Genomic DNA, 72,089 nt, shown 5'->3' on the forward strand with positions numbered 1-72,089 from the left:
GGAAGGAGCATGCTCACCTATGCCTACCACCTGGCTGAGAGTTTAACAGAACCCCTTTCGCTGAGCCATTCTGAACACACATTATTGCTGAGACATTTTCCAACCCTTTTTTTTTTTCAGTTCCTTTGTTGCTCATTTTTATTCTGCTCATGGTCTAAAGAGATCCCACAACTCATCTTTTTCTGCTGCTTAGGGTAGATGAGAAGACTTAACTCCCACATTCTAGACTAGTCTCATTTTGCTCATATACCGTGTCCCCAAATTGGGGAGCTCCATTGCTGGAGTCACTGCAAAATAGAGGGCACTAACTCAAAGTCAATACAAATCAGTCAGCACAAATCAGAAGGACAGCCATGCTGCATTTATACCAGTGCAGGCACACAATCATTGAAACGAATGAGCATCAGGCATTGTGCTGGACCCAGATTAGATGGGTCCTAAAAGACCCCAGATATTAGTCAATATAATAATCGGTGATAACAAAGACCATTCGAAGCACTGATGTGTGAGTCGGCAAACAATCAGTCCAGAGACAAGCATCAAGTAATCTAAAGGTTCAGAGTAGCCCTATATGGCCTTGTTCTATTAGAGAAGGGAGTTTCCTTTCTCTGCACTTAAACAATCTCCCATTCCAGTGAAGCCAGGAAAGGATGAAAATGGATCATTTAAAAGACTTTTTGTTTTTCAGGTCTAAATTCTGTGTTTTTAGTCAACTTGTATATTGAGCTTATGCATTATCTCAACGTTGTGCTGTGCTTGGAAACTACTCAGATTTAAAAGACACTAAAACGACTTTTCTGTTCAAATATAGAGCACGACTTCCCCATGCCTAGACACATTTCAGACTCCTTAAAACTGGTATTCAAATTCTTCACGACGTATAATTTTCAACTTTCAATATAATGAATCTTGTGGTCACTTTTGAAATATCATACCAAATTTACAGTCCAGAACTTTAGAGGACTGGCAAAATTTCTTGTCCCATTTGTTTATGGTTACCCCTTGACATGTCTGTAATCCCAGCGCTCTGGAGTCTTAGGCTTTCCTTTGGTAGACAGCCATTGCTGGATCACAGACACACCGATATATAGTTACATGACTTGTGGGGCTCCCTCTAGAACACTAAGCTACACAGTAAAACCCTCATCTTAAAAAAATACGATTGTTAATTTTTTTTGCTTTGTTTTATGTGTATGTGTACATAATTTCTATTTTTTTTTTTACTTTTTCAACTGCCTTATTCTTTTCAAAATAAATGTTTATTTAATTTTCAAAAATTTTATATAGGCTTACAATAACATGTGATTATATCTACACACTATTTCCTGTCATTAGTTCTCTTCATTTGTACCTCAGCACTTCCTCATGTCCTCTCAGCTAGATGCCTGTTTTGGTGATGGAGACTACTCCCTCAGTCCATCCATCAGTCCAGCACTTGGACCAATTAAGTGTCTCTCTACTGGCTGCTAATTCCGCTAAAGTGAAGTTTCTCTGAACAAGAACGAGAGCAGCCTGGGTCTACGGGCATAAGCATACGATTTAGAAGGCAATTTGACAGCGTGATCATTTAGCAAAACAGCAACACAGGCCCTACCCTATGGCATATGGCTTCTTGAGCCATGGGCTTTTGGCCAGGGTTACAGTACCAGGCATGGCATTCTCCTCCAGTGAAGCAGAACTCACATTCAACCAGAAAGCAGTTGTTGGCTCTCATAACCTTCATGCCACTACTGCACAAGTAGGCGCATCTTGCCTGGAAGGTTGTTATTGTACCACGCAGGGTCTAGCACTGGGAAAACCACTGATGTGTTTTCACCCTCCGGAATCCTGTACAGCTCTAGAAAATCCAGACAGCAAAGAAGTTTCTAGATTTGTTTAAAAAATGACTTCTCTATAGCCTGCATCCAAAGTGTCTTCACTTTATTTCAGTCAACCTAAGGAAAACTCCACAGCTTTTCTTTGAGCTTGTATCAATGTATTACATACAATAGATGAGAAAATAGATGAAAATTTAAATGAGAAATCATATAAAATCTCATTTTTTAAAAATACACATATCAAGAGAATTTTCAAAATCAACGAAAAAGTCAGGAAGGGGCCTAAGGCTGGGGGATCCTTTCACTAGAGACTACCTTTAGATCAGAGAACTAGAAGAACACTGTTTGCAGGTGGGTGGGAGTTTAGCTTTGAAATTCTTAGATAGGTGGAAGCACGTGCTGTAGGTCAGAGGTCCTTTGACTGTGTCTCCAGAGGCTCCGGTACTAAACCATGGTCCTCAGTGTGACAGTATTGCGATTGTAGAATTCTTCCCTTTCCCCACCCAAGACAGGGCTTCTCTGTGAAGCCTTGGCAGTCCTGGACTTGCTTTGTAGACCAGGCTGGCCTTGAAATCACAGTGCTCCCCCTGCCTCTGCCTCTCTGAGTGCTGGAATTAAAAGCGTGCAGCATCACACCTGGATGAGATTGTAAAACTCTTAAGAGGAACAGACTAGTAAAAGGTGTTAGGTCACTAGATTGTATGCACATAGATGGGACTGATCACTGCTTGGACCCTGGTTAGCTTTTTTACTCAGACAATTAGGAATAATGCTTCCTCAAGACCCAGTGGTATATACCACTGCTAGGTATATACCCGAAATTTGCTCAAGTACGCAACAAGGACATTTGCTTAACCATGTTTGTAGCAGCTTTATTCGTAATAGCCAGAACCTGGAAACAACCCAGATGTCCATCAACGGAGGAATGGATACAGAAATTGTGGTATTTTTACACAATAGAATCCCACTCAGCAATCAAAAATGAGGAAATCATGAAATTTGCAGGCAAATGTGGTTCCTAGAAAAGATCATTCTGAGTGAAGTATCCCAAAAGGAGAAAGACAAACATGGTATATACTCGCTTATATAGACTTACAAGATATGATAAACATAATGAAGTCTATACACCTAAAAAAGATAAACAAGAAAGCAGACATGAGGTAAGATGATCAATCCTCACTTAGAAAGACAAATGAGATGTTCATTGGACATATGACAGGAGTCTACAACAGAAGGCATCTGAAAGACCCTACCAAGCAGCGTTTCAAAACACATACTAAGACTCATAACCAAACCTTTGGCAGAAGGGGAGTTAGTATGACGGGGAAAGGATAGGAGCCCCACAAGGACCATATATATCTGGGCACAGGGTTTTTTTCTGAAACTGTTTATCCAACCAAGGACCATGCATGGATATAACCTAGAACATTTACTAGGATGAAGCTTATGGTAGCTCAATAACAATTGGTTTCCCATAGTAAGGGGAACAGGGACTATCTCTGACAGGAACTCAATGGCTGGTTCTTTGACCTCCCCACCCCCCAAGGGAGGAGCAGTCCTGCTAGGCCACAGAGGAGGACTTTGCAGCCAGTCCTGAAGTTACCTGATAAAACAAGGCCAGACGAAAGGGAAGAAGGTCCTCTCCAATCCGTAGACTTGGAAAGGGGCAGGGAGAAGCTGAGGGAGGGAGGGTGGATTGGGAGGGAATAAGGGGAGCGGAATACAGCTGGGATACAGAGTTAATAAAATGTAACTAATAATAATAAACAATTAAAAAAGGTCGTAACCACACCAAAATAAATTAATCTATTTAGAACCATCTAACTGTACTGATGTTGTCTCTAAATTACAGTTCACTGTAAACAGGGACATTTAAGGGGATGCTTTCAGATTGAACGAACAATAAATGGACTGATTTGGAAAAAAAACAAAAGAAAGAAAAACAGGCCAATCTGGCTCTCTCTGGTTTCTTTTAACATACGATTTCCACCTCCCCCATCTATGTTTCCCTTATGATACTATCTGCCATATGTATACAGCCCATGCCAGAGCTGAGACGATGCTGGCTCCATGTTCTTGAATATATGGGGATGTGGGTCAAATAATCCTTGTTTCCTTTGTACAGATTGGTGTAGTAGAAGTTTTAGTGTTTTTAGAAACTCAGTTATGGAAGAAAGGGAAAAGAAAAGGACCCAGGGGAACAGAAGCCACATAAGGATACCAGTAAAGCAAACAAAACAAAACAAAACAAAACAAAACAAAACAAAACAAAACACCTGGGCCCAGGGGGGACTACAGAGACTGATGCATCAACCAAAGACCATGCATAGAGAAGACCTATATCCCCTGCTCAGATGTAGCCCATAGACATCTCAGTCTCCACATGCGTCACCTGCTAAGGGGAGAAGAGACAGTCTCTGACATGAACTTGGTTGCCTGCTCCTTGATCACTTCTCCCTGATGTGGTGACTTAGCCAGCCCACAGAGGAAGAAGATACAGGCAGTCCTGATGGGACCTGATAGGCTAGGGTCAGACAGTAGGGAAGGAGGACTTCCCCTATCAGTGGACTAGGGTAGAAGGATAGAGAAGGAAGGAGGGAGGGTAGGACCAGGAGGAGATTAGAGAGGGGGCTACAACCGGGATACAAAGTGAATAAATCATCATCATCATCATCATCATCATCATCATCATCATCATCATCATCATCATCATCTCTGTTATGTTATGTAAACATGTTTTTGTTTTAATGCCATGTATAGGATATGGGGCTACTTTAGATTGTCCACAGCAGCAAACTATTTGCCTCATGGAGGCTCTGATAGGGATGTGATCTTTGCCAGATGCAGTAGTTTAATTCTGAGGTCTCTGAGAGGAAATTAATGCCAAAACCCCTAGAAGGCCTGGGGCAGCTGCTGCTCTCCCTGCTGCTGCCCGGTTGTCCTGCTGCTGCCTGGTTGTCCTGCTGCTGTGTTTGCTATTGCTGGTTTGCTGGCGGGCTAGACTGCTGGACTGCTGGATATTCTGACTACAAAGACTGGGCTTGTCCCAAGGAACTATGTCCCTAAACATCAGTAAGTAGTTAAAGAGAACTATGACCCTCTCCTCACTAATCTTCTTTCTCTCCTACCTGGTGTTGGGGTATTGGAAGAGATTGGGATGAAGAAGGAAGACAGAGGCATAAGAAAACCAAATTAAAAATATTTTTAAAAAGTGCCTACAGACTGAAATTATTTTGTTATAGTTGTAGAAAACAGACTAATAGTAATAAAGTTGTAGAACATATGGAAGACATTAATTATGAAAGAGTGGATAGCCTGATTTAAGACAGATATTTGTGTGGTTTTTTTTTTTTTTCAATGCAGTTTATTCAGGAACCTTGAACAATCATCTGACCCTGGGGAAAACCAGCCCACAGCTTAAATAGCCTCTGGGTAGCCAACCCCAGTGTGCCATGTGGGCAATACAGATAGGTCCACATACATGGAAGCAAGCCAGATCCTTGGCCTTAGCCAAATGTGGAATTGTTCATGACAGAGAGCACTCACCATCGGGAAGGTGTTTTAAGCAAACTGGACAGTTTGGACTTTACAAAGCTTTTGTACAGAAATGCACAGAAAATAGCACCAAACATGGTCTTTTTCTAGAACTCATAACCTGTTAGGTTTTTTTCCCTCTCAATGTTTTGTAATTGTGCCCTTTATGAAGATAAAAAAAAATGTTATCTAAGTTTAATGCTTAGAAGGCTGAGGTCACTCTGCAATCCCTAGCCTCATTGGAGTCCCTGTCAGGTAGAATTTCCATGCAGCCATTTCTGATCATTTTCATCTTTTTATCTCCCTTCCTGTGCTCCTTTTAGGTTGAAAATACAATAATGTATCATTAGCAAGAATTATTATCCTCTCAATTTTCCAGACATAAAAATTAGGAAACTCTTTTGTAATGAGGCCTCTTTAAGTTGAGTTTGTGGACACAATGACAGATTTGTGGTTTCAAGTGCAGAACATGACCAAGGCCTATTCATCAGTCATCTCTCCTCTAGCCAGCAGAATGCCAGCAAAACACCATAATTCTTGTAGGACCCCTTTAAATAAAGATGTAAAGATATCAACATGTGTTCTTGTGGAAGGATTGGCCTGCCTTGTGTTGCTCATACATCATCCTAAAAGTTTAATATGGGCCTTCTGAGAGAGGACTCATAAGGTCTAAGGTCTTGCCAAATTAATCAAAAATTGCCAGAGTAGAATTTCCGATAGAGGTCCATCACTACTCTTCTTGGGTCTGTTTTTAGAACTTGGTGTTTTCTAAATAGAATGTAGATATTTCTGGGTGACATGTAAGAGTTTGAGAGGAGTTTTGTCTCCTCATTTGGCCTCATCTCCCCATGTCCCCCATGTCCCCCATGTCTGTTCTTCATAATGGTAATGACCTCTCTGGCTTTCTTTGCACAAATGTGACTCATCCCTAAGACACCAACTGAACTCTTTCATTTTTCTAATCTGTCAAGGTTACATCATTTTGGTACTGATGTACCAAGTGGTACTGAACTCTTTTCTGATTTTTACATTCCTTGAAAATTATAAGTTTCTTTCTCTCTTTTTGTATATAGTACTGGAGCAATAATAGGATATACTGCTTGGATACACAAATCACTTTGAGTAACATAACATTTTCCTTTCACAACAACCACCAAACCTGAGATTTGCTGATAATACATGAGAATCCATGCAGGGTTCCCAGAAACAAAAGAGTTAAATTTAGACAGAACATAATATTCCTAAGGGCCACATACGGAGAGACTCAAAAAGAAGAGGCAATGGCCAAAAAGATTTCAGCGGTGCACGCCAGAGCCAAAGGTCTCACTCTCTTGGGGGGACTTTCCTGAGGAGTCAGCGGTTTTAACAACTTCACCTGCAATCTGAAGCCACAGGAAGTGGGTACTTGGAAAGTCTGGGTTGTATAGACCTTGTTGTGTAGCTTTTCCTCTCAATCAAAACACTCTCTTCTGGAGGGAGAAGGAGCTTTATTAGATGTGGGAAGCAAATGAAGCTCTCAGGACTCAGGAAGCCCCAGAATTACAAGATTCACAGTACAGCATCTCCCCAAGGCTATAAAAGGAATGAATAGTTGTGGGGAGAGGGGAAGGAGACTCTGGCCAGTTGAGCTGCCTGAAAGTCATGCAGAAAGCTCCACCTTTTGAGAGTTGTCACCCATGCCTGATGGACCTTTTGGGGATGCAGGTGCCTTTCAGTCACCACACTCCTGTAAGTAACCCCAATAACCCTACTGATTCACTAACATAGATGTGGATGGATTTATTTCTTTGGGATGTTATTAGAGCCCTATCTGAAGTGAGTAAGTGTTTATTCATGTCCTTCCAGGAAAAAGTCATACCACAGCACTTTTCATTCTGTGCCCTAATATCCAGCCTTGAATGACATGCACTTATGTGTTGGTAAATCTTGTTTTCACAGACTAAATAGAAGGCTAAGAGCTACCTATTCTTTTTATAGAAATGATGTGAATTTAAGATGTTTAAAATCTGAGCAAATAGTACATATCAGTTAAAAGTTTGCTGATGACTTTAACAGCTTTCAAAACTAGAATCTGAGGGCCAGAGGGATGTCACAGTAGTTAAATTCATAGTGCTCCTCCAGAGGACACAAGTTTGGTTCCCAGCACCCGCATCTGGCAGTTCACAACTGCCTGTAACCGCAGCTCTATAGTATCTAAAACCCACTTCCGACCTCTGAGCGTACCCACAGGCATGTGCCAAACACTCACACATACAACAAAAAATTTAAAAATAAACTAGACTTTTATAAAACAACTGTCTGGCTCTGGCTGTTTCATCCATGTGTATCTTCTAATGACTGACACACAAGGATGACAGTGGACAGGGCTGCTGGGAGCTGATTACTGTGTGTCTCAATTTCTAAGTACTCGTGTATTCAACATGGCAGCATAGCACCAACTTTACAGGGAATAGGCTGTTATCAAAGTTGGATGGTGAAAGCAAAAAGAAAATAAATTAGCCCCACCCTGCAGCCCGATGAGACATAGAAACTCCTCTAATACACTTGCTGATGCTTCACACTTCCCTTTAAACTGGAATCAGGCTTAGCACCAAATGCCCTTACTCGCTGAACTGTTTTCATCCCAAGATGAAATTTTAATAACATTTGTATTTGGTTTTCTTTCTTTCTCTTCCTTGTGCCAATCAGTAGGAAACAGTCACAAGGCTCTTCATGCTCAGGTTTAAGCACAGGCGAGACATAGCCCTCTCTGTGTTCCTAGTTGACATCAGGTCACTGCCACTTGGGTTTTCTCTCTTCTTCTAGGTAAGTCTATACTCCAAGTTGGTAGTGCTTGAGGACAAGGGTGGAATGGAGCATCTGTTTCCCTTCACAATCCAAGCAGGACTCAGGCAGCACCAAGGTCAATTTCTTCTCTTTCCAACCACACTTCGGGGAGCCAGTGGAAATACAGAAATATCGTTGGCTGTCATTAGCCTCGGATATGAAAAGAAAGTAGAAATAGTACCTGGTATGGTGGCACATGCCTGTAATCCTAGCACTCACGAGGCTGAGGCCTGAAGGCAGTGAGTTAGAGGTCAGGCTGGGTTACACAATGGGAATCAGTCTCAAAACAACACACACACACGCACACACACACACGGCAGGGGGGGAGGGAAGAGGATCAGACAGAAAGACAGACAGACGGACAGACAGACACACACACACACACAAGGCAGGGGTGGGGAGGGAAGAGGATCAGACAGAAAGACAGACAGACAGACAGACAGACACACACACACACGACTCAAAGTTTGCAACACTATTTCTATTAGCTTTAAGAAATAACCCTATACCTCTTGTAAACAAGGATAAAGAGTAATGCCTATAGCATAAGCATCTTTGAGAAATTAATTATGAATAAAGAAAGGCTTTTAACCAAATGGAAGTAAGTGTTAGGTATCATTAGCTTAGAATATTTTTCAGTTTTCATTTTAACATAACCATTCAAAAACAGATGCCTGAGTTCTCGTAGACATTACCCTGGAATCCACTAAAATTACTAGGATGTTACTGAAGGAAGCCAAGCAGCATAGTCATTGTCTAAGTACTGCAATGTCATCCAAGATAAAATCCTAAGAACTGTGTCTAATTAAAAGAGTAAATCATGTTAGAGCGTCTTTGAGTTATAACAGAAGCCTTGGCTCTAGCAGCCCTCTGTTAGCAGTGTTCCTTAAAGCAACACCGGGCATCTGTCTGCAAGAAAAGACCTTCACTGCTAGACTGCAGTCAAGAGCAGGCTGCAGGGACCTCACCCATGATCACACAGCTAGTGTGTCTGTCACAAAGTGGTGTTGCCTTGATGTTGCAGAGAAGGGCAGTTTGTCCTCATTCCTGGAACACTGCTCACTTTTCATTGCATTTATTTGCATGTATCTCAGAAGCCATAGGGTGGCTTTTGCCATCACCCAACAGTTGCCATTTGTATACGTCTCTTTGCTGTATGTGTATATATCTGTTCTACTCTGGCAGATGAAAGCTCTCTAACACCCCATCTCTAAAGCTAGATGGACTTACACATGCAAATAAATGTACATGAAAAATCCACCCAAGCAAGCTGGCATGGTGGGCACTGACTCCCACCTCTGTGACTACTCCTGACTCCTTCCTGTTTGTTCTGTTCACTTCAGCCAATTCTTATCAAGTTGCCTAGCTGCCCGGTTCCAGCTGACTGCAGCATGCAGGTCTTGTGCCTCCATCACAGTTTTAGGGCTCAGGCTGCCCTAAAACTTCTCTCCCTCAGCCTCTGCTTTGTTTCAGTCACAATTTTAGGTTGGCCTCTGGCACTGCAGAGCTTTCATAAAGTCTGAGAGCTTGCAGTGACACTAGAGACACAGCCCCTCAGTCTGCTCTCCTGAATTCTCCCTTGGGAAAAGCCAACTTTAAGTGCTAGGGAAATAATATTTAATAAGGGCTAGAAATACTCCCTTTTTTGGAGTTTCAATCAGGAAATAAAGACAGCCAGCTTATTTCAAAATTGATCATTACTTACTCATTTGTATGAACTAGGACTGCAATTTCTTAGTTAATTTACTGGGTCTCATTACTTACCTCCTTTAGAAATGTTTTATACAAATTACACATAGTTTAAAGTATCAAATAACAGTAAAGTATTTCTAACAAAAGACATGAACCTCTGCCCTATATGTTCCTCCTCTTCGTTCCCTTTTATTATTTACTGCACAATCAAAACTTTTAGGTTTTTTTTTTCACTTTCAGCTGAACCCATATTCCTAAATAAATTGCTAATACTTCCACCTCTACTCCAGATAATTTTAGGAATTATTTATTAAATTTCAATTAAGAAAAAGACACTCCCTTTCACCTCCTTGCACTTTTTTTCTCCCCAAAACTGTTACAATGCAGCTGGAAAGTTGACAGCAAAGATTATCAATAAAGAAAAAAAAGCAGCAAAGGGAAACCCTGCAATCACATAAGCAATTCAGTGAAACTCTGAGCAACATACAAAAATTTATTTTCATTTCTGTGGATTCATGTGTATCTATATGTGTGCACATGAGTGCAGTACCCATGGAGGCCAGGAGAGGCTTTCAAACCCCTAAATCTGGAGTTATTGGCAATTGTGAGCCACCACGTAGGTGCTGGGAACCCAACTTAGATCCTTTGGAATAATAGCAAGTGCTCTTAACTGCTGAGCCATTTCTGCAGCTCCACAAACAATATCTAAAAGTCATGTTATAATTTTTAAAAATATCATGTCCATAAAGAACCTAATTCAAAGAAAATCCAATCAAAACCAGTTCAAAACTGTCTAAGATGTTTGAATTTTCAGGCTGGTATTTAGCACCAGGTATTATAACAATACGAAATGCACTGAAGTATTTATGTAGAGACATGGATTAAACACAATTAAAGGTTTACACTGAAGCATTGAATCCAAACAGGGAGACAAGTAACATTCTGTTGAATAGATCTGGATGAGAATATCACTGCCTTCTAAAATAAAATGTCCTTATCCCTTCTGGGACCTTTTTTTGTGGGGGGGTGCTCAGAAAAACAGGTACAGTAGGGCCTAATGGAAGAGAAAATCTGTGCACCTGGGAACACTTATAGAATCTGCCCTGCCCTGGCAATTTTTTTTTTTTTTTTTTTTTTTTTTGAGGATGAGCAGAGAATATACACTGTACAAGAAGCCCGGGGAAGAGAACCCTGTTTCTAAGATTTCTGTGAATATTTAGCTATTTTCTACTTATTTAAACTCATCTAGTTTTCTTTTCTTTGCTCATCAAAGCAACACATTTCATTTACATCTAAATCAATATTAGTATATTTACTCTGTATTTTTGTTATAAAGGTTTAGGGAGTCACCTACGACATAGCATCCGAGTAAGACAGAATACAGACATATACATATATGTGTATGCTAGATTTTACTTTTATGGAGTCCTTCTGTCCAGTTGACAGTCTTAGCAGAGGTGAAATGTGACTGATGGACAGATGGACTCATTTGTCCTTTGCATTTTGTGATGGTGGCTCAATATGGAGGAATTAAATGTCTTCATTCTGTTGCATTTGAGGTTGTCTTTTCCTCATTTCTGCCCGGTCCAAGAAACAGTAGGCTGTATTAGGGTTAGGATTACGATTTGTGTTAGGGTTCTGTTTAGGATTAGGATTAAGATTAGGATTTGGGTTAGAATTGGATTAGAGTTATGGCCATGGTTCCAATCGCTTGAATTCAGGGTTAGAGTTAAGATTGGGCTTTATCAATTCCATTCAATGGAAAAAAGACAGCATCTTCAACAAATGGTGCTGGACCAACTGGATGTCTACATGCAGAAAAATGAAAATAGATCCATATTTATCACCCTGCACAAAACTAAAGTCAAAATGGATCAAGGACCTCAACATAAAACCAGATACCCTAAATCAATTGGAAAAAAAAGTGGGGAACAGCCTAGAACTCATTGGCACAGGAGACAACTTCCTGAACAGAACACCAACAGCACAGGCTCTAAGAGCAACAATCAATAAATGGGACCTCATGAAACTGAAAAGTTTCTGTAAAGCAAAGGATACCGTCATCAAAACAAAACGACTGCCTACAGATTGGGAAAGAATCTTCACTAACCCTTTATCTGACAGAGGACTAATATCCAGTATATACAAAGAACTAAAGAAGCTGAAAAGCAGCAATCCAAGTAATCCAATTAAAAAATGGGGAACAGAGCTAAACAGAGAATTCTCGACAGAGGAATATCGAATGGCAGAAAAACACTTAAAGAAATGCTCATCTTCATTAGCCATCAGGGAAATGCAAATCAAAACAACCCTGAGATATCACCTTACACCCATCAGAATGGCCAAGATGAAAAACTCAAGCGATAACACATGCTGGAGAGGTTGTGGAGAAAGGGGAACCCTCCTCCACTGCTGGTGGGAATGTAAACTGGTACAACCACTCTGGAAAGCTATCTGGCACTTTCTAAGACAAATAGGAATAGTGCTTCCTCCAGACCCAGCTATACCACTGCTAGGTATATACCCAAAGTTTGTTCAAGTACACAAAAAGGACACTTGCTCAACCATGTTTATAGCAGCTCTATTTGTAATAGCCAGAACCTGGAAACAACCCAGATGTCCATCAACGGTGGAATGGGTACAGAAATTGTGGTATTTTTATACAATGGAATACTACTCAGCAATCAAAAAGGAGGAAATCATGAAATTTGCAGGCAAATGGTGGGATCTAGAAAAGATCATTCTGAATGAAATATCCCAGAAGGAGAAAGACAAACATGGGATATACTCACTTATATAGACCTATAAGATATGATAAACATAATGAAATCTATACACCTAAAAAAGATAATCAATTGAGCGCACATGGGTTAAGATGATCAATCCTCATTTAGAAAGACAGATGGGATGTGCATTGAACGTATGACAGGAGTCTACTGAGCGCATCTGAAAGACTCTAACTAGCAGTGTTTTCAAAGCAAACACTCATGACCAAACCTTTGGCAGAGTACAGGGAACCATAGGAAGGAAGGGGAGTTAGTCTGATGGGGAAAGGATAGGAGCTCCACAAGGACCAAATATATCTGGGCACAGGGTCTTTTCTGAGACTGACATTCAACCAAGGACCATGTATGGATATAACCTAGAACCTCCACTCAGATGTAGCCTGTGGTAGCTCAGTAACCAATTGGTTTCCCAAAGTGAGGGGAACAGGGACTATTTCTAACAGGAACTCAATAACTGGCTCTTTGGCCTCCCCACCCCCGAAGGGAGGAGCAGTCCTGTTAGGCCACAGAGGAGGGCTTTGCAGCCAGTCCTGAAGATACCTGATAAAACAGGATCAGATGAATGGGGAGGAGGTCCCCCCCATCAGTGGACTTGGAAAGGGGCACGGTGGAGATGAGGGAGGGAGGGAGGTACTGGGAGGGAATGGGGGATCGGGACACGGCTGGGATATAGAGTTAATAAAATGTAAAAAAAATAAAAATAAAAAAAAAGAAAAAAAAGATTGGGCTTTATTTTAAAGTAAGCATTAGGGTTAGGTGTAGGATAGAGTTAGAGCTATGTGACTTTTGCACCTCAAGACTAGGGCTAAGACTAGAGATAAGGGTTATAGTTATTTTAGTTCTGGAACTCAGGGTTAGGATTAAGGTCCAAGTTAAGGCTAGGGTTAGGTTGGCCATAAAATTGGCCTGAATTCTGAAATTCTGGAATTCAGGATTAGAGTTCATGTCTGGATTTTGGTTAGGTTTGTGTTCTATTAGGTTTAGGGTTAGGGTTTTTGTTAGCTTTGGGTTTGGTTTGATATGATTTGCCTTATTGTTTGTACTAAATTAGGATTACAGTTATTGTAAGGGTTAGGTGAGTTCTAAATCTCATGGTTATGTGACATTTGTAACTCAGGTTAGGGTTAGAGTTGTTGTTAGGGTTGTGTTGGGGTTAGGGTTGGCATTAGATGAAGTCTGAGACTGAAGGTGATGATTAGCTTATTTGTTAGCTGATATCCTGTAACCTGCAATCCAAGGTTAGGCTTAGGGTTAGGATATTAGTATCTGTTAGCATTAGGGTTAGGTGACCTCTGGAACTCAGGTTTAGGGTTAGGGTTAGGTGGAAAGTTAGGGTTAGGATTGTAGTTAAGCTGAATATTAGGGTTGGGGTTAGATTTGGATCAGGATTAGGGTTGGGTTACTTCTGCAACTCAGGGTTAAGAGTAAGTTTAGGGCTGGGTTTGGCATTAAGATTCAGTTTAGGTTTAGGTTTGGCGTTAGATTAGGGTTAGGTTTAGGGTTAGATGTCTTCTGGAACAGAGGGTTAGTGTTAGGGTTAAGGTTAGTGATAGTTTCACAGTCATGGTTATCTTGAGATAATGTTAGGGTTAGGGTTGGGTTGGGGGTTAAGATTAGGTTTAGGTTTTGGTTTAGATTTTTTTGTTAGATTTGGGTTAAGGTGTCTTCTGAATCTGAGGCTTAGCGTCAGTGTTAGGTTAGGGTTAGAAATAGTCATAGATTTGGCATAGACTTATGGGTTGTGGTAATGGTTATGGCTATGGTTAGGGTTGAAATGAGGTTGGGGCTGGGGTTAAATTTAGGATTAAGTGTGAGTTATTTCCAGAACTAGTCAATGTCTCCTTCAGAGTGAACATGAGAGGCCTTTCAGGGAAGATTGAATTAATGTCCAGTCACTTTTTTTTTTCATGAACTTGACATTCTGTAGTCCTGAGTCAGGGTTTTAAGGGAAAGGAACTGCAAAGTCAGGATGTACCTTGTCTGTTTGCTCCCCGTCCTTATGTTTGACATCAAGATGCTGGTGCTATGGATGCGAGGGGCATTCTTTAAATGTAGACGGCAGTATGATTCATCTCAAACCTTTTACCTTTTCGAAGAGATAAGCGGTGACTTTTGTTTTCTGGAGTCCTTCCAGAATGGCAGTTGACCTTTGACATCTATCTTTCCTCTAGGCTTGACTCTAACAAGCTAGAGAAAATTTGAGGATGATATTGATATCTTGCCTCTTTGTGGAGACTCCAAGTGGTGTAAGGAAAGGCTGCTATCTACTGTCTACTGTCTCCCAGATAGCCACTTTCAGGATGAGTGCTTCTATCCCCAGGGTGACACCCCTAGGGCATTTCATTGCCCTCGGGATTGTGGTCATATCAGTCAGCTCAGGCCTAGGGTGGGTAATAGTTGCAATTATGACTTTGACTTGAGCTCTGTTCAGATTTCTGTTTTCTCATTTGTCAGCAGCGAGCTGGCATTTCCTACCTGTGATCACAGAAGGCGGGGCAGTCCTGTGGATGGAAAGTGAGATTGAGAATGAAGTATATTCGTTTTACTCACACAAGTCTGAATTTGGCTGTGTGTGTGTGTGCTGGGCACATGCATGTGTGTTTTGCCTCATCAAAACTGTATGTCAGCATCATAGGACTGATGCAAAGCATACTCCTGAGGGCTAGACCTCTGAGTTTGAGAAGCTGATTGTACCACTGATTGGTAGTGTCTTGGTGCACTATTTGACTTGTTTTGGTATCATTTTTCTTAAGCTAGCAATCAAAAATAATGATTAATTTGTAGAGTTGTTTTTATGTTACCTAAATTAATGCAAATGAAGTGTTTAGAGTAAAGTTTTACATGAAGCATATGCTCAGAAAACATGTTTGTTCCCAAGGCAAATCTCTGATAACCTAAAGTAAGCAGTTTTTGGCTTCTGAATTCACTTACGTAAGATTCTGTAAGACAGTTCTTACAGTTTCTCCCCAGATAGCATCCCTGTGTTCCCAAGAACCTTTCTATACCTTTTGTCCCTGAAGGCCCCTGAAACCTTTAAGTTGTCTATATCTCCTTTTCCTGGCAATCAATATCCATTACCTATAACTTGGGATTACAGATGTCCTGGTCAAAGACATTAACGGACTCTGTCAAGCCCACAGCACAGCCGTTTCCTCACAGAAAGGCTCTTGTGTCTTCTAAAAGCCTGACCTTCGGTTAGAGAGTGATCAGGAAGCTCTCAATGACCCTGAGAATCTGGTCGATATTTCTCATTCTTTGGCTGTGATTAGCAGAGGGACATCAGTTGTCACCGACAGTCAACCCCAAGTCAGATAAACCACACAAATGTCCAGCTTTTCCTCCCATTGACCATTCATTACACATCCTTGAGATGAGGGCAGAGGGGGCTCTGCAGGCTTTTATAGCATCAGAGGGCCTTCATGAAAAAATAAATGAGCAGATAGTATACAGCAAAAAAAAAAAAAAATCACATAAATAACTTCATCTCCATTTTCCCCCTCCTTCTCCCCTATGCAAGTCTGGGTTATTGGGATATGTTATGTTCCAGTGTCAAGAACTTCAGAGCTGAGCCTGAGTCGCTTCCTTTTCCAGCTGGATGTCTCTATTCAAAGGTGTCACTCTGCCACTATTTCCGTGTCTGTTTGATTTAGGTGTCTATCTTCCCTTTGACCTGTAATCTCTGCAGATAAGGAAATGGGAGCAGGAAAGAAAAAAATCTCACCAATTTCCATTTCTAAGGATTGAGAGTGACGTTAGCAAATTTCTTGGTAAGTTTATTTCAAAGTCATCACTTTGAAAGTCTGGTGGTATCTGGGTAAAGGCTCACTCTCCTGAAATTTAGCTAGCTATGTCGCCATCGTGTGTTCCTTCTGTGAACTTCATTTCCGGAAACCATTCTCTCTGCTACAAACGTTGAAAAGGTAGCTTTTCAATTTCAGCATATCTCTAACGTGATTTTTGAATTCTGTAGTTAAAAGAAAAAAAAAAAGAGCAGGTTTTTGTGGTTCTTTGAGTCATCAAGATATCGTCACTGATCACTTCTATAGTTCATTTTGTAGCACCATCGCTCCATTGCCGACAAAACTGACATGAAAATATATTTGAGATTCCTTAGCACCACAACCTTCGGAAAATAAATGTAGATTGTGCCTCGAGTGTCTGAGTGTTTGAGGGGTGTCTGGTCACTCCTCACAGTCCCCTCTGTGACCGCACATTTCCTCAGTGTGCAGTCACTGCTGTGTCTGATCCTGTTTCAAGCATGAGTTGCCAGGTGTCTGCGTAGTTTAGGAGGTCAGTGATCGGGACCACGTTTTGCCTAAACCCTAGGAACCATGGCCTGTATGCAGGCTGTGGAGCGTGGCCATTGTTCAGCTGGCTTTCAGATCTTACTCTCCACGCTCAGGCTCCGGTTTCTGACCACACACTGGATTAATCTCAAGGCTTCTCTCCATCCAGTGATCTCATTTCACAAAAGTGCGTCTCTGTTCCTTTTTTTTTTCATGTGCTAGGGGCGGGCTTTGACACTCGCACAGGTAGAGATCTTGGATTTCTCCTACTGTCCGTTGAAGGGCAGTTAAAAGTTGTAGGGTGAGAGGTGAAGCTTAACAGCAGAATGTGTGTCTCGCCTGAGTTAGACGACCAGCCCGGAGTTAAAAATAGCAATAAACTTAGAGACGTAATTGGTTGAAAGACACTGAGACATTGCAAGAGACAGACCCAGAAGCTTCAGCTTCCTCATAAATATGTCCCTTCTAGGACAAATGGGGTATGTCCTCTGTCATCAGCACAGGACAGGGTAGTATGCCCAAACACAACATCCCAGAGTGTACGAGAGCAGCAGCGTTTGGAAGACTAGATGAAGTCACTGAAACCTGAATGATTAGTGTGGACAGTCTTGGAGAACTACGGGGAAAACATAAAAGGACTTGCCTTTCAGAAGGCACTGAGTTTATCTGAAGAAATAATACACAGATTAGATGTTTAGAGAGATTGTCTAGTGGGGAAATAATGAAGCCGGAGCTTGGGGAAGTGGAGACCAAGACAGAATAATAGTTGTGGTAGGCTTTTTGGAAGAGCTATTGGATAGACAGCAAAGAAAACTAGAAAAACCAGGAGGGTGATCCTCTTATAAGGTACTTAGATTATACCAAAATGTGTGTGCTGTTCACCCACATGGGTCATTTTCAGGAGAATCTGGAAGTGTACTTTTCCATCAATTTGGGGTGTCTGATTATTGTCTGGTGTAGTGGGATTGAAAGAGATCAGGCTGGCCCTACTCTGAGCTGCTCTGTGCTGTATGAAATATAAGCTCAGGTTGTGCCTGGTCTGAGTGGCTCCATTTTATAAAACCACAGGCTTTATCCTAAGTTACTCCATTTTGAGTGTAAGAAAGAGCCAAGAAAAAGTGACTCTACAGTCTGTTTACAAATGTAAGGGCCAACCACACCAGCACAGAGGGAGGCACAGACTGGATATTTTTGCCAAGCACTGAGGACACCTAAAGATGTATATGATAATATGATCAACACTGGGCCATGTACTTATCAGTCATATCAGAAGAACCTTCCCTCCCCTTATCTTAGGCCATAGAAGGAACAACCAAAGACCAAAGCATCTCAGACAAGCTGGTTACCTAGTCACTTGTTATGAACCTCATTCAGGGAAAAAAAATGACACATCAAAGGACTCTTGCCTTGGTCCTCAATCCTGAGTTCAGTTTCTTCTGCCCATGACATTCAGTCCACTTCAAGCTGACCCTTGTAGCCTTCTGTACCCACATTTGAGATCTCATCTGACCTGAACAGATTTGCACCGACCTGTGCTTAGACATCTCATCTGGCCTGTACAGACTTTTCCTGGACACCTGTATTAGCTGCATGTCTCTCTTAGAACAGTGCCTCTGTTCCTTGCAGCCTCATGAACCCTTTCTTTGTCATTCTGTAAAACACATAACAGTATAGTACTGTGTATGATTTACAAGTTAATATTAATGATTAAAATAGAATGAATGAGCCTGTGATTGTCAATGGCAAGGCCAGCTATTAAGCAAAATCACAGCCAATGAAATTGAAGTAACATATGAATTTGCTGATATTTGATGAATTCTGAAGTTGTGGAAAGATACAAATACGTTTATACTTTTCACACAATACACTCAGAGCTCTATTTATTGAGCTACATCAACAGGCAACATTTTTTTTTTAAGACAAACTCTCCATATGTAGCTGAGACAGCCTTGAGCTCACTCCACAGCTTAGGCTCTCCTCAAACTTTCTAGTTCCTTGCCACTTTCTACCAGGTGTTGAGATCTCCTCCTAATACTTGTAATTCTCCTCCTCCTGCTCTTCCTCATCCTTTCTCTTCCCTTCTTATTCTCTCCCTGACCTGATCTGTCTTCTTCCTCCCTTCGTTCCTCCCTTCCTCCTTTCATTCCCTTCCTTCCCCATAAGCTGCAGCCCCAGGCCAATATTTTTTCTTAAAGAGGCCGCTTTGGTTAAAACCCCAGATGGAGCATCTTAGCCAGTGTCCTCCTTCCTGATTAGCTTCCTTAGGTGTAAAGATTTTAGTATGTTTATTCTATATTATATGTCTAATATCCACTTATGAGTGAGTATGTACCCTGTGTGTCTTTCTGCTTCTGGGATACCTCACTCAGGATGATCTTTTCCAGTTCCCACCATTTGCCTGCAAATTTCATGATTTCCTTGCTTTTATTGCTGAGTAATATTCCATTGTGTAGATGTACCACAATTTCTGTATCCATTCCTCAACTGAGGGGCATCTGGGATATTTCTAGGTTCTGGCTATTACAAATAAAGCTGCTACAAACATGGTTGAGCGTATTTCCTTGTTGAATACTTGAGCGTCTTTTGGATATGTGCCTAGGAGTAGTACAGCTGGATCTTGAGGAAGCGCTATTCCTGAGGACTCTGGCTAAGATACTCAATACCCATTCAGAAAGACAAAGAAGATGGACATCGGAGGAGGGAGAAAATAGGGAACAGGACAGGAGCTTACCACAGAGGGCCTCTGAAAGGCTCTACCCTGCAGGGTATTGAAGCAGATGCTGAGACTCATAGCCAAACTTTGAGCAGAGTACAGAGAATCTTATGAAAGAAGTGGGAGATAGTAAGACCTGGAGAAGACAGGTGCTCCACAAGGACAGTGACAGATCCAAAAAGTCTGTCTTTTCTGACAGGGGTCTTTTCTGAAACTGATACTCCAGCTAAGGACCACTCATGGAGATGTCCTGGAACCCCTGCACAGAGGTAGCCTATGGCAGTTCAGTATCCAAGTGGGCTCCATAGTAATGGGGACAGGGACTGTCTCTGACAGGAACTGATTGGCCTGCTCTTTGATCACCTCCCCCTGAGCGGGGAGCAGCCTTACCAGGCCACAGAAGAAGACAATGCAGCCACTCCTAATGAGACCTGATAGACCAGGATTGGAGAGAAGGGGAGGAGAACCTCCCTTATCAGCGGGCTGGGAGAGGGACACGGGTGGGGAAGAGGAAGGGTAGGATTGGGAGGAGAGGAGGGAGGGAGGTACAGGGGGGATACAAAGTGAATAAACTGTAATTAATAAAAAAGAAAAAAAACCTGAATAGGATGCTCTGGAAAGCTGACTTGTGTGATGTGCTGAGTCACCAGGGTTCTCACTGGCTCCTTCAGGAGGATAAACTGTAATAGCACAGCGATAGAAACACCACCAAGGACAGCACACTCTGTTCCCCTCTGGCTTTTATTTCATTCAATCAGAAAAAAAATCCATTTAGCTTTTGAGATCTTTATTTCAGTATGAGGAAAAAAATAGCTATAGCTTCCATAGGCTTAAGAGTTCCCAACAAGAAATCAGAGGCTGTGAGAGAGTGCCCCCACCCACAGACGTCTGTATAAAGAAGCAACCCCACTCACAGCAACAAATTCACAGGTCTGCAGTGATCTGCAGGATGGAAATAGACACCAAGCACTTCCATCATGTTTCTGGAGGGCCCAGAGACCTCTCTTGCACCTAAGACAAAGAGAACTTTAAAATCCCTGTCACCTTCTGAGCTTCTTATAGAATTATAGAAAGGCAGACCCAGAAACCAAAAGCCCCTGCAACCTTAGTAATATATGATACACTTTCTGTCTATCCTGCAGTCAAGAAGGCCGTTCTTTTCTTCCCTCAACTTGTAATTGTCTACCATAACTCTCTACCCTGTCCTGACCTCCCTGGCACTTCAACAGGAGATGATTTCATTTCAAGCAGATGTCAGTGATTTAGCTCGCAAATCAAAGCAGGCACACTGTCTGTTCCTTTGTTTTGAACTTTCTGTTTGTTTGTTTGTTTGTTTGTTTGTTTGTTTGTAGTTCTGGGGGCTGAACCGGGGTGTCTTCTACTCTGCCCCACCCCTGAGCTCATCCCTAATGTCCCTAGTGCATTTTTAAAATTTCATGCTTTTGTTAAAGAGTTCCCACCGAGCCTCCCAGTCTTGATGTGATCTCTCTCTACAGCCCACGTAGACGCTGAACCTGTGATCTCCCTCCCTCACCCTCCAGGGATCACAGGCCCCAGGCCACCACACCTGGCCTGAGAGTAAGTGCTTTTATGACCCTCATGAAGTGACCAATCACCAGCCTTGTTCGTGAGGCTATAAATGACCTATGCCCAAGTTTTGATTCTTATGAGAGTAACAAGATTAATATTGTGTAGGAAATTACTAGAGCAGAGAGACTTCCTATTTGGATATTAAGTTAAAGCCCATTGAGAAATTCATATACATTTCTGGAGCTTACGTCTGTGCTATCAGTTTCGGATTCTATGACTCAATATTTAACAGAAAGAAGCTATTTATCTTGAGCATTTTCCATGCATGTAAAGAATATTTGGAGAACAACCAAGATCTGTTGAGCAGACATCAAGGATGTGACGACCTGAACTGAGGATCTTCAGCCTAGTCTTGCGCAGCCGCTTTGGATGTCCAGCTTCAAATTCTAAACAGAAGCATATGGTGAAAGGTGAGTTGTTTTCCACAAAAATCTATAAACCTCTGCTTCAGTCCCTCATTTGTATCTACAAATTGGACTTAGCTTCACTGATTCTGTTTTACTACTTTAAAATTATATAATTACTATTATTGTGTATAAGAGAAAATGTGGGAGTGTGTGTATGAGAGTGTGTATGTGTGTGTGAGAGTGCATGTATGTGTTTGTGCATGTGTGAGAGTGTGTGTGTGTGTGTGTGTGTGTGTGTGTGTGTATGTCTGTGCATGCACACCACAGTAGAATGTAGTTAGCTGTCAGGGGACAACTTTTGGGACTTGGCTCTCTCCTTTCACCATGGCATCCTGGGATCAAACTCAGGTGGTTGGGTTTGCGCAGCGGGCACCTCAGCTGCTGAACCCTCTCACTGTGTTCATTGTATTGCCTTTTATTCACACCTCTTAGATGGTAGCCATGGTTGTTTATGCTCTAAAATAAATGGGCTGATCATAACAAAATGAATGAAGGTGATTTCATTCATGCCAGGAGGCTAGATAGCATGCTTGCTGGCGGGAGTGTCTCCACTCACTGCTCTCCTTCCTCACAGAGGGGTTGGGGGAGGGGAGCTATTAGAACATGCTCTTCTTTCTCCAACCTAGCATGCCTGTAATGGCTAGGATTCTCTTCCAAATACTCTGTGGACAAAAATAGAGCATCCACCACACTGCAGAAACGTCACAGAAACAAGTAAAAGAGAGAAAGCAGAAGCTCAAAGATATAGGCAAAAACTAGTTGTTCTTTTTCTCTAACAAAAAATAGAGTTTTTCCCCAATATAAACATAAATACTCAAATGCGTCAGTGGCTCTCATCTGCAGCTGTCCATTGACTTGGTAAGAAAAATCTTTAGTAATGGAGCAATTTGATAAACAGTGCCATCTTGCCCTTTAGAGTATATCAAAGAATCTGAAAGCGTGGGTATGGCCAATAAAATCTGAAAGAAAACTGTCAGTTATTTCTAGAACATCTTGAGTCTGACACTGTTAATTCTTAGCTTGCTCCTTCCACAAAGCTTACAAGTCTTAGTGTAAATATACATTGCGGGGTACCCTATAAAATTTCAGAGTGTCTGTCAAGACAATTTCGATCATCCTATCTTCTGGTAAGTGCAGAGGATGTCTCTAGCCAGTGAATGGGTAGGTAAGGGACACTGAAGAGTGGGAGCATTTGAAAAATTAAATAGGGGGCCACTTTCCGTCACAGGAACTTACCACGTTGTTACTTTGCTTGGGATCTGCAATTCTTCTTGAGTCCTTGCTGATATATTTCTATGACACATAAAGTATGTTTTATCAGGAATGGGATTAGTTATTTCTAGCAGCACACACATATGCATGCATGCATGCACACGGGCACACACACACAGGGCAGACTACTTCTTGCTCTATGAGAAAATCATCTAAAGCACTTTATAAATCATCAATGGGAGGCTGAGGATAGTTGCACTTAGGGAAGGTCTCATGAGAAGCCACTAGCTTTAGTATTGTGTGTGAAACTCCTAGAACATGTTGTGTGAAAGAGTTTTCAAACATCCAGAAACCCGCTAGAAACATCTTTGATATGGGCCACACAGGTTCTGCAGGAAACACAGTGAAGATTTGCATCTGTTAGGCGCAGTATGAGGTCCTTTCTGTGATACTGAAGAATCCCAGACAGAACAACTCTGATCACAAGCCTCTCGGTCATCCATTTAGGGAGAACAGATGGTTTTAAACTGCAGATCTGAGAATCTTAATGAGTATGTACATCTTCCATCTCCGAGCATGAAGTACCTTCATGTGCAACTTTGAAGATGCACATGGATATGGGGAATTACTAGAGAATATGTACTAATTCTTTGTTTTCACCATCTTGGTTAATGGGGAGTCCAGAACTGTGGAGCTGACCAAGGCCTCAGTGAAAACTGTCATTGTGTTTCTACCCCTTAAAAATGGGGCCATGATTGGGGTGATGTGAGGAAGACATTCATTAAAACAAACAAACAAGCAAACAAAAACAGACCTTAAATAACAACCACAACAACAAAAAACAAAGTCAATTATTACAGTGACTAATGCCAGCAAGACTACTTCTGGACAAACACCCCAAAGACCCTAAGCCCTAACATGTAAGTTCTCGGATATCCATGTGGAATATTGCACTACTCACAATAACAAGAATGTGGGGTTAGCCTGGATGCCCTTCAACAGACAGTTGAGGTAATGTAAACACAGTAATATATACAATGGAATGTTATTCAGGCCACAGAGAAAAATAAAACTGGCAAGAAGGTGGATGGATCTGGAAATTATTCCATTAAGTGAATTAACCCAGACTCTGAAGGACAAATATCTCAACTGTCTCTCCAGTGTGGAGCCTGGCTTTTAACTTTGCATTTGTGTGTAGCTTTATATCACAAAACTAGAAAGAGTTCTTGAGAAGGGAGAAGTGGGTTTTTAAGGAAAGAGGTGAGAGTAGACAGACGGTAATACACTATTAGGGGTAAAAGGGCAGTAGTTTTTTTTTAAATTTTTTTAAATCACAGTTAATGGAGTTTGTGACTACCCATGAACATTTTAAACAAAGGGTATCTCCTGTGTGCAGGCTCGTTTTATCCTCTCCTGCTCTACCCCACCAGGCTAAGCACGTGCTGATACCAGAGCGAGTTAGTTGTAGTCCACCCTAATATCTGGGTGATGTCACTGGGCCTTTTCAAGGAACCAGTAGTAGTTAAGTGACAGAAAAATTAAATGTACCTAAATGGACACAACCAACCAAGAGGAAGGACATACCAGTGTGATGTAGTGAGGACTTGAAAAACTGGAAGGTAGGCGCTCCAAGGACTCCGCAGTGCTCTGTGATGAAAAGATACTATTAATCTGCAACTAGTGCTCAAGAAAGGATCACTCTTTCTAAGCCCACAGAATGTATTCCTATCCTGGGACAAAGACCCAGTAAATGTGCAAATAAGGAAAGATGCAGAAACAGTAATCTTCCCTGGATGGCTGTCTTACAAATGAGTATATCTAAGATTTTTTCTATAAAGAACACACATGGGAGATGATGGGATCTTCTTAGTATCCTGTGGTATGAATAACACCAGACGAGTCTGGTCGCCTCCAGGTCTCAAAAGTCCCGTTGGAGTTCTGAAAGGCGAGAGTCACTTACATTGTGTTGAATGTGGAAGCTCTTTGGGTGCTTCCAAACTGCCTATGAACATACAGGTGTGTCCTTCTTTAATATACTTTATGTTAACTCCTTAGGAGACAGTGAGACAGCTAAAAGGCATGGCCCAGCAGAAGCAAGACGTTGGACAGGAATTTCTTCCAAAGAGAAAAATCTAGGTATCATTATATATATATCACCATATATATACATACAGATATATCACCATATATTATATACCCATACATATATATCAGATTATAAGAATAAGTAGAACACATCAATAAAAAAAACTACATGAACATACACAAGACAGTTCATTAACTGTCACAAGCGAAAGTATCTCACATGTAGGGGATGGATATCTGTCAAGATTGGATCACTCCTTGTCTGATGCTCATTGGGAAAGTACCCTTTATTCTCTACTCCCTGTGTTTCTCTAGAAGAGCTGTAAAAAGAGGAAATGGAACATTGACACATTCTATGGGAATAGGCAAGTGATTATAATTAAACCACACCCAATATTTTTAAGTGATGTGTAGCTTGTACCTTGTCACAATTCAATTACAATATTTCAGCGAGAAACCAATATTTATATTTTATGAACGAGCTGTATGGTTCTCAACAAATAACAAAGTTTGAGAACTACAGGGATAAGAATGTGGCTATGAACAGGCATGTAAAAGTTTGATTTGGTTTTCTTACCTGAGCTTTAGTACTAGACTCAAACCACCCAGCATTGATATATTCTGTGTCTACATAGTTGGTATGTTCTTAGTGATAGCTTCCTTTGACTAGGAATATGCAGACATACCTTTGATGTTGCTTCATCTTGAGGCATTTCTGGTAACGAATTAATAATGTGACAAGTCCAACACCAATTATAACCATGACAAGCACAATGGCCATGATGGAGACATCTACACCATAAAAACAAATTAACAGGATTTCAACTGAGTACCTACTTTAGGACTGTAGAAGGCTAACAATGGTTGCCACTTCATTTTTTCCCTAAAGGACTTTAGCTTTCCTTCCTCTGATATGATACAAATTACAGGTTAAGTTATAACGATCAATTCTAAGATTCCATGATGCTTGAGGAAAATAATAGTCAGCAAGAAGATGTCTGCTGGTTAGTTATTAACCAGCTATAGGAAAGGCCCCGTTGTGTTTTGGATTTCAGAAGTCATTAACCACAGATGGCTAGAAGATACATTAATTCTAAAAGGCAAATATGATAAATTTAGTTTGGGTCTCCCAACATGTGAAATAGTAAGATGGACTCATAAAAATCCAAATAGAAACACATCAAGTATATGGCAGAAGGGATTTGTGTGTGTGTGTGTGTGTGTGTGTGAGGCTTAGGATGTATGTGAGTATTATATTCTAAACTGCTTACTGGTAAGGTTTAGGGCTTCTCCCCAGTCAGTAATTAGCGGTTCTTCCTCACACTCACACTCAGGTTTCTGATCATCCTCCTGGAAGAACAGTCAATAATGCCTTGTTATTGTTACTGAATGAATGATAGAAGCTATGTTTCACAGCTCGCCTATGTTAATGCTAGTTTTACATCAGACCCATACATCCATATTTATATCCATGTAAATTCTAGTACTTGAAAGAGCGTTTGATATAAATCTTAATAAATTTTTAACTGATCAACTTGGTTTAGGGAAAATGTTCCACCCAAATCTGATAGTATTGAGCAGTATTTAGCTTAAAATAAATTTACAATTTGTGTGTTTTTCTAAAAGCTAATGTTTTTACAAACGAATGTTGATACTGGCATCATTTAATTGTAAGTGATATTAGGACAAATTAAACCTTAAACTTCGTGTTTAAGCTTCATATGTATGTACATAAATGGGTTTCTAAATTACCAATTTTACAACAGATTATTTATGTGCAATATTGGTGACATCTATTTGTAAATATCTGGGTTGGCTCTTTGCACTGATTTTATTGGTCATACATAAAATGTAAATAAAATATATCACTCTCTAAAAGGACCAGCATACTTCCACGCAGGTTCGAGAGAGAGGGAAGGCTAAAAAACGGTCAGTAAGGCACTATTTGAAGAGGCAATGAAATCTTACAGAGTTTTCATCACACTGGGAGGAGCAACTGGTTGAATTGTAGGCCTTTTCTATTTGTACACATTCGCCATGGCTGCAAACCTAGAGAGGAAGTAACAGGCATGGATTAGAGTGATGCAACTTAGGAGACATGATTTTACAGACATATAAAATTATACATTCCTCCTTTTGCGGCTTAATTGCATGTTTGATACCGCACTAGGGCAGGTTGCTTTCACACCCATAACACCCATGTCAGTCTCTCTGGGAGGATCACAAGCCAGGTAAGGTGTAATGCTAAAAAAGTCTTGCTTTGATTTTGCCATCTTTATTTAGCTAAAAGGTATAACCACAAAGAGTTGCAATCCCTCTATGCCAATAGATGGACTAGCCTTCCCTCCCCCCTCATACTCTCTTGCGTCTCTCCTCTGTTCTCCCTTCCTGTTTTTGTAGTTCTCCAGTCATCTACCTTTCCTCCTCTTCTTTTGCGGCTATGACTACTGTACTCTAGCTAGGCACATGGGAACCAAGAAGCTTTATGCTGTGTTTAACATAGAAATTCTTTCTTTAAAAAAAAAAAAAGGCTTTTATGTACTCTCATGTTTGCTGAAAAGTTATTCATACTAATGAAGAGATTGATTCAACCTACCTATGCTGGACAAAAATATGTGCCAGGCATACAACTGAGTATAATTTAGCTGGAACATGAATAAAAGGATGTCATTTATGGCATCTTTAATAAGTGTGGGAGACAGGTTATGTGAGATAAGCCAGACAAGACACAGAGACAGATGAGAAACTCTCAATCATGTGTGCAAGATTAAAACGTTGACCTTAAGGAAGCAGAGAACGGAATTGTGGCTTCCAGGTGCTGGTGGATTGCCAGGGAAAAGAGAAAGGGAACTCTAGTTAATAGGTTTCAATTTTCAATTAACCAGGAAGAATAGTTTCCAGTGGTTCACAGTATAGTAGAATGATTGTAATTGATAACAATTTACTGAGTATTTTCACATAGTTGGTAGAAAGGATTTTGAGCGTTCTCAACATGAAGAAATGGTCACAGATTAAAGTGGTGTCTATCTTAGTTACTCAGATTTGGTTGTTGCTCATTCTACACATGTGCCAAAGGGTTAAAAATAGGCACAATAATTAACTAGAGATCATAATTGTTAAAATCCAGAAAGGTACATTAAAAAGCCTTTCTTGTTTTCTCTCTGTTAAAAAAACAAGTATTTCAAATCAAGCTGAAGTATGAGTCGTCACACTACACTACTCACTGGCTTCCAGGAAAGCATTTCTGTTGGGAATGCTCTGTGTGTGACAATCTCAAGTACGCTTGTCTGTGGGCCCTGGGAATCCAGCCTCATTACTGAAAACCTAGGACTTAGCCAGTAAATGTGGTTGAATGAATAAAATAAACAAAGAGTGATTGTTGACATCAGTTACAGTAATCCGTGTAGAAGTTATGTGATTTCATTAGATGCCTATTTTAAGACACCAATTAAACGTGTTTATAGCAATTACTTATAATTTAGTGTAACTGCAATTGAGCAAGAATAACATTACCTTATTATTTCTTTCCTGTCCCTCAATAATTACCAGAAAAGTTGCCATTGCTTTTGGTTTGGTTGGTTTTTGTTTCCTCATATAGAAACAAACCCCCTTTGAAACCAATAACAACAATGGATGATGTTTGTGAGACCCTGAACCAAGACATTTTAACCATACACAAAGTTTTTCTCGTACCATTCCCTCTGCACATTTTGTTCCGGAATTAACCAGGCCAATGTCTTTAGAATTGTGCTGTGAAAACACGGTTTTGCATTTGATGGTTGCATTCTGCTTCGGGTTCTTAAGGTTATAGGCTTTATCCTCTCCGAGAAGCGAGGAGTGCTGGCCTCCTAGACAGTAGATCTTCCCACATTTGAGATCTCTGGAGGAAAAGTGGAATGGTCTCAGATTTAGGACCAGTAACCAAAGCAACCAGCAGAACAGAGACAATCAGCTTGGCCACTTTCCTCTAAACCCTCTTTGTCAGCAGACCCAAGGGCCAGGGTAGGCTGAGTTCTCTCTCAGGCATTCAAAGTTCCGACTCTAGGAACTGATACGAATAAATACAGTCTGCAAAATAATCACTGAAAGATTTCCCAGGCCTCAAAACTCAGTATTCATAAAAGTTCACAGATAATATTTGTTAGTAACTTGTACCAGCATGACTTGAATGGGACCAGTGAAAGTGCTCTTATGTTTTGACATTAACTGATTTTGGGATCTGGGGTTGCTGTCCTTTCAGCATCTGCCTTGCAGTCAGATAGCAAGCGAAGGTTACTGAGAGGGAAGTGAGGGGATTCCTTTTGCACACAGTGTGGATGGAAACAAAGGCGAACTGGACTGAAGGTTTAGGAGTTGTTCTTTTCAGTCCAACTCCCGTTTTGTCACATGGGCTGTGTGGAATGTCAGCTTACAGGCCTGGAAGGGAGCTTAGCTCACGTAGACCAGCCTCACCTCCAACATTCTTTACTCTACGAGCACCTGTCTTTAAGTGCCTTCACTGCTTTCCTTCCCTCTTTCGTTTTTCCACTTTAAAACACATTTTCCATTCCAGCTTGTCCTCTTTTGGTAGCACTCTTCTCCTCCCTGTCTTTCCTCCATTCTAACCCTTCTTAGTTCTTTCTACTCCAGGACCCACAAAGATTTTCATTCAACCAATGAAGCCAGGGGTCTGTACTCTCCACTCTCCTCATAATTCTCAGCAAAATCAGGTTAAAAGGCATCAGAACAGAAGCCCTTTTGAGTTTTCAGTAAACTTTCATAGGGATCTATTTCCATTAGGCACTTACTTCTCTTCACAAGGAACAAATGTATTTCCCCTTTTTTTGCAGTATCCAAATCTGTTGCCTTTTTTATTCATCCTGTAGCAAAAATTGTGACTCTCTTGTGCTCCTGGGGTTGACAATTACATGATAAAATTAAACAAAAGGTGTGAATATTGAATTGAGAATTACAGTTAAGCTAACAGAATCATACCACAAAACGGTGCAATAGAATGGAATCAATAAATCATTAGTATTGAGGCAGGAGAGTAGTTTAAGTAGGAATAGAGATCTGTAAGAACAATGCATGCACACCAGCTCTAAAACAGAGCCAATCAATTACATTGGAGGTAAAATCAGCAATAGAGGTTGCAGCCAAAGAAATGCTAGGTGAAAGAAACCTTGAATGTCACAAATTATATTATCTCCAACTGTACCCTAAATTCTTAGAAGATAGTAACAGAGAAGTATGGACTGTCATCTTAATCATTCATTCCTGGGGCTATCTCTCACCATCACTGAACAACTCTGAGCACTGATCCACCCGAGTGGGACACTGCCCCATAAAGCAGTAGCCTTCTCCATTCTTGCAAGGAAACCCATTGGCTTGGAACTGGTCCTTAGGACACTCAGGAGAGTATCCAGTACACACTTCCGGAAAATCACACTCATTTTTTGCTTGTCTGCATATGATCCCTTCTTTCTTTATCTGTTGAGGAAGAACAAATATTGGAGTCTTTAATGTGTGAGTTGCTGAAGCTGAGTATATTAGGCAGAAGGTTGAATTAATTAACTTATCTCTAAGAGACTGGCTTAGAGCTTCCTTTCCAAGCTAAGTGCTAAGAATTATAAATTTTAGATGCCACGACTCTTATATGACGCTGAGGATGAGAAGACAGTAGGCTATTTTTAAGGATTTGTTTGTTTTATGTATATGAGTGCTATGCCTGCATGTATTCATTTCTGGTGTCCACAGAGGCCAGAAGTTGGCATCAGAACCCTGCAGCTGGAGTTACAGGCAGTTGTAATCTGCCACATGAGTGCTGGGAACCTAGCCTGGGTCCTCTGCAAAAGCAGCCAGTGATTTTAACTACTAAGCTTGTTCTCCAGCCTGAGAAGATGGTTTTGAAAACTGATATCACACAAGCCTTAAGGAGGTCTGACCTGGACACAACATGGTGAAATGGGCAGATGTTCTCATTGACATTGCTTTTCTTCATCCCTTGTGCTGGCGAAATCACGCCAGTGAATCCCTACCCATGCATGGAGTATAGAGCACGGAATCTCTGCCACCCACAGATCAGATTTCACAACATATGCTGTAACAGTCCCCTGATTCTCACTTTCTCTGAAATGTTTGGGGTCCCTAGAAAGAGTTGAAGATATGAAGATTCACAAACTTGCAATTCAGTGGGGCCAAATGTCAGTTAAACCCATGGAGTTTCTGGTCTCTTTTTTTTTCTCCTACTCCAATACCTAGTCATCTAGTATTTAGTATTTATATATAATCTGTTCTCCTTTAGATAAATTATTTTTGGGGATGTATAAATTTCCCTCCCCATCCTCTTGAGGTTAAACAGATTACAAGAATAGCGTTGGTCATGTGATTTCACTCCTACAAACATCAAATGAGGCTCAGCATGTTCTCTTTTCCCAGGTCAGAGAGAGCACCACCTGGTTCAAACACCAGAACGTTTCAGATTAAACACTTTTGGGTCTTTCCAAGAGACACTCTCTCCCCCGGAAGCAGCAGTGCAGGGGCCAGAGGGTGCTTTGTTGGTCCACACACCTAAACTGAGAACACGGGAATCCTTGGGATCCAAGGGCCTCACCTGACATGAGTCACAGCACTCTCCTTCCACACAAGTGGACCCTGGCTTCAGGACACATCTGTGTGCATCACAGCAAGGATTAGTGCATTCCTGGGAAGACGAAAATGTAAACATTACGAATGGGTTTGTGTGTTGGCTCCTATTTGATGATGTAATTATTTGTGCTCCTTCAAGAGCTCCGTAGAAACGCAGGGTCCTTGGCTTTGATATACAGCTGGATTACCGAGTACAGCTGGTGCCTGGGACTCCTGCTGTGTTGCCTTCTGTCTTGCTCCTTCTGTACTTCCCAGCTTATGCACTCTCATTGGCAGGAATAGAGTCCACGGACAATGACCTCCCAGCCTTCTCATGACTTCATACCCTGTTGCTTCCCTGTGCTAGCGTCTGACGTGAGATAATGCAGTTTCTAAAATCTGACCTTACCTCTGGCTTGGGATGCCAAGCATTTCAACCTGAACTTCCCAACCCCCTCCTCCCCCCAACACATCATTATAGCACAACAATAAGACAGTCACTCAGGAGTGTGGCCTACTCCAGGCGTAGTTGTCTGTCTGCATCTGATCAGCCAAGGCCTCCACACGTTTGAACAGAGGGCAAATGGATCCTCGTCCAAAGCCGAAAGCCTTTTCTAATTTCATCTGAGACTTTGAAGACTCGTCTCAGGCTGTCTGGACGAGTCGGCCCCACCCTCGTTATAGACTCTTTCAGTTGCTGTTCTAGTAGAGAACTTTACACTGTACAGCATCTAGAGCTCAGCAGGTTGGTGGGCGTGTGGATTGCAGCTGTACTGGAGACTTACTATGCTTCATATTTTAACAGATTCCCCAGAGGTTTACACTGCCCTTGTTCATTTGAGGCCTAAGTAGCGGAGGATGCATATTTATTTGATGAGTTTTGAAAGAAATGGCTTATAAAAGCAGAGCAAGAATTATCCTGAAAATTTACAGCTAAGGCCTTTTCTAAATGTAAATGCTCTGCGCTTCAATAAGTATATGAACAATTCGAAAGTTTTTTGTTCCTTTCCTAAAGGAGAGTTTTCTATAGTGACAACTGCCCAGCTATGATATAGACAAGCTTCCCAAGGCTCTAAGTATAATTTGATTGACTAGGAGATGATTCCTAGGATGGCCACCACCTACTGTGTGTGGCTGAGGGATCAGAGTTAAGAGTACTTCTCACAAGTCAAGACAATTACTGTATAGGCCAAGCAAATGAAATGCTTCCTGATCTCCAGCAGGATCATCACACATGACTGGAGATTTCATAAGAAGGCTTGAAATGAAGACTGTTCCACAGCTGGGCTTTAAATGGATGATGAAATCAGCTTAATACAGTTTCAGTGAGAGTATGAGATTCCAGCTGAGCACCCTCTTTGTTAAAGATGACAGCATTTGCAAATACCTGAGCCGGCCCACAGTCACACTCTTCTCCTTCATCCACCTTCTTGTTTCCACAGAATGGATAATCGTTGAGTTCGTCAGAAAGTGGATTGTTGAATATGCACTCTGGTTTCTGATTCTTCATATATTGCTGGTATTGGGCTAGGCTACATTTGCTGAATTTTATTGCAGGGATGCTAGAGATGAGATGGGGTGAACATAAAGATTTGTTGCGTAAGTGGAACTGTCAAAGATTAATGAGGAATAGGAAAATAAATACAAATGCTAACTGCCAGAGCAGAGCCATGGCCAAGTTCCTTATTACTTCGTAGTTGTGTTCCAGAGACACAACCAATGAATGTCGTTTCAGTGAAACACTCTGGTTATGTGTCTTTCAACAAATCCTTCCTGAACATGCTAGTTAGTTAGTTGTCTCTGCTTCCTGTTCCTGTTTACCCTCTAATCTGTCCCACTTATGTAAAAATAAAATTGTATTTATTTTAGGTTATAGGCATTTTGTCTGTACGTATACCTATGTGCAGTGACTGTAGAGGCCCAAAGGTACTGGATTCCCAGGAACTAGAGTTAAAGATGGTTGAAAGGCTTCGTGTAGATGCTGGCAATTGAATCTCAATCTTCTTCAGGAACAACAAGTGCTCCTAACAACCAAGCCATCTCCCCAGCCCCTACTGTAAACCAGAATTATAATATTATGTGCTCCTCGTAACATAAGCACATAACAATATAAATCTGGTTTACCATCTCCGAAAGATGACAAACTTTGCAACCAAGTCAAAGAGGCCATTACGTTCAATTCTTTAAGAATAACCATGAGTTAACACAGTTTAGTATGGCATAGTTCTCTACCATACTTGTAGAAATAAACCCCATAATATTTAAAACAAACTTATGACTTCTAAATACCCCTTTTAAACCAATACTCCACTGCCCTTTCTCTTCCTTTGATTGATTTCCTTCAATGCTTAAATACAGAAGGCCTTTCAGAGACTTGAGTCCATCCAATGGGGTTAGTATGACCCTGAGAATATTACTATCTTGAAATCAGTTGCTGAGTCCTATTCCATGACAGCACTGCACTTTGAGCTTTAGCTATTTTCCATCATTTTAAAAATATCTATTTGCTTTCAAATTGTTGATGTGTGGGTATGTGTACAGGCATGCACAGAGCCCAGAAGAGGGCCTCAGATCCCCCTGGAGCTGGAGTTGCAGGTGCTTGTGAGCCTCCCAATATGGATGCTAGTGAACTTAGGTCCTCTGCGAGAGCAGTATGTGCTTGGAGTCACGCAGCCATCTCTCCAGCTTCAACACTGCATCACTGAGTCAATCTGCATACATAAGAAACCACTAACAATAACATTTTCCTTACTCTTCCTGCTACAAAGGAGTCGGAAGATGCACAGGAATGAGGTCTCCACCACAAGGCAAGTCACTCACTGTATGTTGTGGAGTAATCTCTAATGGTTGTCTGCTTGCAAAGGAAAACGTGTTTTCTCCAAAGGAGTCTCACTGGCTACATCGACCTCACTTAAGAGTAGACTTCAAGCTCAGCACTCAATGGCTGACAGAAAACAAAGTAAGTGGTATTTTTGTCTCCTATGGCTTTACTTGGCTATTTTTTGTTTGTTTTATTGGTTTTTTATCTGTATATCATGGTTTCCCACGTTTTTTTTTTTTTTATGGGTTTGGGAGTTTTGTTTGTGTGTCTGTGTTTCTTGTGTTTCTCCTCTATTTTTGCCTGTCTGTTTTCTAAAGGGAGAGTAAAGAAATAGGGTAGTGTTGAGTGCATGGGGAGGAAGTGTGTGGCGTAGGGAGAGGGGAAACTGTGACTAGAATATATTATACAAAAAAATTTCAAAAAGTATATAAAAAATGTATTATCTCAGAATGTATATTCTCAGAGCCTCACCTTTCACTGCTGCTCATCACACATTTTCCCAAAGGACAGGTACATGGAAAGTCATCATGCTCCATGCCCAGGCTGTGCCCCAGCTGATGCGCCATTCTGTTTCCAATTATATTTACATCTGGCAGAAGATCCTGTTTGGGGGGGAACATTGGAGATGTATGTAAGACACCCCAAAGTAGTACATGGGTGTCACTTGAAATCGGTCCTTGAAAGGCTCTTTTTCTGAATCTTAGTTAGTATGGATTTGAGAAATCTATACTAATTATATCTTAATTATATCTCATCCATACTTCAGCCCATGACTATAACTTATAATAAAGTAGGGAAAATGGCTTTTTAAATATTTCTAACTTTATAATTTTTTAGTGTACAGCATACTCCTATTTGTTGTATTAGCACTCATTTATCCAACTATGTAAAATCCATTAACTAATATTACTCTACCTGACAGCAGTATCCCTTCAAAACCTATATTTTGGAGTTGTAAGCCCCAATGGACTGCAGTGTTTAGGCCAAGGAGGGGGGCAAGGTCCCCGGCAGTGGTGTCAGTGTCCTAAGCAAGCAGGCTCAGGAGAAACGTCTCTCTACAATGGGAGACAGTGAGAAGCTGGGAACCCTCACCAGATACAAGTGGATCAGGTTCTTGGACTCCTCAGCTTTCAGAATTGTGAGAAATACATTTTTGTGGTTTACAACCTACTCAGTTTCTGATATTTTGTTACAGAAGCCCATGGTAGATTAAAGACCAATATCCCACACAATTTTATAAGTGGTGTTGACATCATCTCTGAGCTAGATATTCCAACAAAGAGGTTTGCTGTTGTTTTCAATCAATCCTGACATATTGAGCAAACAATTTTATAACTCTTTTAAAAATTTTATTAATTACACTTTATTTACTTTGTATTCCCCCTATAGTTCCCTTGGCTCAGTGGTTAAGAGCATTGCCTGCTCTTCCAAAGGATCAGGGTTCAATTCCCAGCACCCACATGGCAGCTTACAACTGTCCATTTCCAAGAGATCAGACACATTCATACTAATGCACATAATGCACATAAAATAAAATTTTATAATTCTTATGGAGATTGCTTGTGCTATGAAAAAAAAAACTCTGAAGTCAGAAATATAAAATCCAGGGTAGAATTGGTTGCTGTCTTGTCTCATGGATCTAGTTCATGCTTTAACCCCAGTATTCATAAAACATAAATCCAAAGCAGGATAGGTCATCCAGTTATTATAAAGTTAACAGAACACCTTTATTTTGTTTATTTTATTTTCCTCATATGAAGCTTCAAATGCTTCTTGGTCTGGCTAGAATATGATAATTGAAGTAGTAAGAGCTTCAGCTGGGATAAACTGAATTTGCATGTAGGCCTTATGTCATTCATATTCTAAAGGCGAATCTATAGTCACAGAAGTGATTACAAAATAATAAGTAGGTGAGGTTATTTGAACAAACACTAGCTTTTAAGCTTGGGTCTCAACAAAACTAAGCTGGGGACAGCAGCAACCAGGGAAAGACAGCAAGCCACAAATCTTCATGTTTTCAAGTATGTCTCCAACGGAGTTACAGGAGTAGCCTTTCCCGGAAGCTTTGAGGCTAAAAGAGAGGCCATCCAAGCAAGGAGACATGATAGTGCATGGCTCCTCTCCTAGCTGAGCGTGATTGCCAAGCCTGTCTTGATAGTACACATTAAGTGGCTTGTACTTAATGGTTAAGTACCTGAAATGTCTTGGACCTTACTTGTCCTTGTAAATAGTCATACTTAATACACAAAAGAGTTACAGCTTTGGACTACACTGCTGTGTTTTCATTCCTGTGTATAGATCTTTGAACTGTGCTTTAACTTTATTGTTCACTCACAGTTTTTCATAAGACACTGTTTTTGTTTTTGTTTTTGGTTTTTTTTTTTTTTTTCATTTGCTAAAAAGAATATAGATCTCTTTGTGACAAACCTTTGGAAATAGAGGTTAACTACAGATCACGTATGGCTTTTCAATGCGATTCAGATAAATATAAATATACAACATTAGTTCAAATATTTGGATTAAACGGTACGATGTTTAATTGTACAACAGCCCACCTTAACAACACTGCATGAATGAAGCGGGTGGCACATTCCTCCTGGGTAAGCAATTCCTTGCATAGGCATGTAGAGCCACTTCCCACTATGATAGAAACAAGAATACTTATTCTCAACCTGACTGAACAGTTTAATTAACACAAATCCAAGTGGCACTGAATCATCACAGTGGCAACCCCTTTGCTCCTGAGACAATCCTCTCAGCTCTGGACAAGTGGAAGGCCCAGTTGTCACTGGGATCAGTTTAAACCTAGAGGCACCAAGAAAGCCAAAAGTGCTCTTACGATGAAATCGGAAAACAATGTTTTTTTTTTCCCTAAGAAAAACAAATTTAAAGAGGAAGAACCTTGTTTTTGTTGATTCTTCTTTACTTTATGCTCATATCTGAATAAAACTTTTAAATGTCAAAAACAGACAAAAAACTGCAAGTTAATTAAACTTTAAGGTGTTTGGGAGGGAAATACAGTACAGCAGATGCACTCAGAATCATGATTATTTGATTATGCTTGATAACACTTAAAAATATCAATCATAGAAGGTCAGAGAGGAGCAATGGTAGTTCTAACCCGACATTTAAACGAATCCATGTGTAAAAACAAGACTATTCCCATGTTCCCTAAAAGGATAAATGTCTACATTGTAGGGGTCTAATTTTAACCAGAGTTGGGCCTTTGTAAACAGAACCACCATGAGCTAGAAGACAACACTTGTAATATCAGGAAATTCAAATACAAGAAAGGAGGTGAGCTGAAGAGACCCTTTTCATCCTTTCTTTCTTCTTTCTTTCTTTCTTTCTTTCTTTCTTTCTTTCCTTCTTTCTTTCTATATATATGTATATATATATATATATATATTTTTTTTTTTTTTGGTATTTTGAGAGATGGTTTCTCTGTGTCGCTTTGGTGTTCCTTGATTTTTTTTCTCTGTGGACCAAGCTGAACTTGAACTCATAGAAATCCACCTGCCTCTGTCTCCTGGGATTAAAAAAGGCATTTGCCACCACCGCCAGGCTAGCCTTTTATTTCTTTATTTGAGAAGATATACCATGTTTCTATCTCTGTGTTCTATGTGTAATTGTTTGCTTGTGCTTCTTAGAGCTTAGCATGCTGGGCTTGCTAGCCTCTGAAGACCTTGGAAGAACATGAGAAATGTGAAGAACTAGGGACGGTCAAGCTAGAGGCTGACTTCTCTCAAAGAACTTCGAAATTAAAGATAACACGATGACAATGCCATGTGTCTTATCTAGCTGCTTCTAAATCTTTGTGATTATAGACAGAAGATATCTGGCACCCCAATACATGGGAAGTCCCAGACATCATGCCCGGGTTGCGGTGAGCAGCTGTCCTCTTTAAGCCCCTGTTTGTAAACAACTTACTGATCTGAAAGTTACCCATAAAATAAGAAAATTTTTTTTACTAAAGTAAAATGTTGTACATTGCACCTATTTAGGTAGTACTAGATGTCCTAAAATTCGCATATGGCTTTGTGAGTTAAATCGGTAGGAATAGATGCTAGCCATCAAGCCTGACAACCTGAGTTCGATTCCCCAGGACCCACTTGGTGAAAGGAGAACGCTTACTCTTGCAAGTTGTCCTATGACTTTCACAGGTGCACAGTAACTCATGTATACCTACATATACACACACATCACAAATAATAAACACACATTTAAACACTAATGCATAAATAGGGGCCTCTCGCTTTCCATAAAGTTTATGGTAATATTTTACAATGCATCATCCCCCCATAACTTTTGGTCATAACGGTGTATGTCTAAGCCCAAGACAGGCACACTTACACACCTGAAAAGAAGTGTTGTGGACCCATCAAGATGAAAATGAACAGTCTGGATCTCTCTCATCAATCCACTAAGTGACTAGACTGGACTCCTCACAGGCTTTAGGAACTGCTTGCTTCTGAGCTCAGGCTGAAAGCTTAACTCTAGCTAACCCCGAAAAGAGGATTCACAGACTGGGTTTGCAGAACTCTGGAGATTTTATTGTCATTATAGGCAGAGAGCAGGTGCTTCTCTGACAGTGACGTCAGCAGCATCAGAAGAGATACTTAAATCTACTACTGTTCTCATGTAGCTCTCCAGCAATGTGATGTCACTTATGAAAACAAAGACACTTATCCCAGGGTCTGTGCTTTTCATTTCTATATATACTTAATCAATTTCTTCTGAAATAAGTATAATGCTAGATATTTTGAGTAGAAGAATTAATAATTAAGTGAATCCTCTCGAACTTTTATTTACAAATAAAGAAGCTAGAGCAGGTTAAAGTTATCAGGGCAGATTATCCAGAAATGGTGGAATCTTGGGGAGGGTCTGGCCCTGGGTGGTGATAAGAAATGTCCATGGATCCTCAACTTAACCTTGCTTCTACAAATTTTCAGTTCTGCATAAGAATATATATATAGTCTTAGTATTAGCCAAAATATTATTAAATGCCTATACCCACAATTAACACTTTTTCCTGTATAATAACAAAAGTAAATACTTTTAAATGTTTTATGTTGTTTATTTTGTTTTACTTTCTTTTTTCATTGGCGTGTGTGTGAGTGTGTGTGTGTGTGTGTGTGTGTGTGTGTGTGTGGTTTATTTGCACAAGTGTATACACATGTGTATGCCCATGTGTGGCCATGAGAGAACAGAAGGGGATTTTAGGGGTTCAGCTCTATCATGCTTTATTCCCTTAAGACAGAGTTTCCAATTGGGCCTGACGCTGGGGCTGGTGGACAGTAAGTCCCTATGGTCCTCCTGTCTCTTTCTGACTCACATTGCTGGGGCAACTGGCCCTTGCACGGCCACACCTAACTTTTTACATAAGTACTTGGGATCCAAGTACTCATATTTTCAGAGTGAGCATTCTCACCCACCAAAGCCATCTCCTGAACCCTATTTGTTGTTGTTGTTGCTTTTTAATAATCTGCCAGATGTGTGAAGAAAGATGGAATAATCACATACCTCAGTAAAATCGCATGATCAAAATCCTTCCTTTTTCTGAGAACTGTTTCTTGCCAAGTTGAAAAACTCAATAAGGTAGTTTCTAGACTTGACACTATTTCTATTTGGTCTCTAGCTGACCATATTTCAATGCCAGCCAATGTCACGTGAATATTCAAAGTTTTAAAAATCTGTTCAAAGAAGCAATAATTTCACAAAATCAAATTGTTAGAAGGTTCTTTCATTATTACTTGCATTCCCTTATATTGAAAAAAAAATTCAAACTTGTTATGTATAGCATACATAGCACACCTCTTGTTTTATAAATTGATATACTTAGCGATAAAGCAGAGTATCACATAGAACACTGGGGGAATTTTCATGAATTCCAAAAAAGAAACTAATATGGTAAAACTATGTTTGAAAATATCATAATTTCAGCATAGAGATGGAAACAATAAGTATGAATGAAAATAATATAAAAATTTATAGCCTTTCATGAGCACGTTAGAAGGCTACAAATAATCAGGGCAAGAATCCTGCTGGCTCAACAGGAATTATCCAAATTGAAATACAAAGCACTGAAAGAATGAAGAAAAAAAAACGAGGTCTAACGCTGTGGCAAAGAGCTAAAATAATATGCACATTCTGTATGACCTAGCATTCCAACTTCTTAATTATTTATATAAAACAAATGAATACGCACAGTTGTTTAAAGTAGCTAGCAAAAAATGCAATTAGCAAAATGTCTTTCAGCTGCTGAATGAAACGGTGCACTGCCACTGATCTAGATGGGCCACTCCTCCCAGCATCTTCCTCTGCATCTTCTTACTCATGGAGCCAGGATGTGTTAGAGTGATTCAGCAAAGGAAGATGTGACCACCCACAATTTGTCTTAGAAACGGTTCTTATTCATGAATGCTTAGATACACTAACAGTCTTAATAGATTATAGTAAAGTTGTCTCTGACTTCAATGACAAAGCATAGACAATAAATGACAGCATGATTTGTTGTTGTTACACATAGGCACAGAACACTGATTTTGAAATAGTGTGGTCTAATATTTATTTACTTGGTTCTCCAATTGCCCGTGCATTCTTTCTTAATTTTTGTGTGATCAGAGGTTTTTAAATTGTTCTTACTTATTATTAGTGTGGTGTGGTGTGGTGCTGTGTGTGTGTGTGTGTGTGTGTGTGTGTGTGTGTGTAGTGAGACACCTCCCTGGTCCTAATGTAGTTCACATCTTCCTTTGTGAATTACTAACACATTCTAGGTCTATTCATCAGGTGTGGAGACACAAAAGAAGATGCTGGTTTGAAATTTACTTAGAAATTAAGTGTAATTTACTTAGCAAACCAAAACTTTGGTACTGTGGTTTGTTGCTATGATTGTTTTGAAGACATTTTTACTAACTAGTTGACCTGGTAGAACTGCGGTTTGTGCTATTTCAATGTCACAGCTATTACTACAGTTCTTTCAAAGACCTTCTCATCCATATATATTTTCATTTATATTTTCAGGTTGAAAATATAAATATAATATATAAATATAGTTCAAATTATATCCAAACTTACCATGTTGACAAAATTGACCATTCCCCAAATTCGTTTTCTTAGCTTGTTTTGGGGTTTACCGTTCCTGCGGTACTGGAAAAATAATTATGGCATTTATTATTTATCAACATTGAAGAAAAAGTCCAGCAAAAACTTCACTTACTATGAGATATTGTAGAAAACAAAACAAAACCAACCAAACCAACCAAACAACCAACAAAACAAACAAAAAACCCCACTACAAATAGATGGCAATGGAAGAGAATTATCTTTCCAGTTAGCTAAAATCTAAACAAATTATGAAGACATGGCAGTTTTTGAAAAACTAGACACAATGGTCCCTGAAGATGCGCTCTGGCTTAGCACTGCTTTAAGGTTTTCTTTTGAATTTTGGTTTTGGTTATTTCCTTTTCAAATTATAATACATTACATTTGTTTGTTTTTGTATTTGTTTGTTTAGTAGTCTTCAGAGCTCATTTCTATTCCCAGGCTACTGTTAAAGTTATACTGCAGCCATCCTATTGCTAGCATCAGCAAGTTTACTCCTCATGATCCCTGACTACCTGGAGGTAACAAATTAAAAAAAGACACACAGTCAATGCAGACCCTATGAAGTACAGGGGCACAGGCCATCCCTTCCCTCCTGGTGGGAGCTCAGAAGGCCAACTAGACTTGACTGCTCTGACTCAGATTCTGTTCTTAAAACTGTGTTTCTTATACTAGCCATAGGGAATAATTCTCTGTGCCAGCACACACATGGTCATGTTTTGTTCATTCTAAAACTCTGTGCCAAGAATGCCCTTCCGGACGTCTCTGGAATTCTTTTCTATAGTCCACAAGCGTCTTCCTCTTCACTGAACTGAACACTTGCTCTTCATCTTTCTGGGCACCTGGTCCATATGTACTGACCAGTTTCTCTTTCAAGGCGTTTCTTTACATCTTGATTTCTACTACCATTTACTACTGTTTCCTTTTCTCCCGCAATACCCTTAAATTCTAGAGATTCCTATTACTCAGTTGGGGTGGGGGAGATGTCTGAAATACTTTGTAGAGAAAAAGCCCGAGGCTGTCTGGGAAACCATAAAGTTAAAGTTTGCAACCCAAGGAGAGTAGAGGACATTGATGGGTATGAGCTTTGTACCTTTACTCCTAACCTTTCACTCAGTGTTTGCTGTTACCCAACACTCATACACAAGGGTCTTTCTTTTCACTTGAAGTCGTTAGGTCTGTCGTACCACATGTACATAAGTATGATTTCCTTCCCACAATCCTTTAACTGTCACTGCCAGATATTTTGTGCCAAATTTGAGCATAACAATATATTTTTACTGCTATTTTAAATGTATTATCCTAATCTTCTATGGCTTATAGCAAATGACATATAAATTAGACAGTTAACCTAGCTCTTTTCTTCAACTGATTTGAAAAATATATTCCCTCCTTATCTTTACTGTTCTGAATTTTTCTTATATTGCTATCTGATTTAATAGCTCTTTATTTCTGGAAGACTCTTTAGGATTGCTTCTCAAATACTATCAAATACATCTGGTTACCTGCATGCTTTTTCATCCAATTTTTAAATGTCCATTGCCTCGTTCATAGCTTGCATTCTTTACTTCCCTGTACTCTCTGATTTCCATGCTTCATTCTCTGATTCACATCTTCTCTCTTAATGTGTGCTTAATGTCTGTTTAATTCACTTGAAGATAAATACTTTTTTCTTTTACAAATGTTAAGGGAGTTTCCCCAGAAACCTATCACTTTATGTAGTCTCTCTTTTACCATTCTAGTCATCTTACTTTATTCGTTTTCTTATTTTCAATGACTTTAAATTTATGCATCTATTATATAGTATAATTGGAGTATCACACTATATAATTGACAGCTGATTGACAGTTCTTGGAGACCTAACCTATCTTCTATTACATTGGTTGGCTGTCTCATGAAGTCTGTTTTTATCTAGCATATAGGGATGGTTTTGTTGGGAAATTTCTACTTGGGTTCTAGCTTGTTTACCAGATCTCCAAGCAGTTCTTTATTTTGAAAGTTTTGCTTAGCACACCAGTGACTGAATATTTGTGCTGGCATGTCTGTTGTGGAGCATAACACGAGCCTAGGGTCTGTCTTCCCATGATTGCTGTTTTCCCTGCTCTGGCTACAGGCAGACAGGAAGTTCTCTCTATCTTCTGGGATCTTTGTGGAGCTCATGAGTAGAGGCAGCACTGAGAAGAATTATCCATTCTTTTGTTAGAATGGATAATTAATTCTGTCTTCCTGTATGCGCTAACTACAGGTAACACAACCTCTAAATTTTACTTCTCATTCTGATGAAGATTTTCTCCTTAAATTTTTAGCATTTGGAAATCTTCAATGCCTTTTGTTGAGTTTAATTCCAGATTGTTTATCTGTATTCAACTTTTCATAAATGATTCAAAATTTCCATTATTCATAGTAGGAAGGGAGGTTCCATTTTAGATTAATCTGTTAGACTAAGAAGAGACTAAAGAGTTTCTTGTATGCATCTGTTTTGAGGAGCTGAAAGCAGGAGTGTGAATCCAGAATGGAAACTCCTGGAATTTCCTTCTTTCTAAACGAGAGCAACAACTGTAGTTTTACATAGTAATAAGGAGTATGATGTCCATCTGAGAACTTACCACATATTCATCGGCAACAATGAACAGCTCAATAAACTTTTCTTTGTGGAAGCCCTGAAAATGTACAGAAAGTTCAACTGAACCTCATACTAATTTAATAGAACTCCCCCCAACATTTTCCTGACAAGAAATGTTCGTACTACTATGTTGAAAGGCGAAGTAAAATGAATGTATCTGATACGTATATCAACTTTTATTATTAAACCATCTGGACATTACATTTTAATAATCCTGAGCAGCATTCCATATTTGACTGTTTTGCCTTTTTTTTTTTGTTGTTTGTTTAAACTTCCAGCTCCAAATAAGAGTTATAAATTATTACAAATTAGGTATTTTTCTATTTTGGGTTTTCTTTTTTCACTTACAGACAAAACAGCTTGCAATTAAGCTCATGTGCTACTTGCTCATATGTTTTTATATTAATATCTATACATACAGTCATATGTATATGTGTACAAACATGTGTGTCGGAGAAATAACTGCCAAGAATGCCCCATTCCCTCTACTTCTCTCCAGTGCCTCCTCTTCTCAGTTCCAAGGACATCTATAAGTGCTGCTAATTATAGGCCTTTTCTTTTTTTATAGGAAATACAAGCACCAGGACACTCTTCTGAGTTTTTAGCTCTATGGGGCAAATGCATTTTCTGAACAGTGCCCAGAGACACTCTTCAAAGATTTAACTACGTCATTCTTTGCTGAACTATGTCATTATTTATTCATTGAGTTACACATCCAAGAAATACCTGCGAGGCATAGAATGTTGTTGACAGCCACTGCCTAGACCATGAGCATAAGAAGTGAAACAAGCCTGCAGCCTTCCAGCTAACATCTAGGGGAAAGCCAAGAAGATAACACCTGGTTCGGTGGAAGCCTAAAGTCACTGATGATTTCACAAGCACACCACCAGAAACTGAAGCTGCTATCATCCTTGGTTGTCTTTTATCATAGTGCTGGTTCTGATGTGAGAGGTGAGCTTCCTCTGTAACCAACAACTTCCCCCCAAAGCAGTAAAGAAGACAAGGAAAGCCAACATCTAACACAGGATTCAGCAGACAGCAAGTTTCCCTTTTCCAGTTGCTTGCAGCCTTAGTGGTGTTATTCTATAGGGAGGATTGGGAGGCTTTCCCTTTATTAAAACTGATGGAACAAACTGAGGTTTACTGAAGAGAATAAATATTTTCTACAGAGACACAGCAAAGTTTGAAGTTCAGCTTTTGTCCCATGAGTTTCCAATTCAGAGTAGGACCCGCATGTCACTAGCTGTGTGCATAGGCTTTTTCTTGAGAGATCATAAAGGAAATCAGAAGTGTCCCCCTCCCCCGCTGCAAGGTAAAGAGAATTTAGAACACTCACTTCCACTTTGTGATCTTCTTTATACTTAGCATCTATCACTACAGACTTCTTCGTTAAATTGAGCCCCGAACAGAAGTAACCAGTAGCATAGGGTGCCTTGGCATTGTACTTGAACACTAAATGTTCTCCCTCGTCGGAGTATTTCACTGGTTCAATGAGAAACCGTTGGTCATTCACCCTGAAAAAGCCCCTGCGGAAACGGCAACATGACATTATTCATATCTGTAGCTCTCCCACTCTATTTTATTAACATTAGCCTTTTCAAGAAGGGAAACTACTGGGGTCAAGACCTCCTGAGCTTGTAGCTGGGTGATTTGGGTGGCAAACAAGTGACCTGGCATGTGGCCTTTGACTGAATTAGTACCACTTTCTAAGAGTCAGTTTAACTTTTGTCTTCAGAAGCCTGTCAGCATGATTTCTGCTTGGAGCATAGGCAGAAAAACAGTTTTCTCCGTGGTTGCCTCAAAATTTTTGCACAGGTTTGATAAACTCTTCATGAACTAACTTTAGAATAAGTATCTAAAGGTACAAATCATATGGTCAGGTACTTTTGTCATAAAAGAGGTTTTCACTCATGAAAATTCTGGGAGTTACTCAAGGAAAGTCAAGACAAATGAAAGCAAGTTTTTTCTTCTACTTTCCGTCTTTCCTCACATCTTCCATTTTTTTATTCACGTATAATAAGACTTACAGAAAAATGATGACCTTTATTTCTGACTATATTTTCGAAACCAGAGTGGGCTGGAACGGTAGCATCAGAGGAACCCACAGACCTCAGAGTCAGGAGACCTATGCTGCTAAATCAGTCCAATACTTGCAACTTTGGTGTTCTTGAGCAATTGTGTAATTTCAGCATCCCAACTTCAAACATGAGTGTACATGCTAGCCAGTGTCCAGGAATCTTCCAGCTCTGAAATTCTTCTATTCCTTGCTGAAGACTCACTTTCTAGAGGGCTGTCTTTTAGGTTTCTTATTGTTGAACATGAGCATAAACCACATTCACCACTGGAAACACACAGAGTCCCCTTCCCACTAACTTTTATCTGTGCTAGCATTTGTGAGAAGAAATCAGTCAAATGGTTATCATTAAAATCTACAGGAAATGAAGTAGGAAGCTGCTCTTCCTTACCTCAGACCGTTACAAGTGCTGATGCTGGCAGCAGAATCAAATTCATGTATGATGGACCCTTGGTAAAAACAGTGATCCTAAAACAGAAGAGTTTTAAGGCAGGTGAAAATACCAAGATTCTATAAATACTGATAATTAATTTCTGTTGAGAATGAATCAGTATTTCATAAGTGACATTTGCCATTAATTTATTCATGACACTCATTTAAGACATTTGAACCTGCTTTAGGGACTTTTTACCCTAATTGACTGACTACTTTGTGTAAACCCATATATAAATTCTTCCCTTGTAAGTTTGTCTATCAGGTGATAAAACCAGTTTCATATATGACCCTTTTAGCATAAATATGGCTCCTCTACCCAACCTTTAACCTTGACAAATTATTGTCATTTCCCCAGGTACCTAGTAAACCAAGGCAAGCTTTTGATGTTTCTAGAATTAGATCTTGCTCTCCATCCCCTCATGCCCTTCACACTTGGACTCTGCATTTCTCTACTTCTTTATTTTAAGACCACATGGTGACTTAGATATTTTTAAAAAACTAAAATTGGTACATCTAAACAAACTAAGCAAAAGAGAGGACCCTAACTAAAACACTCAATCCCCATCCTGAAAGGCAAAGAGGATGGACATCAGAAGAAGAAGAAAACAGGAAACAACCTAGGAACCTGCCACAGAGGGCCTCTGAAAGCCTCTGCCCTGCAGACTATCAAAGCAGATGCTGAGCCTGATGGCCAACTGGTGGGCAGAGTGAATGGAATTTTAGGTAAGAAGTAGGAAATAGCAAGAGCTGGAGAGGACAGGAACCCCACAAGGAGAGCAACAGAACAAGAAAATTTGAACACAGGGAACTTCCCAGAGACTCATACTCCAACCAAGGACTATTCATGGAGATAACCTAGAACCCCTGCACAGATGTAGCCCATGGCAGTTTAGTTTCCAAGTGGGTTACATAGTGATGGGAAGAGGGACTGCCTCTGACATAAACTGATTGGCCTGCTCCTTGATCACCTCCCCGTCAGGGGGGAGCAGCCTTACCAGGCCACAGAAAAAGACAATGCAGCCATTCCTGATGTGATCTGATAGACTAAGATCAGAAGGAAGGAGAGGAGGACCTCCCCTATCAGTGGACTTGGGGAGGAGCATGCAGGCAGAAAGGGGAGGAAGGGTGGGATCAGGAGGGGAGGAGGGAGGGGCATATGGGGGGATACAAAATGAATAAAGTGTAATTAATAATAATAAAAAATTGAAAAAAAGTTTAAAGCTGCTTTATATAGAGGGAGTAGAATTTCAAATAATGCTTTTGGTGAGAAGGAATTCTCTTGTTTAAAGACTGTAGAAAGCAAGTTCTACAAAAATGATGAAGGAAAAAAAAGATTCTATGCCTCTGGAATAATAGTAATGATTTATTCAAAGCTTGCTCTGGAGAATGAAGAAGAGACCCTTAATGTTAGTGTATTAGAAGGGATGGAGAGGGGTCACAGACCCACATAAGAGCCCGTTCACTGTAGAACTTGGTTCATGTATTTAGATTTTATTCATTTTACTTAATTACAACTTCTTTGAGATGTAATATTGGCTCCTACTTCACTCTTCCTTCATTTACCACCATCATGAATATAAAGAAAACAGCTGAGGTGAGAGAGAGAGAGAGAGAGAGAGAGAGAGAGAGAGAGAGAGAGAGAGAGAGAGAATGAATCTTTGATCAGCTTCCTAAGAAGTGATCAGCCTACTTTAGGGTTCAAAGGATCCTGTTTTCCATTCTACCACAATTATTAAGAGTAGTCAACTCAGAGCTAGTTCTTCTAAAGAAGTTTTGAAACAGTTTGTAAATCTAGTGTTTGCTACTTAAAATCTTATCAAGAAATAAAAGTTTCAGAGTAGGCCTTAAACATAAGGTTTTGTAAGATACCAAGATCTGAGGATGCTTGGTGATCATCTCTCCCTTTGCATTGTAGTATGTCTCACTGTAATTTGAGGTGAAGAATTCCCTGAAAGAGAGAGGAAAGGTAATGAAATTATTAACTCTAAATACCCCCCCCCCACACACAACCAGTTATATGGCTGAGCAGCCTTGAAGAGGTCCTAAATCTCAGCAGTCCTCTCATGTTTAAAAAAATAGAAAACCCGAATCTCATACTATTATACATGCTACAGAAAAGTCAGCAAAGATTATGATAACTCTAGCAAAGCAGTGTTTCAAAGAATTCTGTAAAACAATTTATAAAGTACAACTGGTACACTAACCTAGACACACAAGGATAATTCAAAATTTAAATCCACAAATGTAAATCACACTGTAACTTCTTCAGAGAATACATAATTGAGATATGGCCCTAGTGTTTATAAATGTGACTTCTTCAATCCATCTTCAGATCTTTGACACACTGATCCACTTGTGATAAGACAAAAACAAATCCCAAAACACTTCTCAGTGAACTTTCTTAATCTGATGAAGTAATTCCATGACATAATATTGGTAGTAAGTAAATGTAGTCATAATATGAAACCTATTGACTTGTCAGCTAGATATTTCCAAATTGATTTATAGATTCAATAAAGAACAAAAATTTATTCAGGTGGTGTCGTCAACTGACAAGATGAACCTAAGTGTACACAGAAATGCATCATGACCTTGAGCATGTTTTTTTTTTTAACATTTTACTATTTCTTTATTTAAAGCAACCCCCTATACTAAGACGTCTCTCAATAACCAACCACTTGTGTCTCATGATAAATGATTTGGTTAAAAAAATAAAGCTGTTACAAACATCATTGAGCAGATGTCCTTGTTGTATACTTGCATGTCTTTTGAATATATGCCTAAGAGCTGGATCTTGAGGAAGCACTGTTGCTAATTGTCTGACAAAGCACCAGACCGATATCCAAAGTGGTTGTGTAAGAATTGTATACATTCCATATGGATATCGAGAAAAATGAGAAACGGCATTGAAAAAAGGTATGTAGAAATTTCTCTTTGAATATTAGCTTCCTTTATACTTAGAATTAACACTGACTCAAATAAGTATCAATGTACTAATATTCTTCTCAGAGAGAATAGATGGTTCTCAAATGCTCCCAAGAAGCAAAATAAGAAGAGTAAATTAGTAACCAAAGAACAGAATCTATAGTCTTTTTGCTACTGAAATGTGATGGGTTTATACTTGAAGAGGACAAATTCATGAAGACTTGAGGAATTCACATTATTGGCAGTTTGTAAAAAAATGGGAATATCATATACACCCAACTCTATAACATATGTGGCCACAATAGAACTTACCTTGATCTAAGCTGAGCATGGTGATGGACTCCAGTAATCCTAGCACTAGAGAGCCAGAGGCAGAAGGATAAGGAGTTCAAAGTCATCCTCTTCTACATAGTGAATTTTAGAATACCTTGGGCTACAGGAGACGCTGTTGAAACAAATAAAAAACAAAACACCTTACCTTGCTTTCAGAAGGTGAAGGATTAAAGTTTTTTTGCCCAATTTTATTTCATACAATAATTCTTCTTCATATGCCTCCTGAAAAACAAGATCCTGTTTATGAATTCCACATCTACTTAGGGTAAGGGGCTGGCTCATGGGGCTATGACCCACCTACATCTCACTACATACAGCATTATAAGGATGATTTTTACTAATTATATCTCTGTTAAAAACATATTTCTACTAATGAAATAACATGATTTTAATGTATATTTGTTCCTCATTCAGGAATGTACAAGTAACTTTATAGTCAAACCCTCAGATTTCCCCTTTTTGTGTTTAAAAAGTTTTGTATATATACTCCATATTCTTCCTCTCTCCACACATCATTACCACTTCCTATTATAAATAGTCTCATCTAGAAGGTGTTTTATATTTGACACACATAATATGAAAATATATTAATTTACTTAATCTGTATTGATTATCTGAAATTTACTTTGGATACTCATTGTCACCAGAGTTACTGTCTACAAGATGGATGAAATAAGTAAGGTTTTGATACATTGATGCATACTGGTAAGATGATATGAATCAAAGGAACATAGACTTAAAATTTTACCAACAAAATCAGTGTCAACTTGGGTTGGATATCCTGACAGTAGTATTTAGTCTTGACAAGTTGGCTTATCAATTGTAGATGCTTTCAGTGATGGATTATGAAATTTTAGCTTTTTCTTTGGCATAACTGTACAGCTCTTTCAGTTATTACTATTTTGCTGAACTTCTGATTCATCCCGTTTGGTTTTTATACTTTATGAGAATTCTTTATAATCCTGCATCATAGTTATTCATATGTTCTGCCTACTTTTTAAGTGAATTATTCATTTGTTTGACAAAGCTGTTACTTCAGGCACAGTGATAATTAGATCAATAGAGTAGGTTTTAAAACTATTTGAGAAGATATTGGTAAGTTTTCAACTAAGCTTTCTATTATCAACATAATACATAGTTATAATATGTTTTTACAACTCATTAACCAAGATTGGGTTATCATTGAAGTCTCTTTATTTTTATTCTCTTAATTTTACTGACTATCTTCTTACTCTTGCACAATCCTAACCCTGATGCCATCCTCTCAAGCCCATAAGTTTCCTGGATTCTCTTTACTTTGAAGGATTTGCCATTTTTGCCTTGTACTCTTCAGATGTCCTATAGGATGTCTCTTGGGTTTTGAATGATTTTCTTAAGACTAGATACAGTTATGGTTTTCCCAATAAAAACCAATAAAGACAGTATCATTGTGTCACTGCAAGAGTCTATACTGTCAACATGACCTCTTATGGGTGATGCTGATGTTGGTCACCTGGCAGACATTTTACTGAATTACAATTTTCTCTGAAAAGTGACTCTTTATTTTGCCCTATGCTTCACTCTTTGGAATGAAATTATAGTAAGAAGCCCATGGTTAAGGGACACACTCTATACCTTCTGAAGAGGAGAGGATGGATAGAAATAATCAATTCTTCTGTAAGAAAACAAAACAAAACAAAACAAAACACTGAGCTATCCTCTCATATATGTTCATTTATTCTTCTATTTACTTGCATCAGCAAAGCCTCATGGATCCTGTTGGATAATTTATATTGCAGCAAAAATCTCATCATTTATCTTATTATTTGTATTATCCCATATTTTCTCTTGGAGGCTTTTAAAGTTGTCTATTGATATGTCCCCCTAATAGGAATTTAAAGTCAGGAGGGGCAGCCTTTTGTTGCACATGGAACACTTTTCAGCTCTAGGTTCATCCTGTGTAGTTCTCCCTGGCCCATCCTAATCTCACTCAATCACAATAGAGCTCCTGATATAAAATATGACTGTTGTTAAGACAAGTCTTCACACAGTGGACGGTAGGAAGCTGGTTCCCTGCTTGGCTAGGTAGCCAAGCTTTTAACTACATGAAGGTTTGAGAAAATGCAGAAAGAACTGAAGATCAAAATAATATTTACAAAGAACCTTATTAGAGAAAAATAGCACAGCGTTGCCCTCAGAAGGAAGAGAGCAGAGAGCTGCCTCTGTTGCATCAAGCTGGGAGACTATGTGAGAAGCTGAAATGCAGCTTTTTAATGACTGAGAAATCTAACAAGAAAGAGCATGGAAAACTAGCTGTCATCGTGGGAAAGGGAAGGAAAGTCATGGCACCAGAAGAGGTTTGTATTTTGTTGTTGTCAGGGCAGAAGACTTGTAAGCCTTCTGTGAGCCCAAGTTAAAATCCTAGGCTATAAAATGCAAATTTCTAATTATAACTATCTAAGGACCCCCATCTAAAAATCTTTATAATCTTGGAAGCTGAATAAAGTATGATGTTAAATCTTATGTATATATTGTATATCTTCTTTAGTAAACATTCATTTAGAAATAATATTTTAGGTATTTTCAAATGTTAACACTTAAATGAAAACCCTTGTAAAGCCAAGCACTTTTTGTTCCCATGAAAGTTGCCCCATTGCATGGCAGAATCTGTAAAGCAAGTAAACCTGTGCACTGAAAATCTGCAAAAGCAAAATACAGGCTAGAGATTGTGATCCTGGTTACCAGCTCAGAAAAACTGAGGATGCAAAGATTCAGGAAAATTCCTCACTGAAACTGAAAAAATAGGTACCCCAAAGCTTGAGCTTTTTGGTTTGTTAACCCACTGAGGGTCAGTTACCCTAAAGCATATGTTGTAAGCCAAGTGAGCGGTCCACTACAGAAACTGAAAACCGTATTTTCTTCACATTTACTCCTGCTTGGAGCCAGGGGACGCTTTCTGCACATCTGTGTAAAACTATTAAATCATATTTATTAGGTCAAAATGTATACCGGTATGTCAGAGTCCTGGATGTGTTCAAGATCCCGTTTCTGTATCAGAGGAAGCTTTTTAGGATAAACCAGTTCTTGGCCCTCTGTCCCAACAATCACCTTTTCTATAAGAAAACATAAAGGGAAAAATCCATGTGTTATTACAATCCACCCTCTAGTGAGTGACAAATGGATTTTTGCTGCAGTGGTTCGTGTGTTTCCAATTTCTAGCCGTGCACTCACATCATCTGTAGCTTGTAATGTGAGGAAGTTGAGATGGCTATTTACAGATTAGAAAGACACAAGGAGGGAGGCAGTCGAAGGCAAAGAGTCCTTGAGCTAATTTTCACCTTGCTCTGAATTCACACCTTTGTCATTTTTGTTCTCCACATCTCTCTCCAGATGCTGCCTCCTGCCAAAGTCTGTACAGAAATGACCTATTTCAACATCAAATAACTCTTGTTTTTATTTCCTCAGTGAATTTGCATTAGAAGCCTTAAATCCCACAGGTAGAGCTCAAAGCTTCCCCTGCCCAGCTAATCTTAGGTGGCCCCCATGTCAGTGCTAAACATTATCTTTTTATCATGTTCCATCACACTGGCAGTCAGATGTTAGTTTCTTCTGGACCATATATAGCCATAAAGATAGAATAATATGGACTTTTAGAACTACTCAGATATGAATCAAAGCATCACAAGTGTATGAACTGTGTGGCCACTGGTACCATCACATCTAATCTCTCTGATCTACAAACAGTATTTTCATATTCTTTAGCACTAAAAGGGATAATAGTATAGGATTTTAAATCTTCCGACATACAAAGTAGCTAAGGGCTAGCCCAGTGTCTATTCTTCTACAGTTTTGTTTTTTTTTTTTTGTTTGTTTGTTTGTTTTTTTGTTTTTGTAAGTGCCCATTCCTTTCTCTTTGTCATGATTGTTAAAGGGTGATAATGGGTTTCACAGACTCATTAGATCCCAAGATCAACTGTAACACAATCTAAGCCCAACAGGATCCTCCAGCAAGCCACCAATGCAGTTAGAGTTTTATAACTTACAGTTTAAATATTGGTGCTAAAGAAAGAATGTGTTGGGTGTAATAAATAAACATTACAGAGAAAAAAAAACACATACCTTGAATCTGAGAAATAAGTACAGTCATCCAAAATATACCTGTGGGAAGCATTGTGAATGGCTGTCTGACAAAAGCTGTGCCGTACTCCTTGTTCTTGCTTCTACTGCAAGGATGCCCAACCAGGTAGGTAGACAGGCAGTTTTGATCCAATAAGTGAAACACTCTTAGACCCAGTTACACAACTCATTTGGGGCTTGAGGCTAAAATCCAGGGGTGGACATCATGTACTAATTAAAGACAACAGTGGAGAGAGTGGGGGTGGAAGTGGACTTGGCAAGGATTCTACTTCGTGTCTAATATGATTATAGATGTATTAGAACTTCTGAGTTGAAAAAATTAGGAGTGTTGTAGGGAAAAAAATTATTGAGGTCTATTTGTATACTCTTTGGTTGAAGTGGTTGAAGTAGAGGACCACATATAAAAAGCACTTGGGAACACTGGGAAAAAAGGCAGAAAAATGTTTTAAAAATGTATACATGATACAAATTATATATTAATTAAAATAAAAGACATATTAAAGGAAGAAATAAGTAGCTTTATGACACTCTTTCCAAACTAACACTGAAAACAAAGCACTGACAGATCTTGAAAGGGTCAATTGATAAAGCCTTTTTACACATTTGCGTTGTCTTAAAATATCAATGCATCCCCTTTGTTTGCATTTGGGATCCTGTCCCCTCTTCCAGTACACACCATCTCTCTAATATTCTCCTGCTATTCAAGTTCTTTTGATTTAAGCAAACTCATTATATTCCCGGAAAGTTCTATTCTTTCTGATTGGTATTTTAGTCATTGCCATTTTTCCATCCTCTTTTCAGTTTAGCTTCCTCCCAAACATATCTCAACTTCCTTGTATAGTTTTCCTCTGTCTCATTTATCTGTCTAAACCGATATCTGAATTTAAAATCCTTAGAAAAAAAATTCTTCACTTGAATGTCTGATTTCCCAAATGTGAAAGCTGGACATCTACTCTGACCCTTCCAACTTGGTGTCCTCATAGTTTCTTCAAAGACTCTCACATTTTTTTCAGAAAAATTATTATTATTATTATTATTTACAATTTATTTACTCTGTATTCCAGTTCTAGCCCCTCCTTCATCTCCTATCTGTCTTACCCTCCCTCTCTCTTCCTCCTCTATCCCTCTTCTCTAGTCCACTGATAAGGGAAGTCCTTCCCTACTGTCTGACCCTAGCCTATCAGGTCCAATTAGGACTGCCTGAATCCTCTTCCTCTGCGGCTATCTGGGTCGCCCCACCAGGGAGAAGTGATCAAGGAGCAGGCAACCAAGTTCACTTCTGAGACTGTCTCTTCTCCTCTTACGAGGGAACTCAAATGGAGACTGAGCTGTTTATGAGCTACATCTGAGCAGGGTGTCTAAGTCCTCTTTATGTATGGTCTTTGGTTAATGCATCAGTCTCTGAAGTCCTCCCTGGGCCCTGCTTTTGTGTGTGTGTGTGTGTGTGTGTGTGTGTGTGTGTGTGTGTGACTTTGTTTGTTTCCTTGTGTGGCTCCTGTCCCCTCTGGTTCTTTTTATATCCCTATTCTTCCATAACACTCCCTGCACTCTGTCCAAAGTCTCTGTGTCTGGTTCGATCCCCTGCTGGTTGGAGTCTTTTAGAGGACATCTGTGGCAGGGTCCTGTCCTCTTTCCTCTCTTCTACCACTTCCAGTGTCTGTCCTGTTTTCCCTTCTGAATGAGCATCTTCCCTAGGCTACTCCTTGTGATTTCTTTAGGTCTGTAGATTTTAGTATGTTTTTCCTATATAATATGGCTAATACCCACTTATAAATGAAGACATACCATGAATGTCTCTCTGCTTCTGGGATACCTCACTCAGGATGATCTTTTCTAGCTCCATCCATTTACCTGAGAATTTCATGATATCCTTGTTTTTAATAGCTGAATAGTATTCCATTGTGTAAATGTACCACAAGACTGTTGGAGCCTGGATAGATGGCTCAGTGGTTAAAAGTGCATATTTTTTTGGGAGAGGACCTGAGTTTGGTTCCCAGCACCCAAACTGGATGGCTCACATCTGCCTATAACTTAAGCCTCAGATGTCTTCTTCTGGCCTCCATGACCGCAATACTCACATGCACAGACACCCCCCCTACCACCACACAGCTACATATAATTGAAAGATTAAGATAGAAATATTTAAAGTAAGCTATACTCATCGTAGTAATTAATCATTAAGAAGCTAAATAGTGTAGTAAATAAGCATCTTCTCAGAGTCCTATCCTGGAGATCGACTTTGAGCATCCTCTTTCGTTGTCTTCTTCTCTCTCTGAGCTCCAGAGTCTCTCACTGTTTCTCCTCTCTGACACACTATTGAAGATCCTCTTGTTATATTTGTCTTTCTTTCTCTACCAGATAATTTGTAAAATATGCAGTGATTTCTTATTGATTAAATTTGTTCTGTAATAGTTCTCATACATGTATATAAAATATTCTGGTTACTTTCTTCCAACCCCATGCTTTCTTCCGCTGACCACCAAAAACTCCCTTTATCTCCACTTGTCCCTTTCCCAGACTCAGGTCTCTACATTTTAACTTGTGGCCCATTTATCTTAACAAGGGCCATCCACAGTATCCAAAATAAAGTTTTGAAGAAATTCATCTAAGTGCCAATGATACTTTTCACAGAAAAATAGAAAAATAATTCTAAAATTCATACAGAACTGTAAAATATTAGAAAAACCAAGGCTAGCTTAACAAGAAGAACAAAGCAGGGGGTCAAATACTACTTGATTTAAAAATATTCTGCAATTTAATATAATCTACTCATAACAGTATGGGATCAGCATAAAGCAGAAAACAAGAGCAATGAATGACACTAAAGAGAGATTCTATAAGCAAATACAGGCATGCACAGCCAAGGTTACAGGAACACAGGCTAGGCAAAAGTCATTTATTTCAGTAAATAGTAGCAAGAAAATGGGCCATATACATACAGAAGAAAGAAAGTAGGCTACTATCTCTCATCACTTAGAAAAATCAACCTCAAGTGGATCAAAGCTTAAATCTGTGACCTGAAACCATGAAGGTTCTAGAAGAAAACAAAGAGAAAGGATCCAGAATGTCGGGATGAGAAGACCTTTTCATGAGTAAGTACCTATAAGCACCGGAGACAAAGAAGATTAGAACAAACAGGATTCCATAACGTGATAAAAGTCTGCACCAAAACAGAAATCAATATTAAAATGGAGCAATAACCTTCAGATTTAGATTATTTGCAGTCTAACAATGGGTTAAAAAGAAATATGCTCTATCTGACTTGAAAGTAAACAAATTAGCTCAAACCCTTACTAATGAAGGTCTGCCTGTAATTTTCTTTGTAGGCATGGGGGTCAGTTTCAGCCTATTAATTATGTTTTGAGTGCACCAAAAAGAACATCACATTCAGAACTGGGAGCTGTGTGTTCTCCAGTCATTGAGTCACCTACCCTTGGAAAATCATTTATTTCTTTAGGCTTCAGTGTCTGATTTATAAATAGAGTCTGTTATAATAATGTTTAACCTTGAAGAGTCTTTATCATTGAGATGCCATGTTTCCCTACTTTGACTCTGCATTTTTTCTACTAAAACCTACTTTGAGTAGAAAGTGCCACTTGAAAAAATAAAAATAAAAAAAAATTAGTGAAAAATTAAAAATTATTATTTTGTTTTTGTTTTTGTTTTTTCAAGACAGGGTATCTTTGTGTACCCGTTTGTCCCGGAACTCACTCTGTAGACCAGGCTGGCCTTTAACTCATAGAGATCTGCCTGCCTCTGCCTCCCAAGTGCTGGGGCTAAAGGCATAGAGCAGTTGTAGCAGAAACTAATGGAATGCCCAACCAAAGACCCACCCTAACACTATGCCAATACACTGCCAACCCCTAACACTATGAACAATACACTGCGAAGCTTGCAGACAGGAGCCTGTAGGAGTTGTCCTCTGAGAGATTCTACCCAGAAGTGCCTCAAAACAGATGCTGAGACTCACAGCCAAACATTGGGTGATCCACAGGGCATTTTGTGGATAAATGGAAGGAAAGAGAAAAGAACCTGGAGATGACAGGAGCTCCACAAGAAGACCAACAGAGTCAACTAACCAGGGCCCAAAGGGGATTGCTGAGAGTGAAGCATCAACCAAGGACGTGCAGTAACTGGACCTACGACCCCTACAAAGATGTAACACATAGGTAGCTTTGGCTTTATGTGGGTCCTATAGCAAAGGAAGTAGATGTCTGCATAGGACATGGACTCACTTGCCGGCTTTTTGATCACTCTCTCCCGGCAGGACTGCCTTGCCAGGCCACAGAGGAAGAGGACATTCTCAGTCCTGGTGCAACTGGAGGAGCTGGGCTAGATGGGAAAAGGAGCTCCCCCTTTTTTAAGGAAAAGGGGAGGGGGTGAGGGAGGGCGGAACTGGGAGGGGAGGAGGGATGGCGCTACAACAAAGGTGTAAAGTGAATTAAAAAAATTAAATATTATTAAACGTTTCACAAATGAGGCAAAGATGCACAGATTTTTCTATTAACACGCATAGAAATTGTCTCATAATAAACACAACAAAACGGGTAAACGTTAACACATTCTGATGCCCAAGGGTACAGGGTTGTACGGAAGGCTGAGAGAACAGAAAATGTACACTGTCACCTCTAATTCTAGGAGTCTCATTAGTCATCTATTATCACTCCAGACGATTTTCTTCACCTCTAAGCACATTTTGCTCAGGCTCCCGAGCGCATACACTCTTCTACCACTCGCCAGTTTTCAACACGCTTAGAAAGAATTTTTACCCATCACTATCCCAGGTTCTCCCATTTTCTCCTTAAGGCACCCCTCAAGCCTTTGTCCTCACTGCTCTGCACCACTTCCTCTTCAAGGTCACCAGTGACCTTCAGACCTTAAAGGCAATGACCTTCCTTTCATTTAGTCTTCATTTATTGACCACTTCTCTGTCCAAGCTTTTGGACAGATTTTCTTTTCTTGACCTACAGCTTAGGGTTTTCTCCCACATTAGTGTTTTAATACTCTTAACGTTCTCACACATTTCTCTTCATAATCTAGACTCGTAAACACTGGAAAGGCTGCACTTTTTTCTGCATCTTCTGTCGACAAGTACTTGGCTATACACCTCACAAATTGCCTATCCTAAAACCTACTACGGTGTCATTGCTTGTTCATGTAATGCAAAAATACTTTAATGACTTTGATTTTGTTTCCTGATTTTTTTTTATTTTCTGATTTTATTTTTAATTATTTTACTTTTTATTAATTACAGTTTATTCACTATGTATCCCAGATTACCCCCTCCCTCATTCTCCTAAAATCCCACCTTCCCTCTTCTCCTCCCATACCCCTCCCAAAGTCCACTGATAGGGGAGGTCCTCCTCTCCCTCCATCTGGCCCTAGTTTATCAGGTCTCATCAGGACTGGCTGTATTGTCTTCCTCTGTGACCTGGCAAGGCTTCTCCCCACTCAGGGGGAGGTGATCAAAGAGCCAGCCACTGAGTTATAGACAGTCCCTGTTCCTTACTAGAGTACCCACTTGGACACTGAGCTGCCATTGGCTAAATATGTGCAGGGGTTCTAAGTTATTTCCATACATGGTCCTGGGTTGGAATATCAGTCTCAGAAAAGACCCCTGGCCTAGATATTTTGGTTCTGTTGGTCTCCTTGTGGAGTTCCTGTCTCCTCCAGGTCTTTCTATCTCCCCCTTCTTTCATAAGATTCCCTGCACTCTGCCCAAAGTTTGTCTAAGAATCTCAGCATCTGCTTTGATACCCTGCTGGGTAGAGTCTTTCAGAGGCCCTCTGTGGTAGGCTCCTGTCCTGTTCCCTGTTTGCTCCCTCTTCTGATTTCCATCCTGTTTGCCTTTCTGAGTGAGGATTGATCATCTTACCCAGGCTCCTCCTCCTTGCTTTGCTTCTTCAGGTGTACAGATTTTAGTATGTTTATCCTATATTATATGTCTAATATCCACTTGTAAGTGAGTATACACCGTGTGTGTCTTTCTGCTTCTGGGCTACCTCACTCAGATGTGCCATAGAAAATACATGAACTGACCTCATGATCTTAATTCTGAAAATTCTTCCTCCGAATACTTTTCTTCTCTCAGAAAAATGGATACTGCCAGCATGACTGGGCAAGCCAAAGACATTGAAGTCGTCTGGAACACCTGGATTTTTCTCATGCTCTACACATGACCTATGAGAAAATTCCAGTGTCTCATCTCTTATCATATACTCAGAACCTAAGCACATCAACCCCTTTCAGTGTGACTATTTTGAGTAAGTCCACAATTAGCTTATTCTTGGATTTCTATAGCTTCTTTATCTATTCCATTATTGACACATGTTAAATCAGTAAAAGACTGAATCTTACACAATTATAATGAAGCTAAAAATCCCCATCAACAAGAGACATTACAGCCTTTGGAACCATAGTATCTTAGCACATTCCTCATGTATTTGTAGTGATGCTGCTTCTAGCTCATTGCACAGCCAGTCACATAAAAATAATGCTTGGTGTCAAGAAAAAGCATTTGTTATTAAGGTAACAGTAAAGGTAAAAAAAAAATTTGGAAGTGTATTAATTTGGTTAAGACTTGTAGTTTTATGACTGTTATTTTCCAGGCACTTAGAAAACATCTCATTTTATATTATTTTTTTAATTTTAATTTTATTAATTACAATTTATTCACTTTGTAATTCTCCTGCACCTTCCTCCTTCCTCCCCTCCCAATCCTACCCTCCCTCCCCCTTCTCCACCCATGCCCCTCCCCCAGTCCACTGATAAAGGAGATCCTCCTCCCCTTCCCTCTGACCCTAGGACTCATCAGGACTGGAGGCATTGTCCTCCTCTGTGGCCTGGCAAGGCTCCTCCCCCGTCAGGGGATGGTGATCAAAGAGCAGGCCAATCAGTTCATGTCAGAGACAGTCCCTGCAACAGAACCAAATAATCTGGGCCCAGGGGTCTTTTCTGAGACTGATACTCCAACCAAGAACCATGCATGGAGGTAACCTAGAAGCCCTGCACAGATGTAGCCCATGGCAGTTCAGTGTCCAAGTGGGTTCCATAGTAATGGGAACAGAGACTGTCTCTGATATGACTATTTTAAAGTGTACTCCTGTCTACAAACAAACAAACAAACAAACAACAAAACGATGTTCATTTTAAAACAGCATAAAATAGTATTTTATGCCATGGCAGCAATATGCTGTTGTGTGTGTGTGTGTGTGCATGCTGATGTTTTCACAATGAGATGCATATCTTGGATCATTAAATGATGTATGAATATTTGTTTTGGGTCTGATGCCTTGAATTATAATGCAGTATAGATTGTGTCAGTTGATATCATACATCCAGAGTAGACTCTCATATGCAGTAGATGTCTTCAAATTCTTCTAGAAAATTCCTCATTTGTTTAAGGATTTGTCCTTATAATTTGTGTTTCATTGTCAACAACCTGACTATTATAAAAGTTAATGGGACCTCAGACCCTTTATCTAGCCACCTAGGATTTCCTAGTTGCCATGGATACAAGAATACTTTGGTTGTCATGCAAAATATTTTTTTGACTCTTTTTCTATTCTTTATTTCCTTCTCTTTTTCCCCCCCGCAAAATATTTTATAATCATCAAACCAACAAACCGACAAACCAAGGGCTTTACTTTTAACCAATGATCTTTTCTTTGGTTGGCCTACTCATTTCATGGCATCCTCCTCTCTTTTATTGTCCCACCCGTGTTTGTTCTCCTACATAGCTGCCCTTCCTTTCATCTTCCTACAGCTTAGCTCAAAGAGCCTTTCAAGGTTGAGTAGATGGAACTGAGAGAACCAATTAGTCTTTGGTGGCAAATTCATATTCTTTACTTGATGCCAACTTTCTCCTTCATCTTGGCAATGTGATAAGTCACTCTGGGACATGGGGTTCTCCACTGTACAGTTCCCAAACCCACACACCTGGCACCACATTCTTCATGGTGATGTTGCCTTTTCCTGATCCCTAAGCATTGACCACCTCTGCCTTCCTGTCTGTTAGGATGTGAATACCTGTGAACTTATGTTAGTAAGGCCTGTGGTGTTTGGTAAGTTTCTACATTGGTGTTGAGTTGGGACCTAAACAAAGTGATGTGTCTGAAGGTGTAAGTCATTTCCCTGTGACTGCCCTCAAATTCTGGGAATTCTAGGAATATATTGTCTTTCACTTTATTTTTGTAAACAAACAAGCAACAGTACCCTTGACTGCTCTTCATTTGCTCCTTGAAGATTCTCCCATCCACAGACCAAGAATACTGTGGAGGTTTGGTAGAGAATAATTTAAGAATTTGATTAGTTGAGGAGGCCGCAATGAAACCCATTGATTTGTTTGCCCATAAAATTTCTATGCCCATAAGTCCAAAAAGATACTAAGTAAGAGTTAAAAAGAATTCAGTAAGCTTACTGTAATTCTTTTGTTGTATTTGGTTCAGAAAATAGTCGGCAGTGTGTTATTTGCTATAACTGAAGTTCCTTCCACAGAGTTCAGTTTTTTAGACTTTAGGTCTTTATATAGTGACACAAGCTTGCTTAATGGCCACACACTTGCCTATGGATAAGAGATATTCATCAACTCTCAAATACTCCATGCAAGGCCATATTATTTTTTTCTTTTCTTAAAAATTCTTTATTAATTACACTTTATTCACTTTGTATCCCCCCTGTGGTTCCCTCTCTCCTCCCATCCCAATTCCTCCCTTCCTCCATCCTCTGCATGCATGCCCCTCCCCAGGTCCACTATTAGGGGAGGTCTTCTTTTCCTTCCTTCTGATCCTAGTCAATTAGGTCTCATCAGGAGTGGCTGCATTGTCTTCTTCTGTGGCCTGGTAATGCTGCTTCCCCCTCAGGGGGAGGTAATTAAAGAGCAGGCCAATCAGTTCATGTCAGAGACAGTCCCTGTTCCTATTACAATGGAACCCACTGAACTGCCATGGGCTACATCTGTGCAGGGGTCTTAGGTTATCTCCATGCATAGTCCTTGGTTGGAGTATCAGTCTCAGGAAAGACCCCTGTGCTCAGATTTTTTGGTTCTGTTGCTCTCCTTTTGGAGTTCCTGTCCTCTTCAGATCTTACTGTTTTCCAATTCTTTCATAAGATTTCCTGCACTCTGCCCAAAGGTTGCCCATAAGTCTCAGCATCTACATTGATAGTCTGCAGGGCAGAGCCTTTCAGAGGTCCTCTGTGTCAGGCTCCTGACTTGTTCCTTCTTTTCTCCTTCTTCTGATGTCATCCTCTTTTCCTTTCTGGATAGGAATTGAGCATTTTAGCAAGAGTCTTCCCTCTTGACTAGTTTCTTTAGGTGTACAGGTTTTCATAGGTTAATCCTATATTATATGTCTATATGAGTGAGCATATACCATGTGCATCTTTCTGCTTCTGAGATAGCTCACTCAGGATGATCTTTTCCAGATCTCACCATTTACCTGCAAATTTCATGATTTCCCTTGTTTTTTATTGGTGAGTAATATTCCATTGTGTAAAACTACCACAATTTGTGCATCCATTCCTCCACTGAGGAGCATCTGGGCTGTTTCTAGCTTCTGGCTATTACAAATAAGGCTGCTACAAACATGGTTGAGCAAATGTTCTTATTGTGTACTTGAGACTCTTTTGGGTATATGCCTAGGAGTGGTACAGCTGGATCTTGAGGAAATGCTATTCCTAGTTGTCTGAGAAAGCACCAGATTGCTTTCTAGAGTGGTTGTACAAGTTTACATTCCCACCAGCAGTGGAGGAGGGTTCTCCTTTCTCCACAACCTCTCCAGTAAGTGTTGTCTCTTGAGTTTTTTATCTTAGCCATTCTGATGGGTATAAGGTGAATTATTAGGGTCGTTTTGATTTGCATTTCCCTGATGGCTAATGAGGTTGAGCATTTCTTTAAGTGTTTCTCTGCCATTCGATATTTCTTGATTGAGAATTCTCTGTTTAGCTCTGTACTCCATTTTTTTAATTGGATTACTTGACTTTTTGCTGTTTAACTTCTTTAGTTCTTCATATATCCTGGATATCAGTCCTCTGTCATATGTAGGGTTGGTGAAGATCCTTTCCCAATCTGTAGGAACTTCCTTAAGAGGAATGATTGTTCCTCCCTCAGCAGCTATCAACTGCTAACAGCTTATCGGCAAACAGTAGGCCTAGAGAACTTCTTAATCTGTGCTGGAAATTCAGCCGAGCTGATCCTTCACTTGTAACCACAGACCCTGTGAATTCAAGAGTATCAGGACCATGTCATCTTCAGAAGATAGCATCTCAGAACGTTCCCTCCCTTTCTCCAGCCCTTCCATTCTTCCCACACCTTCTGTAATGTTCCCTGAGCCTTGGTGGAGGGCAGCTTAATTTCTACGTCCCTTTTAAAGATTAGCACTCTTTTAGAGATTAGTATCTTATTCTCAGCGCTCCATCCAGTTACAGAACTCTGCGTTGAGTGCTGCCTACTGCCAAAAGAGGCTTCCCTGACAAAAGTTGAAAGCATACCTTGTCTATTACTACAAAGGCAAATATTTCAAAGGCAGTCTGACAGCATAACCATTTGTCATGGATAATCTTGGTTTCCAACTCAAGCACAACAGGAAAGGGAGCTGAGACTGAAGGACAATGATCCAGTCACATAAAAAAAAATAAATGCCAGACAGACTAAATTCTAAGGAAATATGTATCAAATGTAAGTAAGTAGCCATACAAGTCTTTGCTTCAGAGTAAACTCTAAAGAAATGAACTTTGTGCAGTTACACAGTAGCCATAACCCAGTGATTTTTTTTTTCATGAGGGGGCACAATACTTTCCCAAAGATGTGTTTCTTTCTCAAGACATTTATTGTCCCTAAAAAGTATATGTATTATATATTTTACCTAGAAAAGTTGAAGTGGGAATAGGAAGAAGAGAAACAAATGAAAGGAAATGGGTAAAAATCCTCAAACAGCCAAATACAATGGGATATTGTAGCCATGTTGCAGTACAAGTGAATATGAGAGTAAAAGAAAGACTACTGGACTATTTCCTACTAATAGCTGTGGGGAAAGGAGCTGCCAGTCATTTCCTTCAGTTGTGCAACCACTGGTAACTCTACCAGCTTCTAAGAGACAGTCAATTCAATGGTCAGATGTAGGGCCCTAGTTAAGCTAAATGGGCCAAAGCAAAGATCTCAGAAAGAGACAGGTTGAGAGAAGGGAATGTTTATATGAGTGTTGGTGGGGGGTAAGAGAAGGTTAGGGGACAGAAACCAAAATGCATTATAGGCATGTATGAAATTGTCAGAGAGCCAACTCATTTAAAACAGAAAGAGAAAAAAAAAAACAAAAGAAAGAAGAGACAGGAGGAGATCCTTATATTATTCTTCATGCAAGCTGACGCCATAATGTTTTTATCTTCTCCCTTAAAATATCTGACTTTGTAATGACAGACCTAGTCACCACTTTCCGTGGACTCTAGAGCACAGCTCTTTGTTGAATGTATGTGGCTATTTGTGTGACATTATGTGTATGGCAGAGTACAGTGCACTGCAGCATGGCCAAGTACTGGCCAAATACAGCTGGGTCACTCTCTTCTGAGTCAGAGAAATAATAGTGCTGCAGAAGACTTACAAAAAAAGTAGTAGTTACAGTTTATTAACTTTGTATCCCAGCTGTAGCTGGCTCCCTCATTTCCTCCCAATCCCACTATCCCTCCCTCATCTCTCTGTCCCTTTCCAAGTCCACTGATAGGGGAGGTCCTCCTCCACTTCCATCTGACCCTAGCTTATCAGGTATCTTCAGGACTGGCTGCAATGTCCTCCTTTGTGGCCTAGCAAGGCTGCTCCTTCCCTAGCGGGGGGGAGATCAAAAAGGCAGACATTGAGTTCAGAAATAGTCCCTGTTCCTCTTACTAGGACACCCACTTGGATACTGAGCTACCACAGGCTACATTCGAGCAGGGGTTCTAGATTATATCCATACATGGTCCTTTGTTGGAGAAACAGTCTCATAAAAGACCCTTGATATATTTGGTCCTTTTGGAGCTCCTGTTCTCTCAAAGTCATACTAACTCCCCCTCCTTTCATATGATTCCCTGCGCTCTGCCAAAGGTTTGGTTATGAGTCTCAGCATCTGCTTTGATACACTCCTAGGTAGTCTTTCAGAGGCTCTCTGTGGTATGCTCCTGTCCTGTTACTTATTTTCTTCTACTTTCATGTCCATCCCATTTGTCTTTCTAAGTGAGGATTGGTCATCTTACTCTGAGTCCTCTTTCTTGTTTATTTTCTATACGTGTACAGATTTTAGTATGTTTATCCTATCTTATAAGTCTAGTACCCACATATAAGTGAGTATATACCGTGTGTGTCTTCCTCCTTCTGGGATACCTCACTCAGGATGATCTTTTCTAGAGCCCACCATTTGCCTCCAAATTTCATGATTTCCTTGTTTTTAATTGCTGAGTAGTATTCCATTGTGTAAAAGTACCACTATTTCTGTATCCATTCCTCCATTGATGGACATCTGAGTTGTTTCCAGGTTCTAGCTATTATGAATAAAGCTACTACAAACATGGTTGAGCAAATGTCCTTATTGTGTACTTGAGCATTTTTTGGGTATATGCCTAGGAGTGGTATAGCTGGATCTTGAGGAAGCACTATTCCTAGTTGTCTGAGAAAGTGCCAGATTGATTTCCAGAGTGGTTGTACAAGTTTACATTCCCACCAGCAGTGGAGGAGGGTTCCCCTTTCTCCACAACCTCTCCAGCATGTGTTGCCACTTGAGTTTTTCATCTTGGCCATTCTGATGGGTGTAAGGTGAAATCTCAGGGTTGTTTTGATTTGCATCTCTCTGATGGCTAAGGACGTTGTGCATCTCTTTAAGTGTTTCTCTGCCATTCTATATTCCTCTACAGAGAATTCTCTCCTTATCTTCTTATCCCATTTTTAATTGGATTGCTTGATTTATTGCTTTTTAACTTCTTTAGTCTTTTATATATTCTGGATATCAGTCCTCTGTCAGATATTGAGTTGGTGAAGATCTTTTCCTAGTCTATAGGCTGTCGTTTGATTCGGATGGCAGTGTCCTTTGCTTTACAGAAGCTTTTCAGTTTCATGAGGTTCCTTTTATTGGTTGTTGCTCTTAGAGCCTGTGCTGTTGGTGTTCTGTTCAGAAAGTTGTCTCCTGTGCCAATGAGTTCTGGGCTCTTCCCCAGTTTTTCTTCTGACCAATTTAGTATATCTGGTTTTAGGTTGAGGTCTTTGATTCATTTGGACTTTAGTCTTGTGCAGGGTGATAAATATGGATCTATTTTCATTTTCCTGCATGTAGATATCCAGTTGGACCAGCACCTTTTGTTGAAAATTCTGTCTTTTTTCCATTGAATGGTTTTTGGCTTCTTTGTCAAAAATCAAGTATTCATAGGTATGTGAGTTTATTTCTGGGTCCTCTGTTCGGTTCCATTGATCCACCATTCTGTTTTTATGCCAATACCACACAGTTTTTATTACTATTACTCTGCAGCACAGCTTGAGATCAGGGATGGAGATACCTCCAGATGATATGTTGTTGTACAGGAATGTTTTGGAAATTCTGGGTTTTTTTGTTTTTTCCATCTGAAGTTGAAAATTTTTCTTTCCAGGTCTGTAAAGACTTGTGTTGGTATTTTGATGGGAATTGCATTGAATCTGTAGATTGCTTTTGGCAGAACGACTATTTTCACAATGTTAATCCTACTGATCCATGAGCATGGGAGAGCTTTCCATCTTCTGATATTTTCTTCAATTTCTTTCTTCAGAGACTTGAAGTTTTTTTTTCAAACAGGTCTTTCACTTGCTTGGTTAGAGTCAAGTGCACTTGGTTGGAAAGACTCTGGCCAAGTACAGCCTGGGTCACCAGCCTAGGTCACTCTCTTTTGAGTCAGAGAGAAGATAGTGCTGCGGAAGACGTTTGCTTGTTGTTGTGTTTTTTTTTTTTTAATAAATCTAGATGTTAAATACAAGGGTGAACAAAGAGAAACACAATGTCTAGTACTAATGCTTGCAAATATTATCTTCTGTTCATTTTGTGCTGACTTATCTGATACAGGTAGCTAGGCAGTAATTTCCATGCACTCTCCTGAGAACTACTCAAGAACTAGGATGCCCATTCTGGGTCTTCATCTATGTAGTAGATTAGGCATGGGTCAAAGTTGAAGATGAGCAAATCTGCTTCACTTTCCATTTTCACACAGGTAGCAGCTCGCAAAGTAAGGACTCTATTCCAAGATCATTTCCTGCAGAACCAATATCCTTCATAGTGATTCTATTAGAGATAAACGATTATTACTTTAATCTTGTCTTTTTCTCCAGCCAAAAATTATCTCAAGCAGCTATAATTTTCACTGGAGCCATAGGAAAACTGAAAATTGGAAATACATACTCCCCGAGAAAATCAAACCATCACTCCTAGGAATCAATATGTGTTCTAGTCATGACTTATTCTAAAATAAGCTCAAAATCCATTAAGGTTGTAGAGACTGACGGCGTCTTCTGACTCTAAAATGCTCTGTTCCTAATAAAAAAATCTGACCTCAACTGCGGGCTCTGGGGAAAAGCACTTTATCTGAGAGAGTGGAGTTACTGAACGAGTGCTTTCAGGCAGACTAATGAGTTCCCCTCTAATTCCCAACAACTATTTTGGTTTTCTAATTCTGTGGATCTTACTTTAATTCCCCAAATGGGAGTCAAACAAAAGCAAAACAATGTAGTTGCAGGATTTTTTTTTAAAGAAAAAAAATAGATTTTCTTTTCTCATTTGTTTTCTATGTGTTTCTGTTACAGGCCTGGATGCAGCTCTATTTAATCCTGAAGAGAGTCCATTAATACGGGGCTAGCTAATTTCTTGGATTTACTAAAAAATGAAAAGTTCAAGGACTTTGCTAGAACTACTTGCCTAATCTTGTTAATATTAAGGGTTCTTAACAGTTTAAAAATAGTTTTACTGTATTTTACTTGTTTATTTTGTGGGCATGTGTAGGATGCTGAGAGTGGTCACATGACATGTGCACATGTGAGGTCAGAGAATGAGTTGCAGGAGTCAGTTTTTCTTCCATCATGCGGGCTCTAGAAACCACACTTAGGTTGTCAAGCTTGACAGGCCTTTGCCATTTTATTTTTATAGAAAGCAGAAAATGGTTTCAGTGTCTGAATTCTTTTCTGAGTCAAACTTACCACCATTTCCTACCCTGGTTAAAAGCAAGGTTTAGAATATTAATCCAGTAACAAAAGTATAAGTGGTAGAAATGATTCAGAGTATTCTACTCAGCTTTGAAGGTGAGTGCTTATTATTCTGAGGTAGAATGGGTCACACATCCTTGGAAACAAGGTTAAGTTACCAAAGGTGAAGGCATTGAGTTTTATTGTGTATGCTTCTATCCAAAAGGTCAGGAAGTTTGAGGTCTTGTTGTCCTTTACACTCTGGATAAATAATACCTATGTCTTTCACAAACATATGAACAGAGAAAAAGCCATTTTCCTCCATTCTCTCAAATAAGAGATTGTTTTCCAAGCACCTTTATTGTGTTATCCTAGAGTAAGTACTATAGAAAAGGAAGAAAAGGTCGTTATGGAAATACTAGTATCTTGTATTTGATCTAGGACACTTCCTGTGCACACTGAGGATAAAACTCATAATGATGACCACTGAGAACCCAGAGGCTCACTTTTTCTAGTTGCAAATTTATGCCTGCTTTTTATACAGTGTGAATAATTGTGAGTTATCATAAACCTTTTACACTATGCAGTGTAGGAGTGGCTAGATTTGTGCAGGTAGGCTAACAGATCTGTTCAGACATAGACACACAAGAGAGGGGGAGATAAGAGAGGGTAATACATTTGCCTTGGTAAGTTTCCATGCTCATTGAGCTCACTGAGAGACTGGCTGTGGAAGCTGGGTTCCTCACATCTGCCAGGCAAACACTGAAGACCCAACTATGGGTATGTTAAATGTCCTTCAAGACCCCATGCATAGAGGTGGAGCCAGTACCGCTAACTGTGACAGGGAAGGAAGGGAAGAGCAAGGCAGCCCGAGTTCAAGTGTGCCACCGAGAAGAGCTAGAAACTGAAGCGTTTCCAATGGAGGAGGTTACGGTTCTTCATCCTGTGGTATAAAGGTGCCTCCCACTGGAAAGAGAAGCCAGATGCTGGGCTACTGGAAGCTTATCCAAGGAGAGAGAGCTCATTCGGGAGCTCCAGCTACTGTCTCAACGAGGCTTCCCACGTCCTGTTCGGCTGGCTTTGGAAGCCCTGTTCTGCTGATATTCTCTTTCTGCTCTTATTTGTTCTTTTACTTGGACGCCTCACCAAAGGGGACACTGCTCTGCCCAAGACACGCTCTCTCAGGAGCTAGAGTGGCATGTTCTCTCTCTCTCTCCTCTTTTTCTATTTATAATCTTTTTATTTTGGCTTATTTTATGCTTATTAAACCCACTCACTCCAAAGCAAAAATATATCTCTCCCAGCTTATTCTCCAGACCGCGTGAAGATGGGATCAAGCAGCAGCCATGGATATTTACTTGTTTTCCAGCAAAGAATTCCCTTAACACAGAGATGTGGTAGTAAAGTTAACTTAAAATTTCTGGGTGGCAAATTGAATCCTTGGCTCTAATAACTGGGGAATCTCATTAATATTTGGAGGAAATGCAGCAAATATTCCAGGCCTTAATTGGAATGAAGTAAAATGTTTTTGAGAAGGAGACTTCATTAACAAACCAGCAGCTTAATATGACAAAATGTCCTCACAGACAGTGAATGACATTTTTAAATGTGCATCTGACATGTACATAGCTATGCACATACCAAATCTGTTCCTTGTGGGTTATTATATATGATCTTAGTGGCCATCATTAGAAACTGAAAATTAGCTTAATGTCACAGGTTATGAATAATGACGTAAACAATGACAATAACCTCCCCCCCAAAAAAAAATCCTGAAACAAACAAAAAAACCACACTAAATGGAAAACTAAAAAGAATAATGAGAAATAGTTCTGGTTTCCCAGAGAAATTGGAAGAATGAAATGAAGAAATTGGAAACAGTTACCTATATCAATTCCAAAGCTAAAGCACTATGCTATCAAATAATTTTGTTTCTCCTTTTCCTTAACAATGCAAATGGAGGAGAATGATTTTTTCTGAGCGGGATAGAGCCACATGTTCATAAATCTAGACAGACTTAAAGGACTTTCTCATGTTTATAGATAAGAAAGTGGGGCTGGAGAAATGGTTCAATGGGCAAGAGAGCTTGCTGTTCTTAGGACTGCCTTAGTTTATGCACAGTTGATAACAGCTTTGTGCAGCTCAGAGATGGTTGTGGTCTTTGCCAGCTGGAGTTAGCAGAATTCTAAGGACTCTGGGAGATTATAAGTAGCAGAGCCCAGAAAGAGGAAGGAGCTTCAAGGAGATGCATAGAGGAAGAAAAAAGCTGCTTTTTTGTCTTGCTGCATTTGCCATTTGCTGTTGCTGGACTGCTAGACATCCTGGTGGCAGAGATTGGTATTTTCCCAAAGAACTCCCCAAAGACCCCAACCAGCCTAAGTCTAAAGAGGGAACAAGGACTATTTCTAATAGGAACTCAATGACTGGCTCTTTGACCTCCCCACCCCCCAAGGGAGGAGCAGTCTTGTTAGGCCACAGACCTGAAGATACCTGATAAAACAAGATTGGATGAATGGGGAGGAGGTCCCCCCATATCAGTGGACTTGGAAAGGGGCACTGTGGAGATGAGGGAGGGAGGGTGGGATTGGGAGGGAATGAGGGAGCGGGATACAGCTGGGATACAGAGTTAATAAAATGTAACTGATAAGAAAAAAATAAAAAAAATTAAAAAAAGAGGTCTACACCCTCTTTCCCTTCTAACCTTTTTTCTCTCCTTCATACACCATATGCTTTTATTATTTCACCTCAGATTTAAAAACAAAAACCACAACAAATTATGGATTGAAATCTTCAGAAACAGACTCAAAATTAGTAGCCCCCCTTAAAACAATTTGATCATCCAAGGTATTAGTTATAGTAACAAAAAGTTAATCAATACATTGCCACTGAGGTTTTTGGGGAAATGAGTAATGCAGCAGTAGCTGGAGATAATAATAGATAAATCGCT

The 72,089-nt window shown here is 39.8% G+C and overlaps 1 protein-coding gene across 1 annotated transcript; it reads right to left on the reverse strand.

Annotated features, from left to right (window-relative positions):
* Positions 1-21,585: 21,585 nt before the first annotated feature.
* Adam7 (ADAM metallopeptidase domain 7) lies at positions 21,586-54,019 on the reverse strand. The gene is made up of 23 exons (XM_060391748.1): positions 53,968-54,019; positions 52,858-52,961; positions 50,015-50,091; positions 48,481-48,559; positions 46,568-46,644; positions 45,439-45,628; positions 44,086-44,139; positions 41,453-41,524; positions 39,899-40,068; positions 36,931-37,015; positions 34,847-34,977; positions 32,942-33,116; positions 31,541-31,630; positions 30,222-30,417; positions 29,736-29,838; positions 28,642-28,828; positions 26,917-26,997; positions 26,220-26,298; positions 25,635-25,740; positions 25,169-25,268; positions 24,448-24,510; positions 22,888-22,944; positions 21,586-21,630 (listed from the first exon to the last, which is right to left on the reverse strand). Exons 1-23 carry the CDS (start codon positions 54,017-54,019, stop codon positions 21,586-21,588), a joined length of 2,373 nt encoding a protein of 790 aa, XP_060247731.1.
* Positions 54,020-72,089: the final 18,070 nt, after the last annotated feature.

Source organism: Meriones unguiculatus, chromosome 9 (assembly GCF_030254825.1).
Source record: "Meriones unguiculatus strain TT.TT164.6M chromosome 9, Bangor_MerUng_6.1, whole genome shotgun sequence".
Lineage (NCBI taxonomy): Eukaryota > Metazoa > Chordata > Mammalia > Rodentia > Muridae > Meriones > Meriones unguiculatus.

Coding starts and splice junctions, on each gene's coding strand:
- Adam7 (XM_060391748.1), bottom strand. CDS start 54,019: ATGCTTCCCACAGGTATATTTTGGATGACTGTACTTATTTCTCAGATT. Junction 44,140..45,438: donor AAGAAGATCACAAAGTGGAA/GTGAGTGTTCTA, acceptor GTACATTTTCAG/GGCTTCCACAAAGAAAAGTT. Junction 30,418..31,540: donor AGTGCTGTGACTCATGTCAG/GTGAGGCCCTTG, acceptor CTTCCTCAACAG/ATAAAGAAAGAAGGGATCAT.